A 72,089-nucleotide genomic window follows, 5' to 3' on the forward strand; every position below is an offset into this window, starting at 1 on the left:
AACATTTTTTTAATACACATACCATTTGTGTTGTTGTACTCATGGCAACATTTACTGTATTGCAATGTAGCATGTAACTATGAGTGCAAACACTGCATTTCCATATACACATACTTCAGATAAAAACACTGATTTGATGAAAATAACATCTTTGTTTTCAAATTTTCTAATTATATTTATTTTATGTTTATATACCCTATATATAAAACATGTTTTTGAAATGCAGTCCCTCGCCCCCTTGGACATTTTCGCCGATTTTAGTCGCCGGAGTGATTCACGTCCCAAATTTTGGTTCTCCGGGCGTCTCTAATAAATACCCTATCTAACCGCTGGACTGAATTAGTGAAATTATGAAAAATTCATAGAAGATTGGGCGAAAATCGGTCGTTTTTGGCCTCAACGTTTTTTTGCTCGGAAACGCAAGGGCGATAAGACTCGATTTTCAAGAACGCAGGTCGCTCGGATCGGACGGTTTATATTGTTTCGAGTCCGTTGTGTGTCTAGAAACATAACAACTTTGTTTTTTGGTGAATACAGAACATGCTCTGTTCCAATGAAGGATTTTGATATGCAAATCGAACAATTTTAATAGTTCCTTATTGTAACGTCTCCTACATAAATAGTCCTCTACTCCCCAGAATTTGACAATGGCACTAGCCCGGAATGGACTTTCTGTTCAGCGCGTCTTTGATTGTAGCAATGTTTACGCCACTGTACGAAAAAATACGCACACTCGCGAATTTGACAACATTCACTTGAGCGTTTTAGGATAGTGGGAATATAAGCAAATAGATGGAAATGCCAGTTACGTCACTCATGAAGATTGACGATTCGATTGCTGGCCAGGATAGATGTATTAAGTGTCTATTTCTAACAATATGTCTTTACATGCGATTCTCAATTTCGATATGTAAAATCATATCGCTGCTGTGGACAGCAACAAATTGTTTTGGTTTTGCGGCTCTCTTGGCATGGGCAACTGATTTTTAGGTTTCTGTTTTTATATATTCTGACGTTTACTTGGTCGTATTTTGTATATACCACTCAGACACTGACAACAAGTGAGTAAAGGGACCGGGACATAGTCAACATGGGACTCTGAAGGCCCGGTGAAAGCGTCATCTTACAACATTAATGAAGGAAATTTACAATATCATTCTTCCGAACAATCTGATATTTATGCTGGATAACAAAGTATACAAGTACTGTCTACGATATACTGCAAAATGGAAATAACATACCTATTTAACCGTTGTTGATTTTTTTTTTACAAAATCCCAAGAACACAAAACAAACAACTGACAACAATCGACAAAACAAAAATACTTCACAGTCACTGAGGCCACACCAGTAAGAAAAAGATACTGTGGAAACGCATTGCAAATGTAAATACAAAATAAATGTCAGTGAATACAATATTTATTAATTTGCAGCCTCCATGGACAAGTTCACAGAAGAATTAATACGTGAAAACACTGGAAATCACACATACAGACACACAAAATTGATTTATCCTAAATTTGTAGGAGATATATTTGGCACGAAGCTATCCAGTTTTTTGGCTGTTACTATGGTAACGGTGTGACCTGCTTGCCAAGTTTGAGGGAAATAGGCCAAGCCAAAACAATCACAGAAGAATTTATACGTGAAAACACTGAAAATCACACACACATCAACACAACATTGATTTTAAGGGCAATCCTAGCGGAGCGGATCGTCAATAGTGAACAAAATTGTTCGTAAATGTTACTGACCGCAAAAGACGCTCATCGGAAGTGACTTGTTTGTAAATAATATAATATCACAAAAACAAAAAACAAAGATATTATTTTGATCGGATTTAATAGAGGTGCATAAGATAATTTAAAGTATCGTACCTCTCCATCAATCCATTCCATCTTACCGTCTCCATGCCTCATATCTCTCTCAAATTTTCCATCATATTTCGATCCATCCGCCCAGTCCTGAACTCCCGTTCCGGTTCTAACATTATCAACAAAGTCCCCTTTATACCTATCACCGTTGGGCCAAACAAACACGCCATGTCCAGCTTTTATAATACCTTCCTGGAGGTGTCCAGAAAAACTAGCTCCCGATTTGTACGATTTAAATCCGTCATCCACCTCCCGCTTGGCAGTTTTCAGACGAGGAAAAACATAGTATTCGAGTTTACTTGGCATGATCGTGTACTTTGTACCGATTTCTCAGCGCAGATTGTATGACACTTGTGACTCACTTTAGCAGTAGTATTGAGTAGAGTGTTTCACATTAAATCCAATAACACGGAACCATGGCGCTGACAACGTTAGTGAAATGCTCGATCATCAAATAGGCCGCGGCGTTGCAAACTGCCATTCATCATACAAACAAACCGTAACAAACATGGTACCATACCTCCATGATATAACACACAACACTATAGCGATCTAGCAACAAACCAGTAACTAGCTTGGTCTATGTTTTCATAATATCCATACACCGTTCTAGACGTATGTGCTCTCGTTAACTAAGTTGTTCTGCGACATAACTTACAACAAACCAAAATACATAAAACAGCGACTGTGTTCTGTGGCTATCGTCCATATGTAAATTGTGGGCAAGTGGGTAGGTGTTCCTAACATATTCATGTCAAAGGGATTTTATTGTCACAGGAAATTTCGACATACAGGCAACATACACGAATTACAGTTTAAAGTACCTTTGTTGAATAACTAAAATAGTGATTCAATTATTTATTTTGGTAACACTTCGATAAACATAGCAATGAGCGAGTACGACATGAAATGAAACACACCCTATACAGTTGCATCCCCATATTTACAGTGGACGCTACCGGAACTCATCCGCGAAGCCAACAGGTTATAAGGTCATTCGTCTGTTGCCAGGGAACGGTGAAATTACTAACAACGGCGCGTCAGACTCAATAAATACGTATGCTGTGCATGACATCTCCAGAATTGATATAATTAAAAGGCACCGGTTTTATTTTTACATGTTGTACTTTGTGAAAACACACAGGAAACATACATTTTCGACGTTATTTGTGCGGTTTTAGGTATTTTTAATCCGATAAAATGAGTAAAAAAAATAATAAAAACTGTATTGGTGAAAATACAACAAAATATTGACAAAGTATTAATAAAAAATTCCCTATAAAGTTCGTTGCGGCTATTATGGACAGCATGTTTAGAATAGAAGTGTAGAAATTACCGGGGAAGTTAGCATGCCGAGAACCATAAAACAAATTATCTGCGTAATATTATCTTTCAGGGGCCAGTGCTGTTTCTATGCAAGGACAAAAACGATAATACTGTACTTAAAATTGAATACTTGTTCTATGGTTGTTAATATCTTGAATTGAAAAGTAAGAGAGTTAAAATAAATGATAGATAATAAATAAATGAATATGTCAATTAGTATTTTAGATTGCATTGGAATGACTGGGTGTTTACGATCGCCTATACAACTGTATGTTTGATTTCATGGTTCCGCCTAGGGCATAATTTAATATTTTAACTATTGCGTGACCTAATTTCAGAAAAGGGCCCTAACCCAACTATATCGATGTACTTGCGAATAAACAAGAGGCATGCCATGGCGGAATCATTGCTGTAGAGCGATGGGCCAGAGAACTCCGTGGGTGACCGTAAACACTTTAGAAAATTGAGCTGTGCGCTGTCCAACAAACCACAATCCCTAGAGGGACTGTGAAAAAACATAATGATGTGAAGTGATGTAAAGTGATAATTTTCAAGTTTTTATAACAATACTGGACAAGCTGGGACTTGGGTTGAATCTTGACTACTTGACGGTATATGTAGCACTCGGGGAAATAAACAAGCGGTCAGTGTTCATGCTATGTTGTTTGACCATGGGGGGGGGGGGGTAAATGACTCCATGGTTTGGCAAATATGTGTAACTTGTGTGAAGATGAGGTCAACATACGTCATATTTTCATAATACTGTCAACATGTTTAATCAGTAGATTGCATCTATAAGCTGTAAGGAACGCGGATACAAGTTAAAACGTCACTGAAAAAGTAAAGGAAAAAGAATAAAATAATGAAACAAATCACTATATAAAACAAATTCAACAAAAATAGGTAATAGAAATAAAACACTCGAAATGTGTGTAATTAAAAAATGAAAATACCAGAAAAATACTAAATTGCGAATTAGTAAGTAATTAATATAAAAGATAAACTAATTAAAACCAACGGAAAATATATAGCAGTAACTACGATCGCGATCACTACGGTTATTATTTTCAATTGCTTCCTTGAATCTTGACTTCAAAAGTTTTACTTTTTGACGGCACAGTTCTTAGGGTTTATCTCACCGCAATTCCTTGTCTTTTTTGCGACAAACCTGGCTATCATGAGAGGTTTCGTATATAAATCTTAAAATACTTTCCTCTTGCCAAATATAAATCAGTAGCAGGACTTTATTATTATCAAATTATTAACTACTCGTTCCACTGACCAGAGCGGTACAAGTATCACTCGATGTCATGTTGTTGCTATGGACACGAATTCCTGGTATAGGGTGTTTGTGTCACTGTTTATGCCACTGTGCGTGTTCACACAAACTTTTGTTTAGAATTTAGGTCTGAGCCCGGTGTCAAGTCCGCCATTTTTACAGCGGCGTAAACTGATTACACGGTAAAAATAACACCGTCTTCACGGCGGTGTTACAATGGCGTAAATGTAAATGTGTTCAAAAAATTTAGGAACCCGTTCTTCTCAGGGGGGATTGGCACGAGAGGGCGCCATCCGATCTGAATGGAACGTTTCGACGTCAGTCGTCCGTAGCCCACCGTCAAAGCAACAACGTCCCGTTTACGAACAGATGAAATAATTTAAGCGATTTCTTTACAGAATAATCCTCAACAAAACTTAGAAACATTTCATAGACAAAAACAGGCTCCAAAATTATGTCTATTGCAAAACAATTCAACCGACAACCAGTTTGACGCCACAATTTTATGCTGGAGCCCGAGTTCTACGCGTGATTTTATTGCGTTCAAAACTGTTCCATTTCAAACTGCGCATGCACACACACTGTGGTTTCTCGAAATACATATTAATTAGGTAACTTGTCACTGATAAAAGTCACCGAAAACATTTTGAGCAATTTTGAGCAATAGTACTAGAGTGAAATATAAACGTGCCTCTGCATTCTCCATGAATTTCATAACTTGCTATGATCATGGTAAAGAGAAAACCTGTGTTTACTTTCAATAGTTTGCTGGAGTCTGATCGAAAACGTGTCTCAAAAATTACCTTTACATCATTTTTCCGATTATTTTTTCAGCTCGTAACGATAGAATCAGTCAATTTAGAACTAACATGTATGCTATCGGAAAGCATTTTGGCACAATTTTACTGAAAAGACGAGTTTTTCATTGCTCATTAATATTAATTTATGCAAATGAGACGATTATTTCAACCAATCGTGTCATGCAACTAACCCCCCCACCCCCTAGTTCTTCTATTGTTCTTTTAAAGGACCGTGCACTTAGGGGAATGTGACTGGTCGTCTCTGTTAAACGTAGCTCGTCTACGCCTTCCACATACAATGTCGTCACCGTGGTGGCAAGAAATAGTTTTATTGAACGAGTGTAAAGTATCCCACTATCCCAGCTGACTCCATCAATTGTGGCATACAATAAACCAATGAGTCATGCCCTATAACGCGTGTACTAAAACGTATCTTGTCACCTTGTTGGGTAAAGGACCACTGTCTGCAATATACTGCAAATACTTCAATAATATCTTATATACGAACGTGGATTGTGTGGTATAAGTCGTACTTAATCACAAACTTCAGCCGATCATTACGATGGTTTAGAACACCCAACAAATCTTACTTGCACGACCATAGAAAGCTACACAGTTAGTTATCTTGCTGATCCCTAGAAAATGCAAATTGGTCAACGGTTGAATCTCGGTGCTCGTCTCCAGACTTCAAACCAAACGCCTTACAGGTATAAAAGAACGCAGCTTTAGATAACCCCGCGGCTCAGCAACCCCTTTATCGCAAAGAATTTCTTCTTCCACGTCCAATATTGGTTGTACCTGTTTGTGAATAACATCTATACCCTTTCCAATTAATTCTGCGCGTTTCGCATTTAAACAGGCACGGAACTTTCGAAAAATTGATATTACATGTTTTAGAATCTTCTGTATACCTGCATATGGATTACCAGAATTATTCCCAGCTTCCATGACGAAATGACGTCTACGCCGGGAAGACCCACTACGTGTAGGACAATACCCACACCGTCTCGTAGGTTAGCAACTTTACGTGTTTCAGCCCATTGGTTCCAAACTCTGCTTGACCATTCTATCGCGATTCTTGTTATATTAGGGATTCTTTCACGGACTTTCTTTTCTAAATCATTACGCGAAATAAAATGGAAACGTTGACTCCAGCTCCAGCTCGTTTTAGTGAATCAGCTGTGTTTCTTTGTTCCAGGTTTATAGAACTGTCACAATATTTGAACTAAATTTGATTTTATACTTATACTTATATACTTATACTTTATTAAACACGTAATATTCCCCAGGAGGAATTAAAATGGTTACATTTACATTAAACAAAACTAGACTAATAATACAAAACATTAAGACTAAAGTAATGATTAAAAATAGTAATAATCGAAATAAAAAAAATAAAATAAAAAATAAAAACATGAATAGTAATAAATCCCACTAACAGCAATAATAAAAGTAGAAGAAACCATTGTTAAAAAAGTAATAACAATAATGATGTGTTAATGCATTAAGGGTTAAACATTTTGGAGGTGTTGCTGTCTTAAGCAGTTTTAATGAATTGTCCGAGTGTGATATGAATTGAGGTAAAATTATAACTCATTGTCAGTGCAAATTGTTCATTAATTGTAAAATTATCAAAATTATTAATTTGTTTCTTACATTTCTCAAATATTAATTTTCTTTGGTCATTGTAAAATGGACAAGTCATGATGAAATGCTGTTCGTCTTCTATTTGGTTTTTTGTGCAAAGTTCACATACTCTTTCTTTTACAGGTGTTTTTGGTTTGGAATTTCGTCCTGTTTCTATTTTTAAATTGTGATTGCTTAGTCGAAATTTACATAATGCTTGTCTTAGTTCAACATTTTTCAGTGATATCAAATAGTTTTCTTATTCAAATTTATTTTTAAATTTTCTGTATGTTCTCAATTTATTACCCTCTCGATCATTATTTAATTCTTCTTTCCAGTACTGTTTAAATTGTTTTTCCAATTGTATTTGTAAATTTTTGTTTTCAACAGTTGTTGTTATTTTGTCCAAATTCATTTTGTCACTTTCATTGATGTTGTTTAATTGTGTCGTTATTGCGATATAATTACTGTTCATTTGCTTGTTTAGTATTGCTGCTTCTTTAATTAGTACGTTAGGCGAGTTTATTGCGCGGTTGTAGTATTTGATCATTTGTTTTTGTATAAATAAATGTAGCGGATATTCACCCAATTCTCCGTATATTGCCATTATGGGAGTGTTTCTCTTGATACCGAGAATAAATCTGCAGAAATGTAAATGGATATCTTCAACTTCCGATTTATAAGAACTCTCATGGCCCCATATATCACTGCCATATGTCAGAATAGGTCTTACGAGCCTATGGAATAGGAACATCAATGTTTATATATTTATATTAGGATTTTGTCCTAGTTTCCCTATTTAAAGAGAACATGGCCTTTTGGCCTTTACGTTTTAAGTTTTTTATGGCTTCTTTGAATTTTCCATTAATGGTCTGATAAAGTTTGCAACGTGGGGTTTACCTGTGTGGACACTAGTAGCGGGGTTGTAAAACAGTTTTACCTGTGTGGACACTAGTAGCGGGGTTGGACACTAGTAGCGGGGCTGTAAAACAGTTTGTCTGAGTTTGTTCATACCTGATAAAAAGGATGTTGAAAAAGCTACGTAATTGCTGTTTGACCTTGAGTATCGAACTTGGTAACAGAGGATCGCATGTAGGGCTTATTTCGTACGTGCTTTATGTTTTATGTGTGTTTTTTATTTCCATTTTTTCTTCTTTTTTCTTTTATTTTATATAATATTACATTGCAATGTTTATTATGAATGTTCTTCTAATTTATTTAACTTTGGTTTTATTGACGTATTTTTATTTCTTGTTTTATTTTATACCGGCTTTGCTGCGATTCTTCAATTTATATTGGTTGTCGGTTTTGTGGTCAATTGTTTGACCTAAGACCACTGGTGTGGGATTTGATAAGTCATGCCACAGTCTTCAAAGTTGACAACTGTCCTCAAACTTAAATTAAACAGCTGTCAAACTCAGTGATATGCTTTATATAGCGTTGAAACCGGGACGGAAAGTAAACATATTTGATTCCGCCTCCATGTTTTGTTTTGTGTTCCGCCGGACAACCGGAGCAAGATGTTTTGATACTAGCTCTTTGGGTTGTTTCTCCAATTGACAAAACTATAAGACTGGGTATTTAAAGGCACTTACTTACAGGTGAAAATGCAGTTAAATTTGATAACATTTTGCGAAGCAGCTTGGGTAAAATCTGAGTCCTTGGAAGCTAGACTAAGCCTTGGTTTGTTCATGGAGGTAGTGTCTTTTCTACTCATTACTCAATGGAGACTTTTATCGGAAAATAAATGACAAATATTTTAATCCTGTAAAGGACTCGTCAAATCCATTATTGAAACAAGCTTTCCAAGAAAATGGGACACTAATATATACCTTTTGAATAACATCAACCAGTCTAACCTGGTCAACAGCAATGAAATTCTAACAGCAAAGCAATTAGGACAAATCAACAAAAATATACAAACATCATTCATATCAACTTGGAAAAGTGAATTATATAACGACAATCGATCAAAACAAAATGAAAAGAATACATTAAGAACATACAGAAAAATAAAATCCAATTTTGCCTTTGAAACCTACTTTGTTACCTTGCAAAATATTAAGAACTGCAAAAATTTAACAAAATTCCGCCTTAGTGACCAAAACATTGAAAATTGAAACTGGCAGACACAAAGGAATACCCCCTGCTAATACCAGGTAGATTATACAACCTTTGTGATCAGAAGCAAGTAGAAGATGAGTCACCTAATGATATCATGCAAAAGTTATACCCCCATACCTTATTTGAAATAGCAAAAACCAAAACATTTGAACATTCCCCGTAGCAAGGTACCTAACAGCCGGAACGCAGCCAAGCGTTTTGACCGTTATTGGACGCGATTATTAGATTTGAGTAGCGCCACCAACGGCACGAAATCCTGTTTTTATATAAATGCGGAAGTGATGTGGTAATTTCCCGCGTTTTTTTTTCTTTTTGTGTTTAGAATCTTGGGCAAAAATCATAATTTAAAATGATGAACTAATATGCAGGTCTCAAATGCAACGTTGTCCTATAGGTTTTCGATCAAAAATCAACGAATGTATTAAAATATCATGCAATTTACGATGACCTTCGTATTCACTGTTTAAAATCACAGTCCCTCTACTCTATCCCTCTATTTTAATGTCAAAATCAAAACGTTAAGTTTGACGTTTTTGTAGGTGCCGCATTTTTTTTATAAAAACACTTTTTCATTTTGTGTTTTGACTAGGACAAAAAATATGTCTGAATTCATAATTAAAGCATCCAGGAAACATGTCGTTGCTAGTATTAAAATTGTGTAATCATTTAACACTGAATGTGCGCTCGTTACTATGCAGATTATATGTATATAAATAGGCTTGCATAATAGCTCAGTTACAATGCCTAATTCATAGAATTAATTCCTGTAAATTCAGCTAAACTTTCACTTCAGATTTCTTTAACATTCACATTGTATGATGGTTTGTGATTTCAGTTTTTGATATCATAAATTCTAAAAGTTTGGCTTTATGATCAATTTACTGACCGCATTATTATGTTAACGTATATGTCATGGCAGAAACATATAAACGCAAATACGATTGAGGAATGGGCATGCTCTGTTTACAAATTTACAAGAACAAGAAGTACAAGTACAAGAACACAAAACAAATGACTGAAAACAATCGACAAAACAAGTTCAACTCATCATAGTCAAATCAGTAAAAAAGAGATATATGAACTTCATGATATTTATCAAGTAAAAGTAAAAGTACACTATAGCGTGTAATCATGGATCATTAGTAGAAAAATCGAAATCTAGAGTACAAGTAAACGAAGATACATTCTACCATTTTACTCTCGTCGATTCGGAAGTGTCGCATTTTTTTTATAAGCAGAACGATTTTTAAGAGTTTAAAGTGGACATATTTAGCTTTCTAACGATATCTTATCGTGCTACACCGTCTACATATGAAGATATAGTATTATGAATAATAAAAACTCGCTCCGATGACCCATTTTTCCCTCGCTAACGACGAGGAAAAATGATGTGTGGCGATTCTAAAAATACTGCTGACCCGAATCAAGCGCACTATTTAGCACTTAAGAACTAGATTTCATTATATATGGCAGAAAATTTCAAAACTACGGTGTTCAAAATAACAGTTTTGCTGGCCTGTCGGAAATACAGAATTATATAGCCGACATTTGAAAATTGTCACGTGATCTGTGTCTAATAAGTACCCTCTGTGACAGTGGGTTGCGTTCCGGCTGCTAAAGAAGTGTTTTGAAATATAAGACAGCAACCCAAGTGACAACATTCTTTCACAGTTAAGTTTTGCATTTTGTTTTCTATCTTTTTATAGTATAATAATTTAGTCTTAATATTATTTTTTTCCTGTAATGTATTAGCTTAGTTTTTTAAAATCTTCTTTAAGTGTTCATTTTTACATTAAGACCAAACATAAACAAACTCTATCAATGTTTAACACCTTGCCATAAAAACAGACTGTTGACATGTTTTCCCATTCCTTCAATATGTACAAGCCACACATTTGTCTGTAATGTTGCATTTTTAATACTTCATAATAGTGCCTTACAATTTGACGGATAAGCAGACTTTTTATTTATTTTTTGCCTTTAGATTGTACAAACATAAATAAGCCATATCTGATAGACAAAGCACAAACCATTACAGACAATCTATAAATATCATAGTAGTACATTGATAGAAAAGTAAAGGAAGTACGTATTTTGTTGGGTTAGTCATGCATTTAGGAGTTGTATGGTGGAGATTACGGTTTGGGGAAAAGATATTATTTCCTAGTACACCTGTTGCAGTTTATACATTTTACTCTTTAAATATTTAATTAACTTGGTTTACGCTTGTTATTTACGCTGGGTAAAATTAGCTGAATTAAATCTATGTGAACTGCAAAGTAACAATAGAATTTATTGTTTTTCTGTTACACAGTGAAAATAAATGGTTTCACAGTATCTAAATGTCGCCTTTGTTCACATTTTTTTGTAGCTCAGCGTAACCTCCAAACCTTGCAACTATTTACCCAAAGCATCTATTGAAAACAATTGGTGGTCAGTTGTCGACAGCAAACAGCATAGAAACTCTGACAGAAATATATCGACTTTGCCTACATTACGTACACACCTTTCTGAAATCTACATTTTAACATTTGTATTGTTACATAATTGTTGGAATAGTTAAAAATCGAGTCCCCATGTCCTTCCCCGTGCATTGCTCTAAAATGAAATGTAATTTTTATGTTAAATTTTAGTATCAGGATTTTGTCCATAACCCCAGACGAGGACAGTCCACTCTCACCCAAAAAAAAAAATATTGTAAAAAACTTTGAATGAGCTACACACCATTTTGGCAAATTTAACACAATTCATGTATTAACATAATCTTAATAAGTACCAACGATCTCATTATCAGAATATTATATATAGGAGCAGGCCGAAAAAATGATAACTAAATTTTTATTATTCTTTTTTCACATTAGGCATTATCTGAGATGGAAGTTTGCTGCCCCCAAGCCGGAGCATACATGTATTCACACTACCCTAATAGCAACTTGGTAAGTTTGCAAGCCTTGCACTGATGTAAATTTCACATGGTGGTTCATTGTTCCAAAGTAACTTTCACTCACACAAAACTGCAACATTCTAATTTGGATTCAGCCTAACCAAATGTACACACTGTAACGCAATGTTTCTTTTCCTAAAAGAATACTTGCACAATATATTTTCATATTTCTGACAAGCAGCAGAAAACAGTAAAACACAAACAATTAAAATGTGAGTTATTTAATGAAACAAAATTGGTAGTTTCACAATAATAAAATGATTTACACTTTAGTACTTTGCAACTGCTAATACTTGTACTTTTAACATGTCATTCGTGTAGTCGTCACAAAACATGTCATTCGTGTAGTCGTCACAAAACATGTCATTCGTGTAGTCGTCACAAAACATGTCATTCGTGTAGTCATCACAAAACAGAAAACCCATATAGTAAGTAACCCAGTAAGTTTATATCAAACATTTGATGAGAAATAATATATTAATGCCATCAAATTCTGGAGTCATATTTATCCCAAATATCATCTTTATAGTTATTTCACACCAATATTCTGTAACAATAATATTCAAATAAAAGTTTTTGTTACTCATTGATGAGTTTTGATAACACCAGACACTATATAACAATTTTTATTTGAAACAAAAACAAAAAAATGTTTGAAAGGCCATGATCATAATGTATTACATGAAATCTATATTTGTGTTTTAACAGCCAGATTTAGGAATAAAATAGGAATACCTTAAATAACTTAAATTTTCATTTTCACATATTTTTGGAAAGTCAATGTTTTTGTAAAAATCAAATGATCTGGTTAAAGGCCAAACCAATCATATTCCAAGAACTTAGACATCATATGGATATGGATGGTGAAAATATTCCCATAACATTTATGCCATATCATTGGTAGATAACATTTGGACTGACCAATTCTTGGGGTGGACATCTGGGCATTTACATTGCCTGGCAAACCATCACGGTGAGAAAAAAGGCTGAAAACTCAGAAAACTGTACTTCGGAATAGTTGTTGAGATTCCCCTGAACAGTGTAACAAGATTAGCTCTACATGTCCAACATATATAAATTTGATTGCTCTGGATTATTTCAAATTTGAGTTTGTGCTGTTACCACAGACTCTTCAACCGGCGTTCCACATCAGCTTACACAGAGGCCATTACTAGTAACCATGGTAGAACTTTCTGTGACGTAGTTCCAGCCAGAGAATAAGCAATAACCAGAGTTTGTGAATATGCTAATTCTGAGTGTATTTTATAGTCCTGGGTCAGAAGATAAATAACAATTGTCACTAATATGTAGACAAGATATGCTGATACATTCCATTAAGTAAGTGATATCTAGTATAAATATCAGTAATGCTTCAAAAAAGCAAATAACCTTTCTAATTGTTTTCAGATAATATTTGATTATTATAATCACATCTTCATTGCTATACAAATGTAAGTAAAAACATCACATTATTTAATAACAACTTTGACAGACGATACTTCTTATGTATTTTTAATAACTTGAATGTCTTTGATAATGACAGTAACAAACTTGCCAAAGCTAATGATAGAACCAGTTAGGGGAAAAAAACAATATGCACAGTATCAAAAGTACATAATGATACACATACATAAGAAAACACTTTACATTATGCACCTAATATAAACAAAGGGTAGTAATAGCGATCCCAGGGGTGAACCACATGGCCTTTAGTAACTGCAGCTCTAAATAATGCTCAAATAAAAATAATGTTTCTTTACAAAATGATCATCCACTTCAATATTCATGTACATGAAAATATTTTTGATATAATTTGTCCCAATATGGCTGTGAGTCAGCCTGTCATGTTTGCATTTATATCAGAAGTTTTATCATACTAGGATAACACATTAATTGCTTACATCACACAATCGATCAATGCAAGATAGTCTGTGCAATATCGGACAGTGTGTCATGTCTGATAATGCAAAGCACCAACATTTTCCTATCATGATGTACAATCAGCACACAGTCACTAGAAAACTGGAAAGGCAACTTCCAGTAGAGAGCACGAAAATTAAAAAGAAACGATCTTGGGAATTATTTTTCGATAAGAAACTTTAGGAAAAGTCAAACTGGCAGTACCGGGGTATCTTTAAGAATGGAGGGATACTATTGCATTAACATGATAAATAAAACAAAACCAGTTTGTTGTACTGGTATTTAGTTTTCAGTTGAAGGCAAACATCAGAAAAGATGGAAAAAGCAACAACTGGAATAATGTGAAAAAAAAGAGTAGTTAAAATATTGTTGGTTAAGTAGGGAGCATAATATAAGCTGACACTGTGGCCCCAGAACTAACCTAGGCAGTGACCTAGGCCCTTCACAATTAAACTTTCTGACATGACAAGAGTGCCAACACTGACCTAGGCAGTAACCTAGGCCCTTCACAATTAAACTTTCTGACATGACAAGAGTGCCAACACTGACCTAGGCAGTAACCTAGGCCCTTCACAATTTAAACTTTCTGACATGACAAGAGTGCCAACACTGACCTAGGCAGTAACTAGGCCCTTCACAATTAAACTTTCTGACATGACAAGAGTGCCAACACTGACCTAGGCAGTAACCTAGGCCCTTCACAATTAAACTTTCTGACATGACAAGAGTGCCAACACTGACCTAGGCAGTAACCTAGGCCCTTCACAATTAAACTTTCTGACATGACAAGAGTGCCAACACTAACCTAGGCAGTAACCTAGGCCCTTCACAATTAAACTTTCTGACATGACAAGAGTGCCAACACTGACCTAGGCAGTAACCTAGGCCCTTCACAATTAAACTTTCTGACATGACAAGAGTGCCAACACTGACCTAGGCAGTAACCTAGGCCCTTCACAATTAAACTTTCTGACATGACAAGAGTGCCAACACTGACCTAGGCAGTAACCTAGGCCCTTCACAATTAAACTTTCTGACATGACAAGAGTGCCAACACTGACCTAGGCAGTAACTAGGCCCTTCACAATTAAACTTTCTGACATGACAAGAGTGCCAACACTGACCTAGGCAGTAACCTAGGCCCTTCACAATTAAACTTTCTGACATGACAAGAGTGCCAACACTGACCTAGGCAGTAACCTAGGCCCTCCACAATTAAACTTTCTGACATGACAAGAGTGCCAACACTAACCTAGGCAGTAACCTAGGCCCTTCACAATTAAACTTTCTGACATGACAAGAGTGCCAACACTGACCTAGGCAGTAACCTAGGCCCTTCACAATTAAACTTTCTGACATGACAAGAGTGCCAACACTGACCTAGGCAGTAACCTAGGCCCTTCACAATTAAACTTTCTGACATGACAAGAGTGCCAACACTGACCTAGGCAGTAACCTAGGCCCTTCACAATTAAACTTTCTGACATGACAAGAGTGCCAACACTGACCTAGGCAGTAACCTAGGCCCTTCACAATTAAACTTTCTGACATGACAAGAGTGCCAACACTGACCTAGGCAGTAACCTAGGCCCTTCACAATTAAACTTTCTGACATGACAAGAGTGCCAACACTGACCTAGGCAGTAACCTAGGCCCTTCACAATTAAACTTTCTGATATGACAAGAGTGCCAACACTGACCTAGGCAGTAACCTAGGCCCTTCACAATTAAACTTTCTGACATGACAAGAGTGCCAACACTGACCTAGGCAGTAACCTAGGCCCTCCACAATTAAACTTTCTGACATGACAAGAGTGCCAACACTAACCTAGGCAGTAACCTAGGCCCTTCACAATTAAACTTTCTGACATGACAAGAGTGCCAACACTGACCTAGGCAGTAACCTAGGCCCTTCACAATTAAACTTTCTGACATGACAAGAGTGCCAACACTGACCTAGGCAGTAACCTAGGCCCTTCACAATTAAACTTTCTGACATGACAAGAGTGCCAACACTGACCTAGGCAGTAACCTAGGCCCTTCACAATTAAACTTTCTGACATGACAAGAGTGCCAACACTGACCTAGGCAGTAACCTAGGCCCTTCACAATTAAACTTTCTGACATGACAAGAGTGCCAACACTGACCTAGGCAGTAACCTAGGCCCTTCACAATTAAACTTTCTGACATGACAAGAGTGCCAACACTGACCTAGGCAGTAACCTAGGCCCTTCACAATTAAACTTTCTGATATGACAAGAGTGCCAACACTGACCTAGGCAGTAACCTAGGCCCTTCACAATTAAACTTTCTGATATGACATGTATTGACAAGTGAAAACATACAATAGTGTAAAGCAGTTTAGTGTTTTATCAGTTTTGTGTCAAAACATACACAACATACCAGCAATGAAATATTCCACTATTAACCACACAAATTAAGGATTGGTATTCAGTTTACTCAGATATTTGTGGCCTTTTTTTGCTTCTACAAACACCATACCATCAATATTGTACATGATAGCCTCATTACCAAGATACAACTCATTTTGTAAATAGTTCATGGGAAAAACCTTAGTAGAAATTTGACACAATTGTGGAGTGGGGCTAGAATGATTACGATGCTAAGGTCATAGTGACTTTGGATTGATGCCTCCATGCATATACAGGTTTGACTAAACAGAGAAGTCAAAGAGTTGTACAGGAAGTCTAAATAGCATAAATGTAAAATAAGGAAGAGCATTTGGTCATATGAGACTGTAAATATAAAGTGCAAACAGCAGGTGACAGTAATATTGTGATCACAACAACTCAAACTCTTCATCGGTATCATACTCAATATCCTCCATTGTGTTATAACTCAGCTCTATATCATCTGAAATAAAAACATAACAAATTATCAATACCATATTTGCTTTATCAACCTTTTCATAACCAGCCGTTTTCGTTTGACTTTTTCTGCACATTTTTCTTATACCCTTCAATATTTCTAGAAATGAACCAACAGACAAAATCCGAGTCAATTTTCATTTTACTCAAAAAATTTGGCTATTTTTGTCCCAATCTTCAGACGAAAAGTGTAGACTATAAATGGGACTATGTGAATTTGTGATAAAAAGAGGAAACTGGTGGTGAAAAGGTTATTAAAGTCATAAACTACAGCAGTGTTTTATAAACAAGTCATATTTTAATGATTCAGTATACAATAAATGCAATTTAGGGTTTACATGCACTTCTTTTGGGAATGCACTACCCCGGTACTAATAGAGCAAATACAGTAGATGCCAGAGACCACCTTGCTGACAATATAATTGAAAACTTAAACATATACATTGAAATGTGACATCACACTATGGTGATAAATATTTTAGAAATTTCATATCAGCACTAGAACTTTTAGACAATTTACCTATAATTTGACATCATAGTACACAATTTAACATCATAGTACACAATTTGACATCATAGTACACAATTTGACATCATAGTACACAATTTGACATCATAGTACACAATTTGACATCATAGTACACAATTTGACATCATAGTACACAATTTGACATCATAGTACACAATTTGACATCATAGTACACAATTTGACATCATAGTACACAATTTGACATCATAGTACACAATTTGACATCATAGTACACAATTTGACATCATAGTACACAATTTGACATCATAGTACACAATTTGACATCATAGTACACAATTTGACATCATAGTACACAATTTGACATCATAGTACACAATTTGACATCATAGTACACAATTTGACATCATAGTACACAATTTGACATCATAGTACACAATTTAACATCATAGTACACAATTTGACATCATAGTACACAATTTGACATCATAGTACACAATTTGACATCATAGTACACAATTTGACATCATAGTACACAATTTGACATCATAGTACACAATTTGACATCATAGTACACAATTTGACAATGTTTGGAAGCAAGGAAATGATGTACATTTTCGTTAATCATGGTACAGTCTATCAAATCATGGAGATTCTACCAAAATAAATTAATGAAACTATTAACAGCTTGAACTTTCAAACAAAAAATATGAATTATGATGTTTTTATCATTGGAAATACGGTAATCATTTTATTCATCAAACTGTAAAGAATTACAGAAAAAAAACAAATATACTTTGATGAAAAGATTTCAGTGTGTTCAAATGCATCTGCCTGCCTGCATATCGATGTGTCAATATACCCCACATACAGTATATAATTTTAAATAGTCCTATAGTGGACAAGTGTTCATACTTACACCCACCCAGGTTTTGCCTTACCTCCCCAATTCCATCTCGTCTCAATTTGGTATGGGAAAAATCAAGGGGTGATTTCCCATAAAGTCTGCCTCTATTATGGCATAGGGATCTAGCTATAGGGGTGCTATGCCCCTAGAGGGCTGAAATTGGATTAATTTATTAAAAATTAATTAAAAATATATTATGTCATTTCCTGGATTAGTACTAACTCAGAAAATAAACCCTGTATGTATGTAATGTCACACACTGTGTTTAGACAAATACTCTTGGTATGTGTTAGTAAACACCTGCACTGGCACACTGTCCAAAAATGAACCCTGTATGTATGTAATGTCACACACTGTGTTTAGACAAATACTCTTGGTATGTGTTAGTAAACACCTGCACTGGCACACTGTCCAAAAATAAACCCTGTATGTATGTAATGTCACACACTGTGTTTAGACAAATACTCTTGGTATGTGTTAGTAAACACCTGCACTAGCACACTGTCCAAAAATGAACCCTGTATGTATGTAATGTCACACACTGTGTTTAGACAAATACTCTTGGTATGTGTTAGTAAACACCTGCACTAGCACACTGTCCAAAAATAAACCCTGTATGTATGTAATGTCACACACTGTGTTTAGACAAATACTCTTGGTATGTGTTAGTAAACACCTGCACTGGCACACTGTCCAAAAATAAACCCTGTATGTATGTAATGTCACACACTGTGTTTAGACAAATACTCTTGGTATGTGTTAGTAAACACCTGCACTAGCACACTGTCCAAAAATGAACCCTGTATGTATGTAATGTCACACACTGTGTTTAGACAAATACTCTTGGTATGTGTTAGTAAACACCTGCACTGGCACACTGTCCAAAAATAAACCCTGTATGTATGTAATGTCACACACTGTGTTTAGACAAATACTCTTGGTATGTGTTAGTAAACACCTGCACTAGCACACTGTCCAAAAATGAACCCTGTATGTATGTAATGTCACACACTGTGTTTAGACAAATACTCTTGGTATGTGTTAGTAAACACCTGCACTAGCACACTGTCCAAAAATAAACCCTGTATGTATGTAATGTCACACACTGTGTTTAGACAAATACTCTTGGTATGTGTTAGTAAACACCTGCACTAGCACACTGTCCAAAAATGAACCCTGTATGTATGTAATGTCACACACTGTGTTTAGACAAATACTCTTGGTATGTGTTAGTAAACACCTGCACTGGCACACTGTCCAAAAATAAACCCTGTATGTATGTAATGTCACACACTGTGTTTAGACAAATACTCTTGGTATGTGTTAGTAAACACCTGCACTAGCACACTGTCCAAAAATAAACCCTGTATGTATGTAATGTCACACACTGTGTTTAGACAAATACTCTTGGTATGTGTTAGTAAACACCTGCACTAGCACACTGTCCAAAAATAAACCCTGTATGTATGTAATGTCACACACTGTGTTTAGACAAATACTCTTGGTATGTGTTAGTAAACACCTGCACTGGCACACTGTCCAAAAATAAACCCTGTATGTATGTAATGTCACACACTGTGTTTAGACAAATACTCTTGGTATGTGTTAGTAAACACCTGCACTGGCACACTGTCCAAAAATAAACCCTGTATGTATGTAATGTCACACACTGTGTTTAGACAAATACTCTTGGTATGTGTTAGTAAACACCTGCACTAGCACACTGTCCAAAAATAAACCCTGTATGTATGTAATGTCACACACTGTGTTTAGACAAATACTCTTGGTATGTGTTAGTAAACACCTGCACTAGCACACTGTCCAAAAATGAACCCTGTATGTATGTAATGTCACACACTGTGTTTAGACAAATACTCTTGGTATGTGTTAGTAAACACCTGCACTGGCACACTGTCCAAAAATGAACCCTGTATGTATGTAATGTCACACACTGTGTTTAGACAAATACTCTTGGTATGTGTTAGTAAACACCTGCACTAGCACACTGTCCAAAAATGAACCCTGTATGTATGTAATGTCACACACTGTGTTTAGACAAATACTCTTGGTATGTGTTAGTAAACACCTGCACTAGCACACTGTCCAAAAATGAACCCTGTATGTATGTAATGTCACACACTGTGTTTAGACAAATACTCTTGGTATGTGTTAGTAAACACCTGCACTAGCACACTGTCCAAAAATGAACCCTGTATGTATGTAATGTCACACACTGTGTTTAGACAAATACTCTTGGTATGTGTTAGTAAACACCTGCACTGGCACACTGTCCAAAAATAAACCCTGTATGTATGTAATGTCACACACTGTGTTTAGACAAATACTCTTGGTATGTGTTAGTAAACACCTGCACTAGCACACTGTCCAAAAATGAACCCTGTATGTATGTAATGTCACACACTGTGTTTAGACAAATACTCTTGGTATGTGTTAGTAAACACCTGCACTAGCACACTGTCCAAAAATGAACCCTGTATGTATGTAATGTCACACACTGTGTTTAGACAAATACTCTTGGTATGTGTTAGTAAACACCTGCACTAGCACACTGTCCAAAAATGAACCCTGTATGTATGTAATGTCACACACTGTGTTTAGACAAATACTCTTGGTATGTGTTAGTAAACACCTGCACTGGCACACTGTCCAAAAATGAACCTGTATGTATGTAATGTCACACACTGTGTTTAGACAAATACTCTTGGTATGTGTTAGTAAACACCTGCACTGGCACACTGTCCAAAAATAAACCCTGTATGTATGTAATGTCACACACTGTGTTTAGACAAATACTCTTGGTATGTGTTAGTAAACACCTGCACTGGCACACTGTCCAAAAATAAACCCTGTATGTATGTAATGTCACACACTGTGTTTAGACAAATACTCTTGGTATGTGTTAGTAAACACCTGCACTGGCACACTGTCCAAAAATGAACCTGTTGTATGGGATCAGCTTCTTGGACCTACATCATCATTGGCATGGCTTGTGCTGAGTTTATGAGTTATCTGTCTGGCTTGGCTGGGTTCTTGAGGGACTGTGGTTTGGTTGATGGTAAAAAGAATTCACACAAAAGAATAATAGCATATAAATTTAACAAAATCCTAGCTATATTTACAAAATTTGATCAATTACCATTGTCAAACAATAAGTTTTATGGGTGACTTCTTAGCCTACCTCATTCAGAGGTCATGGACACATGACTGCTGGAATAGTTTCTCATCGTGGTCTTTTGAATACATACTTTAGTTTTTCCCTGCAATATAATACTCCATGTACCTTTTCTCTTTTTTATTTATAACATACTGTATTTTGTGATTTGCTAGTATTTTATCTTGAATTCAGCAAGACACATTTTACCCTACTATCAGCACTGATAAGAACTGATGACAAACACAAAACTACAATTACGTTAGGGTTTATATTATTTTTTCAAATCACCCTGCATGTATTTTTTTTTACAATGCAACAATTTTTTGTACATGTGTCCGTACACTCAATAAAATTGAATGCATGTCTCATGATTGTAATTCATCAGAGAGACTCTTTCGAGAACATAAATAACCTGAACCATCGACTTTGAACTGATCATCACATAAAATATTCAAAATTGATTCTCAAGAGTGTAGATTATTTGTATTTCAAAATACTGCAATATAAGTTTCAATTAAATGAAAAAAAAAGCAGTTTGTGACATGACACAGTGTGATGTTGACTCAAGCAGAGTGAGTCGAGTTACTGTCTCACATCTGTCTAAATGCAACAACAATAATCCTTTTGCCAAGTAAGGGACATCTTAACATCTTTTTTAGCACATGTTGAAAGTCTGCATAATTGTGCATGGCTATTTGTTTACAAATAAGAATATTTTTCTTGTATTCAACACATCTCATACAATGCATGTACACTGAGACAGACTGTATGTACCATAAGTACCAACACAATTACTTCTACATTCTGTGATGCAAGGCTTACCTTTGTCAGGTAATTTGCTGCATGGTTTAAATGGTGGCCAATGTGATGGTCTGTCTTCTGTTAATTCAAACATTGGACGATGAGTGCCTTCCATCACCAACTAACAAGTAAAACAAAATACTCAATGTAAATGTTTTTTAACCATTTTCCCTATGTCACATCTCTAATATAAATCATCAAAAATATAAATTTATGTTTAATTAATAATTGGCATGTCTACTAAATTAACAAAACATAAATTGATTTAAGTTTAATGAATCTACATGAATGTTTTCCGCCAGACTTGTTGGTGAAGTTAAGATTGACATGTGTGTTTTTGAACAAAATTGACAACACAAACATTTTTAGAAATATTTATTATTACTATAAAGTTTTTGTCTCGTCTGTACGAGATGGGGTTCTGCCATCATCCTGCACAAGAGCGGTCGTCACTTTGCTCCCCAAAAAGGGTGACTATAACCAACTTAAAAAATTGGCGACCCGTTAGTCTCTTCTGCAGGGACTATAAAATTTTAACCAAAACTTTGTCACTTCGTCTTCGTTCTGTCATTGGATCCATTATTCACCCTGACCAGAGTTGCAGTATTCCAAATCGTCACATTCATGACAACATCAATGTACTTCGTGACTGTATTGACTATGCCAACACTGCGCACTTGCCTCTGGGTATTGTAGCTCTGGATCAGGAAAAAGCCTTTGATAGGATTCATCGTACATATATGTTTAAAGCATTACAGGCGTTTGGTTTTGGTTGTAATTTTATCAACTACATAAATCTCATTTATTCTAATGCCCAATCCTTTATTCGCGTCAATAGCACCCTCACCTCACCAATAGTGTTTTCGCGTGGTATTCGCCAAGGTTGCTCTCTATCCACCCTTCTTTACGTTATTTCTATCGAGCCTCTTCTTGATAAAGTCAGGCGTGAGAAAGACATTAAAGGTTTTGAAATTCCTCAGAGTGATGGTCGCCACTGTAACCTCGCAGGATATGCTGACGATGTTGAGTTTTTTATCACTCGTAAGCAAGATTTCAACAAACTTGCTGAATGGCTTCACATTTATGAGCGTGCTTCCAATTCGAAAGTAAATTTTCAAAAATCTGAAGGATTGTGGGTTGGAAGCTGGCGCAACAACAAAGATTCCCCTTTGGGTATCAAATGGAACAATACTGGTTTAAAACTTCTGGGGGTACACTTAGGCAATGAGAAAAGTTATACCAATAAAAACTGGGCAGAAGTTAAAGAAAAGATAAAACATAAAATCGAGTTTTGGTCCCATTTTGCCTCAGGCATGTCCTACAGAGGACGCGCTCTCGTCATTTATAACCTGTTATCCTCTCAGTTATTTTATCGCTTCTACAGTTTGTCTCCTCCTCATGAACTTGTCAACTCCATACAAACATCTCTTGTCAATATTCTATGGCAAGGTAGACACTAGGTGCCAGCGGAAACACTGTACTTGCTCCTAGAAAAAGGTGGTCAGAATGTTACGCACCTGCGTTCACGAATTAATAGCATGCGTCTTGAATACATTCAACGATTTCTGTATTCTGGTTATGATCATTCCTGTTTTAAATTCACAGATTATTTTTTTAATCAAGCTGGAGATTTACCTTATGGCAGTCATTTATTGAGCATCAATAGCTCGTTTCTTCGTCTGCCGTCGTTTTACGTTGATTTGTTTCAATGCTGGAAGTCTCTGGAAAAAAGGCGCATTTTTAATGAAAACAATGTCACCGACATCCTTGCCGAACCACTTTTTAACAACCCTTATGTTTGCCACCCTGTACGTAATGAACCATTTCTTTTAAAACACTTTGCCGCCGCACACATTATTAGAATTAGTGATTTGTATGACTTCACCAGTAATTCTTGGTTTTCTAGCTCTTATTTTGTGAATAAAATGAATATTCATTCCAATCGCATCCTTAATCTCAGTCTTCAAATCCTACATGACGCAATTCCTGCTAAATGGAAACAGACTATCAACACGCAGTTAAAATCTACCACAGATAATCGCCCACCTCCTACTCACCTCAGCTTTCAGCTGCATGTTTCAGATGATTTAAATTATCCACTGTATAAAATAGAGAGAGGTGGCATTTACAGATATCTTGTCAAGGTACTCAACATCACTGGTCATCCAGAAAAACTTGACACTGTGTGGCGTGACATTCTTAGTTTAACACCAGACGTTGCGCCTAATTTCAAAGGTTGCTACACCTCTCCTATCACAAAACACGAGGGAGATTTACAGTGGCGCATTATTCATGGTGCCTACACTACAGCGGGCTTTCTTGTTGGTGCCAATCTCGCCACTTCAGAAAATTGTCCACTTTGTGGCGAGTTGGATTCTTTGCTGCATATTTTCCTGGAATGTCCGGTGATTGATGCCCTCTGTAGTAGTATCAAGCATTTGTCTACAAATCTTCTCAAGCCTGGTATCTCAGTTCCACATTGGTGGTTTGTTATTCTTCCTCCTCATCATTCAAGTAAATTTCTCTCTCGCCAGTGTGAGAGCATCTTCTTGTATATTATATCAACTGCCAAAATAGCAATTCATATCTCTCGTCGGAATAAGCGAGAGAAAAACCTGCTTGTGAATCCATTTGAAATATTCAAGAATCGAATTGTTGCCCGGATAAAGTCGGAGTACCAGTATTTCAAAATGATAAAACAACTGGACAGGTTTGAACAAGTCTGGGCTACTAATGATACACTTTGTTCAGTAGAAAATGGAGTATTACAAATCCATGTCTGATTGCGTTTTCATGTTTTATTTTTTCGGGTTTCCTTCACATGGTCATTTTGTTTCGTGTTTTCTTATCCTGGGTATGATTTTAAGCTACATCCGGTTGTGGAGTCTATGGACTTGGGAGAATGGGGTTACCCTTTGCCACAACTACCTCCAGGTCACCCTTGGGCAAGGTGTAGTACCTGTCAGCCTTGGGTGCCAACTTCCCACATAAAATGTTTGGTTGACGTCAGTAAGGGCATACAGTCATAAAAACCTTGCACCAACAGATTCGCATGGGTGGACAATATTCTATGTAAATATGTATATATACGTTTCAGTTTTCCTTAGCATTTGGCAGGGGGGATCGTAACCTCTTGTAGTGAGAACCAGTGTGACTGGCCTGCCAACGGGATGCTAAGGTTTTTATAGTAAAACTTATCAGTCACATTCGTTAATGTAATTTCGTTTATTTATCCGTAAATGAAAAATCACTATATAGAGTAGAGATGTGTTAACTCCATATTTGATTTTGCAAAGGATTGTGGGATACAAAAATGAACTATAGAGGGCGTTTGACATTGACGCATTTCTGTCCTACATACTTAATAATTGTAAACGTTTTGGCTGTCAGAATAGCAGGTTTTCTGGTTGCTTAGTTATTATGTGCATGAAGGAAGGGGCTAAATCATTTATGCTCAGCAGGGACATGTTGTTTAAGGCAGATATTTTTCAATACCAGCTTCATTTCTTTATTTTGTATTGAACATGTTGATTCAGTATTATAGGTACCATTACATTTTACAACATCTTGGTATTCATGAATACTTTTGTAAGATACAGTAGAGTCAGGTATAATATGTGTATACTGTTTTGTTAATTTAGTAGTCTTACCTGATGTACAAGTATGTATATTCAACTCGTAATAAAAAAGTACAAGACAAATGGACTCACGAACAACCCACCTTCACTCCTGATCTTCTAACATAAGATTACACAGTAATGTAGTAATCAAAGAATTTGTCAGAAAAGAAAACTTGTCAATTGCTCAATAATTGCATGAACTAAATATCACGCATGTCAGTGACATTTTTACTGCCACAGCATTTACACAGATACAGTATAATTAGAACATTGTCCTGAGTGAACTCAGCTGACATTACAAACCTCTTTTAAATGGTTATATTTGATGTTCAGAAGAAAGATAGGGTTTGCATCATTAGGTATTATGTACATGGTAGTAGATAAACAAATGATGGCATACTTTCTTATTGGCAGCAAGGTATCAGCAACAGCATTATACATGTCTTGTATTGGTTCTACTTACTTGTTTGATACTGGTACACAAATCATCAAAGTCTGACTCACAGTGACAGAAGAATCCCTACAAGCATGAAGTAAACAATTACATTAGGAGAAGTGACTTTGAAATTCAGTGTAAATATACAATTATTATGCATATCATTATTGAATATTTACAAATTTAAGTCTGGAGATTACCATGTGACATGGCGACCCAAGAGTTAGAGACAATGACCATTCATTTATGGCTGTGAATTTGCATAAATAGTTTTTGACAGACAGACTGTATTTACTCTATATAATACAACTTATACTATTACTATACATACAACACAATGTACTTGTAAGGGCACTGCTAGTGTTGATATACTTACCAATGCTATTGATGGATCTAAATGCATTATATTCATTCTACTAGGATGTTTACAGTGGTAAGTATCATCTGGTATACTAGCCCATTTGTTGATGTCTACTACTGGCTGGGTTGTATGGGGATCTAAATATACTAGTGTCTTGCCTGCAATTATGAAAATAACAGTGCATTTATAAGAGCCATGTCAATTCTATGAACGGCAAAATATCAATGCATAAAATTACATTGAACTTTTGAATTTAAATAATAACTAAGATTTCTTCATTTGCAGAGTTCAATGAACGATTACTTGTATATGATTCTTGAATATATACTCACCGTAAAACCCAATAAAATAATGAGCATGATTTGGCTTGCCACCGATCATCCCAAGTGACTGTTTAAGTGTAAAACATTTTTTTAATACATCTAAATAAAGGGGATTTATTTCTGTAAGTCCTAGTCGCAATGGAATAAATAATACTAAAGGTTTCCAATATGTAGTGCCACCGTTTTCTAGAGATGCAGATGCTGCTTTGGGTGAAGCACACTCGGTGAATAATGGAGTTCTACATAGTTTTCCTGTAAATGCAATCAAATTAATTAATCTTAATTAAGAATATAGTGTCCACAGTATACAAACATACAGTCACATGACTAAACATCAACATATAACATCAGCCATGATGTTATCAATTGGAATTATTATTCCCATACTGTACTCAAAACATTTACATTTCTTATATAAATGAATGATAATCACTGCTAATAAGATTTTTACTGCACCCATTATATCTTGACTTACAATATGCATGTAAAAACCTAGGAATAGAGAGCCATTTTATTTAACTATTTAGGATACTACAGTAGTCTATGAATGGCCTACAGGACTGACTAAAGTCTAACATGGGGAATTTTATTTTACATCAAAATTATTGAATCATATATTGCATCCATCTGCAATTGAACTAAATGAAATATGACAATGAAGTATACTGTGGAATGGTTTCCACAATAGAAAAATTTCTCACATGAGTGCACAGGGGTTTTTCTAGAAAAAAAACTGCAAGAGGGAGTACTGCAATTCAGTGGTGCCACCAAGTGGGGAGGGGGGATAGGGTTCTCCCTACCAGGGTGTGGAGTTTTTGATAATTATAACTCAAAATTAGGCTTCCTTGGGGCCAAAATTACTATCAGACAGGTCACTGTGTCCCCATGTGAACCCTGATCAATCAGATTTTTATGGTTGCCAGAGGATCTGCTCCCTCAAGTAAGGGGGCGCATGGTCATGGCATGATGGCGCTGCTCCACTGTTTCCTTCTCTTGAGTGCATCATGGTAAAAGTACTCACTAATATCTTCCACAACAATAGTGTTATCCATTGAAATATGTACAGCAATAGAACTCCAATCATCAAATAAAGTTAGTTTCCTCAATACTTGTGCAACTGTATTTGGACCAAACCACTGTCCTATTGACTTCCCCTCACCTACTCCCATTTGAGCTATAATAGATAAGTACAATCAAATTACTGTATGCTTTCTCTTGTGACATTACACATATTTGTTATATTGTAACCCTTTGAACAATGTTAAGTTAAAAGATAAAACACATGACGAAAACATCACTCAGTACAAGGACAACTAATTGTAAAACTCAATGGTGTATTCCCTGACATGATTGGGTTCATGAAACACAATAAGCCAAACTGGTGATTATATATAAAATCAGAAATACAATGAACAAGTCATATCAGGTGAGGTGATAACCATATAACAAATTGTATCTTACCTATCTGGTGAATTGAATAACAGCTATCCTTCCTATCCAAGAATAATTTGAGTATTTTACAATATGTCTCATTTTGATGTTCCCTTGACTCCCATCTCCATTCTATTTAATGTACAAATACATTATAGTGACATAAAACATGTTATCTCACCTATTTCATTTGTCAATATGATTTTCACTCATTGACTCAACATTAGTCAAAATTACTTTCACTTAACATCATGATCAACATCACTTTAAATCAATATTAGTCAACATCACTTCACTCATTGACTCAACATTACAGTCAACATCTCTCTCAATCCATGTAATTGACATAAATACCACAATAATCATAACTCTCACTATCAACGCAATCACCATCTCATTAGCATAAAGACATTATAGAATGTGATCCATCTAGCACATTCAGGTGTATCTAACATACACATGGACTCAATTTAGCAGCAAGCTGTGTATCTAGACACATGTTCTAGTTTCATTGAAAATATGACAATCTGATTAAATCCTGCCTAACAAAATTGTGTGTGTGTGTGTTACTGCATTCAAACATGGATATATTGACATGCATATGGACAGCACTGTATACATTACATGTAGTAAAAATAAATAAACTTACCTCTACCTAAATGTTTACAAAGTAAAGCCTGAGCTAATATCATCTGACCACATCGTAACATACATCCCCATCCATTGTCACTTGTAGGCCCTGTTCCTCCTGTAAATACAAATGTACGTATTACACAGGACAAACTGTTATCACAAAATTATATCAGAAAGATTTCAAAATAGATGCAACATGCAATATTGATGTTTATTATGGATTTTGCAGCAAATAGGTTACATACACTACTGTAACAAATATGTGAAATAACTGGGTAGAGAAACCTGATGCACCAACTAAACATCATTCTTTACTCTGTGATGTTCCATTCTTTAGTGCACTTGACTTGGTACATCAGATCTGACACACTACACTGAATCAATGCATTCTTTCACTAGCTCACCTGTAGCAGCTGGCAACTGCCCAATGCCCAAACACCTACATATACACCCATTCACCAACTCGCTTGCTCACCTACCCACTACAGAATTGTCCATTACTCAATTACTGTAAAAATCCTAATTGAGGCTGCGGCTTTAATAAAAATAAAATTATTTAATGTGTGATTTCAGAAGCATGAAGTCGGTAACAGTGGGAAAAGGCCTGAAGGGATAATGATATGGTAATGAGATGCATGACATTCAATTGTAACATAAAAGAATTTTTTTTGCAATTCCTAGCCCTTTTTTGGATTTTCCCACATAGACAAACTTGTACACACAATAAACACAAACTGTACAACATACTGCGCAATAAATAATATCTACAAATAGATTCATACATATTTGCAGGTTACGGTACCGGGTATATCTCTTTCTGAAATATATTTGGTATGTGTGGCACACGCATATGTTAAAGTTTGGGGTGCGGCTTATATTGCAGGGTTTCCCTGGGATCAAAACTTGTCATTTTCAACAAGAAACAATGGCTCAAGTTAGGGGTGCGGCCTCAATTATACTCACCTAGCCAAAGCCCAATCAACCATTCAATAACTCCGCCTACCCACAACCCCTTAACCATTGACATACTTACCTACCCATAACCCAACTCACACACCAACCATACCTATAACACTAATCAGTCACATACTACCTTACCTATTGCACTGAAGTTTTTTCTATATGTTATCCAAATGCGAGATTTGATGTCAGCAAGTAACTCACTCCGATCTCTGATTAAATGATATGCTTTTCCAAGAATCCACACTGTTTCATCAATTCTGGGAAAATCCTCAAATTCCAGACTTCCACTTTCATAAGTAAAGCATGCTACTGAAAAGAGCATAAAAAAAAATCTGCATAATGCATGTGTATAGTAGTGTATTACATGCCTTCAATTTCACACATGGTATACAATAGGAACATGAGGAATATTTTGCTGTCAAGTAAGACTTGACCATTGTCACTTGTATGGACAACTGCTATGCATACAACAGTTATTCAACAGTTGTTTACAAGATAGCAATTTGGCAGGAATAGTACACTTTTTTTTTAATTTATACTACAGAATGAAAACAAAACTTATCTAATTGACAGATCTTGGAAAGCATATTACTAACATCTAGTTCTCATTATCAGCAGTATCAAACCAAAATTGAACTTATTAGTTAAAATTCCATAGAGAATGATAAGATTCCCAAATTAAAGGTGATCAGATAAAAACTGTTTGATTGTAACTAAGTTTTAGGATGGAGTCCATGGCAACAACAATAAGAACAGACATTTTCCCCTCCTATACCTTGACCTTCATCTGTGATGATAAGGACAGGTGAAAAAAGGTATGTTTTCAGTACAACACTGACTACACTTATTATAATAATAATAATAATAATCTTTATTGAAACCGTATCCCGGAGTGGGATCTTAGTTGAAAATACAATAAAGTAATACAAAAAGATAGCAAAAAAACAAACAAACACAAGGCATTCATAGACAATTGAAATTGATTATACCTGTGTCTGTATGTAATGTATCCCTAAAGTATGGAGATGCAAAATGGTCCAGTGACGCACCCACCCAAACTTGCCATCATAAAATGTGCAATTCATGTTTTTTTATTTTCATAGATATTTTCCTGACAGAATGAGTGCAGTGGTCATTCAAAAAATCATTTATTGTGCTTCAAGTTAAATAATTATTTTTGCAAGATGGTTCAGAAAGGTAAAGTTGGTCTGATAATTTTCTAAACATATTTTTCATGATAGGATTGTGGACTTTGTGTGTTGTCAAGTCATGTTTAGAATTCATACTTTAGATGTATATAGTGAATTGCCACCAAAATATTCAGTTGAAAAATTATTTTTACCTTGTACATATATTTTCTAATAAATTATTTTGTTATTTATGTGTTTTGCAATCTCATTACTACACAATATATATAACAATATAATAGTAAACTTACTGGATCTTTCAAAAAAGTTTCCCTTGATTGACAGCAATAAAATGTTTGTGATAAAATACAATACATATAATACTCAAGTAAAATGTCAGTCAATGCTATGACTTACTTTATTTTGGATAAATATTCACCAGGTTGGGTTATTATTTTGTCTTTTCTTAAACTGATAATATAGTTTTAACATATGGACATTTTCAATTCTTCTTGAATATTGATTGATGTCTTTACTAAATAACTTTTGTTTTTCTGTTTGATGTCATCAACGTGATGTCTTCCACAAAAAAAGTGTTCAGAAAATATTCATACCCGGGAACACTTATTGCCCCGATGCCCTATGGGTTTGATATTATCCGTGTTTAAATTGTCAATACTAAAATTTATTCCACACTTTTATTTTTCTCCAGCAACAGAATGGAAATTTGTTTTGTTAATTAATTCAAATACATTAGTAAATCTAGGCAAGTTTATTTTCTTTCATTACAGAAACGCCGAAAACTTATGGAATGACTGGGGGAGGGTTTATTAATTTATTTTCAAGAATATTTAATATTGTACATGTAAGGCCCATGGCCTATAGTACTGAATAAAGATAAATATATATATATAATGTTAGTCCTATGTGCTAAGGACAATTTCTAAATTTTGACCTCGAAAATGGGCGCCGGCCTCGTCAACTCCAAGTTTAAGCCCTGTGTGATCATCGATCGATTCACCACACACAATGACACAACGAAATAAGTAGACGTTTTAAAGTTGCCGGTACTATAGGGTCGGGCGGGGTACGCATATTCTTTCAAGCACAGTTCAACTATCATCATCTTGACTGAAATTACTTTATAACATAACTAATCAGGAATAAGACAAGTTGAAGAGTATTCGAGGCGAGAGTACAGCCAAGTAACCGAGTTGATCAGATATTTTCCGTAAAGTGTTAATAACACTGATGCGTCATCAGCTGACTTCAGTTGTTCAATAACAAAATGAAATCACGAGATTTTGAATTCGAATATAACCCAAGAAGAGCGACAAATAAATGAAATCATTTGATGAGTGCTCAATTGTTCTCTGTTTACGTTAATAAATGAATGTACAATATGTTGGTAATTGCTAAAAGAACGAAAACATCAATGGACTTACTGACCTGAGTGACTGAAACTGTCCTCCATATTTACAGGAAAACAACAGTGCTATTGCGCATGCGTTAGTCGGGGGTCATGGCAGCGCTTTGGCAGCGCCATCGAGGTTCATTTTAGGTCTTGCGTCATTGCATGCTAAGGGAAGTAAACATTGCCACTGAATTGGTCGATGTATTAACCGTGATGTAAGCACAATATATGCTTAATATAAATATTACTATTATTATATGAATATTTGTGGTGAAATTATGGAACTGTAAGCAACTATTATTTGTGGGACATATTTACTGTGAATTTAAAAGCTAACCAATATTAATATCAGCTTACCATAGAAAACTGTTACATTTGAACTATCTATATTGCTATTTTGTTTGTAAACCAGTGACCCATATTTCTATACTGCTGGTTGGGTTGCTTTTTCATTCACAGTAATACGATCTTCGTTAAATTTGTAATTCGACAAAATCCACCATTTTAATACTGTCACTCAGGGTCTACCATACCTAACGTTAAATTATGTATATTGTTTGTTTGTTTATTTATTGTTTAACACTTTTACATGCAAATACATTGAATCTACATTATATTCTGAATGTTGCGTGTTTTCGTTATTTAAACACTTGTTACTTTTCACGAGACTACAATCAAACGATTTAATATATAATTGGTGTTATTGTTTTGTGTCTTACGCTGAATAAAGTCTAATGTATTGTACGAATGTAATGTTATTTATATGATGTGGGCTTACAATTTCCATGTACATGTATTAATTTTTAATGAAGATGTGTTCAATTTTGGCTGCAAATGGTTTGAGATATGGATATATAATTCCGAGAAGTTATCAAGGTGTATAATGCTTACTTCCATCTCTAGGAAAGTAACTTGGTATCTAGTGAAACCCCTGTTAAGAATTAATTCCTAGAATACTAGCTTTCTATTTATGTGTCATTTTGACACATCGCTGCCAGTTTATCTTTGCTGTTACTTGTCTGCAAATGTCATCTAATTCGCCTTTTACCAATTATTTTATAAAATTGATGATGTGTCTATCCGATCTTGACAGAATGTAAAATCGGAATGAATCGCTTGAAGAGTATATCAATGACTCCCAATTAAAAAAACAACAGTATGAACCCAATCATATTAGGCCTTCTTTCATCAGTTACAGATAAAAACTAAAGTTTTCCATAAAAGTTTAGATGGAAACGTGGTAAATATGCAATAGTCAACACGATATTTCTAGGAATGTCACCTATATCTGGAACAAAATAATTGCTAAAATAACATACGAATGATAGATGTCGTGGCATTATGGCCTATCAAAGGAATCCAGCCAAATATACCAAGAGTGACATCGGTCAGGGTTTCGCTGCATCTGCTCAAGTTTGTTATGCAGATCGTTCATATACAAAACGAATAAATATGTCCATGTTATATATTACATAGCCTGGAGATAGCAGCTCCATTAGCAACTGAACATTCTTGATTTGACAGCCTATTCCAAATGACCACCTCTTAAAATAAACACAAATTTGATATAACTTGTATATAACAATAAACCATCCCACCACAATAAGTCAAATGCCTTATGTAAGTGTAGCAAGCATAGGTATACCTCACTATGCCTCTCAATTTAATAATACGTCGTTTCTTGCAAACAAACGAAATTGTAACGTTACTTTGAGAGTACATGTATTTATATTCCGCTTGTCATGAGTGAGGTATACCACACAAAGTTGAAATGTACACAAATCCAGTCAGCAAAGATATACTTAAATACTTTCTCAATAACAGGAATTAATGTTATTCCCTCGTAACTATTTTACATCTGCTGTAGCAGTTTCTGATTTATCTATATGCATGCTCAAAATCCTATCTACGTGTAACAGTGTTAACTGTTATGAAATGTAGTCGTCGCTGACTGTTATATTTAAACATGTCATCGACCGAGTAGTGATCAGTAGGAACTTACAGTGCTCCACTACTTCCATGTTTTTACATAATAATATTATTTTCTTACTCCGAAGACTAGAATTTATGTTGGTCGAGTTCAGGAGAATTGTCAATGTACTCATTTTGCTCAGTATCTTGCATACTCTTCTATTTTCTGTTTCCTCGTCACGCATCTACATAGCTACTTAACGTTCATATATTCTCTTAAGGAATGATTAACTCTACGTCTATTCAAAGTTTCTCATTGTACATGCGTTTATGTAAATGAGTAATATGTTTCCAATATGGCTTAACGAATGTCTTAAAATTCGACCTTGGTATTGTATAGTCTGACGTCACTAGGGGAGAATCAACAATACAATCTAAATAATTTTCTACCTCTTCGCGGTCTTCGCTCAGTCATAAATATATTTAGTACACTAATTAGTGTATGAGTTAAAACTTTGGCTAATAGGACCTGAAGTATTTCATATACCTTTAAAATCCTAGGTGACAAAAACAAATTACACATGTCAAAGTTCAAATATGTGTTACGGAACTGGACTGTGTAGAATGTAGAATGCTACCTATCACTGCGCCACCTGTGGTCGGGCCATTCAGGACTGGTGGAGGTGTTAAACTTAACATTTTTTTAGATAAAATTTATCGTTCACAAGCCATTCATACGGGTAGTATTTCTAAATATAGTCGATCAGGTCAAGTGAGTCACGTGGCACGTAGAATCGCTAGACACGCTCAACTACCTTACTTGGGCTGAAAATTCAGTTGTCCTATATGACTGTGGCCCATGGACGTCACTGTGTAGCCGAATGCAAAGAAGACACTTCTACCATTGACAGCAATCTTCCGCAAAACAAGACGGAGATTCTAGGAAAAATCATATTTTCGAATTTATGCAATGTTGAGTTATATTTGTTTACGCAATCCTCCCGAATCTGCATTTTGGACTAATAATTGATATTTTGAAAGATTTATGTTGGTAAATTTAAACATTTTTCTGTAGAAGAAGTATTTACAGAACAAGGTTTTCAAGTGTTTAAATGTATATTAAGAAGTTTTATAAGTACGGGATGTGATGGGAAGGATATTGTCCCACATTCCGAGAATGATTGTCCGAGTAATCAAATCAATGTGTTCTTTTTAGATTTTAGAGGCACTTTTATAACGTTTTAATGTCATTCTGAAAAAGAAGAGGCGCGTTCATGTACGTTTTATTCCACGTCGCAATCATTTGATCATGTCCAACAAAGTCTATTTCATAATACAAATATTAATCATATAGGATGATCGATTTAAAGGATGCTTGTACGTGTCATGGCGGATTCTAAAATATTGTATATACCGCTGCATTGTGAGATAAAAGCCAGTTGTAGTTATTACGTGTTTGACTATGCTTGCATCTATGAATGTGATAAAATATCGGTTTATTTATTTTTATTATTAATCGGAATCTGTTACAGGTCATTACAGAGACAGAGTATCACGCCTACATATTGATATACAGTTTCGTCATAACATTTTGCCTTTTTGTATTTTGAAAGATGTTTTTTTTAACTAGAGTAATTGTCTTTCAATTTCGGGAAAATTACTTTGTTTTGCTTTTTAAATAATGACGTCATTAACTTGGGGGACTGTGCCATGTTGCGAGCTGAACCCGCATGATGACGCAATGTCGACAGATGTCACATATTAAAACGTGACATCGCGGCGCGTCACATGTGGCCGGGTCATTAAGGGCCGCTGAACAGCCATCACATTTAAGTAAAATTTATCGGTCACGACCCATACAACTAGTATTCTGAATATTGTTCAATCAGATCCAGCGTTTTGAGTCACATGACACGTATATTCGGGTCACGTCATTAGCCTTATTAAATGAACTTGTACTTTGACAATATACACACAACTCCCATACCATGTTTGAAAAGACACTTCGTCGTGTCTTTCAGACTTTGGTCGTTTTGTATTCAGTGCCCTGTATCAGATGTCATCTTTTTAATAAAGTTCTATAATTAGTATCTACCTCCGTGACTCCCGATGTAAATTGTGACACATGTATGAAGGGACGTGTGGTAAGCAGAACAAAGTTCACGAAGGGATGTGTGATATCTCACACGAAGTTGATTATTAACGGTTATCAAACAAAAACAAGGCAGGTACATCATCGTTTAGCATATGGATAGAAGATAGCGAGCACACTACTTAATGCTTGGTCGGTAGAAGTCAGAAATGATGCGGGAATTTCTTTTTATTGTGACAGTCATACTCTTGTTAGGGGAGGTGAACTCATCTGCATTGAACTATAGAGATTACGGTAAATTAAAACGGTCTGTTATCGCAAAGGAGATCTTCAATGTCGACTCGGATGGAGGACGGAATAACAATCGCAATGATGCGAAAGATGACGATGCACTACTCATGTATGGGGATATGAATACGCTCCCCGCCGGTAATGACACTACAACCGTGGGACACGCCACCACTAGTACGATTATCAACACAGCGGAGATTGGTTCTACGACTACTATTAAAGTGCGCACAACAACCAACCCCACAGAACCACCGACCACAACAGCAAAAACAACCCATCATCCCCCTCCACCCCCCGACGACAAACCTGGATCAGCCGCCGTAGCTATCGTCATAGTTGTTGTTATAGTTATTTTGGGCGCCACTGTGGTAGCTGTCGTCTATACATATCGTCATCGTAGACCCGGTATAGGACGTTACATCGAACTGAAACTATGATCAACATTTACAATATGTATCATGTACTTGACATTGAGTATTGACATTGTTACAATTAAACAATTAATTTGGCGCTATTTGACGAATAAATACCATTATGGCGTTTCCATATTTTCGTCTACGATAAAATCTGACCGCAGTATTATAATGCATATCAGTGTTATTTATTACTTAGCGTCAAGTTTAATCATTAATATACTCCATTTATAAGTTGAGGTCAACGAGGAATGAAGACAACACATGTGGGACATATTAAAAATGTTGTCATACGTAATACATTAAATAAAATGGTAAAAAGTAAGTTATTATTGACTGCTGTTTCGTGTTCTTGCACGTCGCTATATGAAGTATTACTGACATTTTTAATTCTAACTTTATTGTTTACTCCTACTTTTGAAGCATGAATAGTAATAACCGTATGTAGTGAATTCAATTCAACACATTTGAAGCAATATTTTCCGAACGCCCGTTTCTTCAGAACTATGGAACTGAAATATGCCACGAAATATGTCTAATGCGGCGTACTTTATACATCAATATGAAATGTGAAAATTAGTTCATAGTCTACATTATGACACACATTAATACAGCGACCCGGGTACAGTATAAATAGACAATTTTGGTGCAATCGGTGAGACATCTTGAACCTTTATCCACAAATATTGTACCGTGTCATATTTTCCTGATTTCTATCTAGACCATGACATCAAATAAACACTGGGAATCATTGTTGTATTGTTATGTAAACTTAATCAGGGGTAATATAAATGCCATATCAATTTCACTTCACTTTTTAGAAACTTTCCGTGACGTATATATATACTACACAAATATAGTGTACGTCAGCATTTAGTAATACATATATATACTGCACAAATATAGTGTACGTCAGCATTTAGTAATACATATATATACTACACAAATATAGTGTACGTCAGCATTTAGTAATACATATATATGCTACACAAATATAGTGTACGTCAGCATTTAGTAATACATATATGTACTACATAAATATAGTGTGCGTCAGCATTTAGTAATACAAATATATACTACACAAATATAGTGTACGTCGGCATTAAAACTAATTCATCTCGCCCCTCTCCAAGATTTCAAATGGGTAACAACACGTAAACTTATTACTGTCATTTTTGAAACAGTCAAAATTAGTACACTAAAACATTGAGATGTTCGAAATTTTATAAGTATTACTATTGTTGAAATTGGTAAAATTACAAAAAAGAAATTAAAATTCATTAAAAATTACATGACTGATATAAACAAATCAGCGATAGGGGGCGCTTCGTGCACCATTTGAGACAGAGTGACAACAGCGTTTTAGGGATAAGGTCTACGGACTCTACGGTGCTACAAACACCGGTGCCACACTGGTGTTTTTTTCACACACGTTTTAAACGTTTATCACGTGGTTTATGTTTACTATCGAATAAGTGATTTTTCAATCGCAGTCGGACAAAAACAACAACGCAACTTAATTAACAAACAATAACGTGAACGTTAAACAAAGGAATCCTGCAGGTAGGCCAGACTCTCTGGTTCTCACCACAAGGGGTTACGATCCCCCTACCAATCCCTAAGCAGAAATAAAACACACTACAATGTATAAAAACTACGTGGACCACACTACGGGTAAACGTGTTGTTATAAGGTCTTTAATTAAAAGTAAGTAGGATCATAAAATCAACGTGGCAGCATGTAAATGCGTGTACCACCCTACGTAGCGTACTTGATGCTCGGTGCCAGACTCACCGTGAAGTTCGTAACCAGATGTTCCGCAAAAAACCGATTATATACAGATATTGAGTAGTACAATAATATGCTATTAATAATAATATAGGACTTATTTTTACTATAAAATAAATAATATACGCATGATCGCCAGGGTATATTGTTCGTAAATATATTCATAAAGAGAACCAGGAGACAGTTTGTCCATAATAGATGGACTTTGTTGTTACCAATGTGGCCAAACCCTTTCAACCGACTCTAAACATGTATGACTGTAACACTTCATAGACTACTATACATCCGTACATTTGTTGGCACGTGACACGTGCTGGTTCGTTTAGACGATCGATTATGTTTGTGACCAAGTATACATTCATTCGTTTTTCATTTTTCTGTATTTTAATATGATTTTGTAGGCGCCATGGGACGCTTCTAATCATTTTTTTAATGTTTCATCCAACTGTTTTTCTGATTCATCTCATCTCAATAACATTCATTAAATTTTCATGATTTTTTAAAGATAAAAATAAAAGATTCGCTGTTTTTTTAAATTACCACGATACCGTGATGCAGCGTATATCACTTCATCAGATGTGGAATATGTTTTCCAGTTCACTGCATTTTCAGTTTATTTATTTTATTTTTTTTGGTGTTTGCCACGCACACCATACATTCTATAGAATAATGTGTAATCTATCGAAATAACATCGCAGTCACAGGCGGTCCTTTCACTAAGATAAATTAATTTCCATTGCATTATTGGTATATATTTTAAAATGCAAGGTAAAGTAGGGCAGTGTATTTGTGATTCATTGTCACTAGAGGTTACAGTAGTTGTATAACTTGCCTGGAAATAAACATTCCCATCTGCCTATAATAATCGCTTAAATGACGTGCTTGTCATCCATGTGTAAATATGAATAAATTAAATGCGAGGGAAACACGTGGTGTTTCTCGTATATACTCAACGCGCGCGCACACACACACACACACACACACTGACACGGCGTGGTATAAACACGGTTCAACTTATTTTGGAACGACATCTTTTTATTACAGCTCCGCCCATTTCGACACTCACTCTCATTAATGAAATATGATATAGGTATAAATTCAACAAGTGGAATTACAGCGTAACTGAATACGAGGCAGTAACGGTTAAAGGTGAGTAGGATTACGTATACACATCACCACACATGTTATCAACGTCCCCATATCGAGATGAGTGTAAACATTACACACAAACATCAGCACACATATACTGTGACATATTGCCTGTTTCGTTCCAACTGACATTGTTATAACGTTCCTCGTGTTGATGTTTGTTTCTCCGGGTCAGGCTAATATGTTGCATTCTGTGCCGACCACCTCGCTCACATGGGTATGTAGAAGAAGAGAGCGATAATTGTTAAACTTCTTCACATACATCCTTGGTATCTAACACTGCGACGGTGAATTAAAACAACTGTGTACATTATTTTGTCAGAATTGAGTTTTTCTATATTGTAATTTTTCTACTGATACCTACCTGGAGGCGTTTGAGCTACCCGCGTATCTATCCATTGAGACTAATTCTGGAAAAGTAGTAAAATGTATCTATATATAAACATACCTATTTACTGCAGTAATATGTCAAGCTATAAACAGCACTTTGATGTGAGACTATTTACAAAATTGTGTTCACAAAGTTAACCAAATATTATTCCAAAATAGCTATTTTGTAGGTAAAACTTCAAATAATTATTTTAACGTTTCTTTCAGCTGACGTCACTATTAAATATTCTGAAATATGGCGAAATATATGAAACTTAGAAAACAATGGCAAGATATAACATTTGGATTGTCTTATTTGAGCAAATTTATGCTTTTTTCTGTTTTTTCTCGTATATCTGCCAAATGTTCTACGTTTTTCGACAAATTCAATTGGTATCTACGCCTGCTGGATGTAATATATTTTGAAATAACAGCCCTTCGACAAGACATATGTGCAAATTCTAAGAGACAAACGATATATAGGGAAGGTTGAAAGGGCAGTGGTCGTGTTCGTGTTTGATATTAGTCCCATGCGACATTTATAGCGCAAATAATATACATTTGTTTACAGGATTTGCGAACGCGACATGCACAGTAGCCGCCACCTTTAGTGTGGTATCGTGTATATCCCCCGTCATTTACACTCATTGAAAAGAGATACAAATATGTCACAGAATTTATATAATATCATTTAAAATTATTAGTGATAAAAATGGAAATTAGCATATGAGCAACCGTGGTATTGTTGGTGTTCTGTTGTTTTAGCTGTGACAAAAATAACGGTATTCGATTCAGACCACTCAATATTTGTTGACCTCGTGTTATTTTTAGACTGCGGTGTTTTTACCCTCGTCAAAAAAATAACAATGGCACATAGAGCGAAACAGAAACAACATTCGTTTTTTTCTGCAAGCTCCGCAGTGCTGGTTACCTTGTAGTACAAACACACGCTATGCATATTGACAATGAAACTATTTCGACTCTCATTTTCGGCAAAGAATCAACGCTAACGATTTCTTTTCTAAATATGGATATTCTAGTTATGTGCACATTGATATTACAGTGCTTTCATTATTAACCACGAGTGGGCCTGTGAAAATTGGGGAGAGGAGAAAAATTATACACAATTGCAATTAGGGTGGGGGTGTGGCATAATATAGGGGGTGCCGGGTGACGGTAAATAGATGATAATTGTAAACTTTATTCAGGCTATGACGTCAGATACAGGGCATGGAATATACGTTTTCATTTTGGGAGACGGCGAGAGGCCGTAATCCCGGAGGACGGAAAGAAACGCATTTTCAGCCCAAGTTTATCTAGTGACCTGACTGAACAATGAGTAGAAATACATGTACGGGTCGTAACTAATTGAATATAAACATAACAGTGGGTATTAACACCTTGACCTGTCTTGAATGGCCAGGTCATGAGTGACGCGGTGTTTGGTGTCAACGGGTGTTAAGCCACAATTTTGGTAAATTCATCTATTTTGGTAAATTCATCTATTTTGGTACCCGCGAAAAGAAACATATTTACACACATTATGCGGGTTTCAGCCAACCAGTTATGTAACTGGTGCAAGTCTTTGAAGTTAAACGTCCTCGTTTAAAAACGAAACAAATCAACTCAATTTGAAAGAAAAACTGTTCCAGTTAAATAACATCTTTTGAAATACAAAATGTATAGGTATGTCTCTCTGTCTCTGAAGGGCCTGTTACAGTCTCCAATTTATAATAAAAAACAATAAATATAATAAATTGGCATTTAATCCTTTGTATTCTTACTCATAGATATAAGCATAGTCAAACACGTACAAATGCAGCTGCCATATATCTCACTAGCGGAGCAGTAAATACTATTATATTATCGAAACACACAACACATGTGTCATGGTACTTCTAAGGTACGAGTACACTTTAAATCCACCATTCTATATGACCGATATTTGTTTTTAATTAGATAATTCTATCGAAAATGATTGCGTTATGGAATAATACGTATGTGGTCGCGCCACTTCTATTTCGTTATAAAAGTGCTATTCAAATCAAAATATTTAAATTCACAGAATAAAGAAACTATTCTAAAAACAACACATTAATTGTTATTCTGTGAAATCTCTTAGCAAATGTGGGGCGTAATCCTTCTTATCATATTTCTTGATTTATTTAAACCTTGATGAAATACTTGGTCTTGAGAGAAATGTTTAAGTTTATCGGCATAAAGAAATTCCCAAAGAAATGTCAGTCAATATGAGGAGAACACACAAATATATATCTCAACATCACAAAAATAGTTTATAAATTCGACAATATGATTCCTACGTTTTTTATATCGAGATTATACGTGTTACATATGCGATGTACCGTGTTCGCCTTCTTAATAATATAACCAAGTTCCTGTTTTCACTCTCACGGTTCTGCTTGGTGTAGCTGTTTACCTGTCTTACTCAATATATTGTCAAATGATGTTCAAAACTTAGCAATGCGGACTATTGGACTTTGCAAGGTATTAGGAGGGGAGGGCCCAGGAGTATCTATATATTCAGTTTTTGCACAGGTCCCAATAGGCCTGGACATAACTGCTGTGTGTCTCGAGTGGTGATTAATGCGTAACACCTCAACGGACACGTTGTTGCCAAACTGGATAAGTAAGATTTTTTAAAATGCGTCTACATTATAGTGTAGGAAATTGCTGGAGGGACATTTTTTAGTTAATTCTGATACAGCTCCCCATAAAGTTTGATTTATAACCCAAATCAAGCCCACCCAAACAAACACGTTCAAAGAGGCGCAAACAAGAAGCTGTATAGACTAAAAACAGTCCAGTTCTTCATGTTGTTTCTCACTAGAAGAGAGAGGAAAGTAGTTATAAACAGTGAACAAGTGACAAAGTAGCACAAACTACCCCCATGACATAACAGCACAAGCCATATACCCTGGGTCCTCCAGTATAGTGTGAGATAGCAACCTCGGCTGAGAAGTTAGTGAACCCTTCCTTATTGGGTTGTTATGTAGCTACGAGTTAACACACAATCAGATTTACGAGAATGATACAAGAATCCGTTAATAATCACTCTGAACAAGGTCGTGTGTTCAGCCCATGGCTCTCACTTTAACAAGTGGCGCAATCATTATTTGCCAGCGACTAGTAAATTATAATTCACTATGCCGAACATTCATTTTCAATTGTTGTTAATGGTCAACAAATGTAATCTTCCCAACCTTGAGTGTCAAATTTAAACGTGTCACTCATGTACTGTTATTTTGAAGGTAATTATTGAATTTGTGTTCTAATTGTGTATTGACTGTTTATACCGCAGACACCTATCGTCAATACAGTTATGTTTGCAAACGTGTGTCGGTGAAGCAAAGCAGATGAATATGAGAAAACACTAAATCGGCAAATAAAATTCATAATTGGACCGATTTTTCAGGAACCTGGTGAAAATCGACAATAACTCGCAACCCACAAAAATAACGTTCAATTATACTAGTTAAATTAGGATATTATCAAATAATCTAAGGACCCTCAGACACGTGCTATTGGAACATAGGTGGACTCCCTAGCCTGGTCTATTGCATTAAAATTGCAATCACTAGATCCTAACACTTCTGGTGGAATAACTATTATTTCGGTATTAAATAAATGAAATACCCCATGTACAACAATGCGCCCAGGCTGAATGGTTTGGTAGATATAGGACAACGCTCATAGGAGATGTGTTTGAGCTCTTCCTGCTGACAAATAAATAAATAAATAAATAATAAAAATAAATAAATAAATAAATAAATAAATAAATAAATAAATAAATAAATAAATAAATAAATAAATAAATAAATAAATAAATAAATAAATAAATAAATAAATAAATAAATAAATAAAAACGGCCTTCTTACAGTTGCACCCGAACTCAATATGATAATTTTTTAGTTCAAGGGTAAAATGAAAACTATGCATAACAGTATTGTACACACAGTGAGATAAACATCTTATTGAATTCTATTACACACTGTTACATACGACGTGTTGTGGTGTTACAGTAGAACCCAATTAATTCACACAATAACAGTTATTTTAAGAAACTGTTGATGCGATATCAGAGGTTTCAATTCACATAAATATTGTACCGTATTGTAACATTGTGTTCTTTATTGAATACTATTGATTGGTATAAAATGGAGCGTACTTAACATTTCCAAACAATATGCCATTTTCATCAGCCAACTATGCGTAAAAAGTCGTCATATAACCCCCCTTGGAAATCATGTTCCAATACTGCCGTGCTTTGTTTCAACATTATTTTTCGACCTTTTCTATGGTTCGAATTACTAAAAATTTGTTCAATTTGTCAAGATTTTAATTTAGCAACATATGTTTAACTCCACACCCAGAAGTGTAAATTTATGCACATTCTTTTAAAATGGTGATCAGAGTTGATGCCAATGAAATAAAATAATAATAATAATAAAACGAACACGCATTAGCAAATTTTCAAACCCGTTATAAAGTGCTGAATACAATAATGTTTATGTTTAATAAATAAACATGACCTGAACTCGTTTCAACGGAAGCAGCTGTACATATACAATGCATTTACTAGTGAGATGTATCCTGGAGATCATTTATTTATTTATTTATTTATTTATTTATTTATTTATTTATTTATTTATTTATTTATTTATTTATTTATTTATTTATTTATTTATTCAATTACAAGTACGCTTGAAAGAAACTATAGATAACTTCAAGCACAAACATAAATAGCCGGGTAAAAAGACAATGATATCAAAAGAATGATATTAACAGCAAAGGAATAAAAATTGACCCTTAAAATTATAAACAAATAAAGAAAATTGCCTCCAATATGTTCGTCTATTTTAAAGCGGTGGTGGACAAAATCACTTGAGAACGCTCCAGTTTCTGAACGCCGGGAACAGCCACTGGTGGCGCACCAAAGTTTCTAGACGCCGGGAACAGCCACTGGTGGCGCACCAAAGTTTCTGGACGCCGGGAACAGCCACTGGTGGCGCACCAAAGTTTCTGGACAGCACTTGCAGTGACGGATCTAGAGGGGGAGGGGTTCTTGGGGTCCGGACCCCCCCCCCCCCCGTTGACAAATTTATTCAATTTGTTTTTGTATAATTTAAAAAATCATTAACTTAGTCTGGCGATTTTAAAGTTTGGACCCTCATCAAAAAATCCTGTATCCGCCCCTGACTTGTTAAATCTGGTGTGGGGTAGTAGAAAGAGAGTACAGCCTCCTAATAACAACACAAGACAGGGTGGAAAAAATCATGTACTTGTGGCGTGGTATATAGTTGGTACAAAGTGTTCGTAGATCTGGAAAGGTAATAGCACATACCTGCTGTAAGCCAGTGTCGTTGACATTGACAAAGTGTGACAAAGTCTATGGATCTACATATACACACACTTCCACGTCTGACATCACCAATCATTCTTTCAACAGGTTCTATGTCTACTTCAGTTAACTTCATCGATTCCAGTTCTTTTTCTCTTAACTCTGAACCAGATATTGCATTATATAACATTTAATGGTTTTGATACTACTGACATTTTTAAAATTTCGTTTGAAAAAACGTTGCCATAGCAACTACATGTATAATGTATGCGTGTGTATATATTCCCCGTGCTTGTTAAAACAATGCAAAATTGGTCACAGAATATGCATAGTGAGTAGATGTGTATTTATCACAGAATATGCATAGTGAGTAGATGTGTATCTATCACAGAATATGCATAGTGATTAGGTGTGTATTTGTTACAGAATATGCATAGTGAGTAGATGTGTATTTACCACAGAATATGCATAGTGAGAAGGTGTGTATTTATCACAGAATATGCATAGTGAGTAGATGTGTATTTATCACAGAATATGCATAGTGATTAGATGTGTATTTATCACAGAATATGCATAGTGAGTAGATGTGTATTTATCACAGAATATGCATAGTGAGAAGGTGTGTATTTATCACAGAATATGCATAGTGAGTAGATGTGTATTTATCACAGAATATGCATAGTGAGAAGGTGTGTATTTATCACAGAATATGCATAGCGAGTAGATGTGTATTTACCACAGAATATGCATAGTGAGTAGATGTGTATTTACCACAGAATATGCATAGTGAGAAGGTGTGTATTTATCACAGAATATGCATAGTGAGTAGATGTGTATTTATCACAGAATATGCATAGTGAGTAGATGTGTATTTACCACAGAATATGCATAGTGAGAAGGTGTGTATTTATCACAGAATATGCATAGTGAGTAGATGTGTATTTACCACAGAATATGCATAGTGAGAAGGTGTGTATTTATCACAGAATATGCATAGTGAGTAGATGTGTATTTATCACAGAATATGCATAGTGATTAGATGTGTATTTATCACAGAATATGCATAGCGAGTAGATGTGTATTTATCACAGAATATGCATAGTGAGTAGATGTGTATTTATCACAGAATATGCATAGCGAGTAGATGTGTATTTATCACAGAATATGCATAGTGAGTAGATGTGTATTTATCACAGAATATGCATAGCGAGTAGATGTGTATTTATCACAGAATATGCATAGTGAGTAGATGTGTATTTATCACAGAATATGCATAGCGAGTAGATGTGTATTTATCACAGAATATGCATAGTGAGTAGGTGTGTATTTATCACAGAATATGCATAGTGAGTAGATGTGTATTTATCACAGAATATGCATAGTGAGTAGGTGTGTATTTATCACAGAATATGCATAGTGAGTAGATGTGTATGTATCACAGAATATGCATAGTGAGTAGATGTGTATTTATCACAGAATATGAATAGTGAGTAGATGTGTATTTATCACAGAATATGCATAGTGAGTAGATGTGTATTTATCACAGAATATGCATAGTGAGTAGATGTGTATCTATCACAGAATATGCATAGTGAGTAGATGTGTATTTATCACTGAATATGCATAGTGAGTAGGTGTGTATTTATCACAGAATATGCATAGTGAGTAGATGTGTATTTATCACAGAATATGCATAGTGAGTAGATGTGTATTTATCACAAAATATGCATAGTGAGTAGATATGTATTTATCACAGAATTTGCATAGTGAGTAGATGTGTATTTGTCACAGAATATGCATAGTGAGTAGATGTGTATTTGTCACAGAATATGCATAGTGAGTAGATGTGTATTTGTCACAGAATATGCATAGTGAGTAGATGTGTATTTGTTACAGAATATGCATAGTGAGTAGATGTGTATTTATCACAGAATATGCATAGTGAGTAGATGTGTATTTATCACAGAATATGCATAGTGAGTAGATGTGTATTTGTCACAGAATATGCATAGTGAATAGGTGTGTATTTGTCACAGAATATGCATAGTGAGTAGATGTGTATTTATCACAGAATATGCATAGTGAGTAGATGTGTATTTGTCACAGAATATGCATAGTGATTAGGTGTGTATTTGTCACAGAATATGCATAGTGATTAGGTGTGTATTTGTTACAGAATATGCATAGTGATTAGGTGTGTATTTATCACAGAATATGCATAGTGAGTAGATGTGTATTTTTCACAGAATATGCATAGTGAGTAGATGTGCATTTGTCACAGAATATGCATAGTGAGAAGGTGTGTATTTGTCACAGAATATGCATAGTGATTAGATGTGTATTTATCACAGAATATGCATAGTGAGTAGATGTGTATTTATCACTGAATATGCATAGTGAGTAGATGTGTATTTATCACAGAATATGCATAGTGATTAGGTGTGTATTTGTCACAGAATATGCATAGTGATTAGATGTGTATTTATCACAGAATATGCATAGTGAGTAGATGTGTATTTATCACTGAATATGCATAGTGAGTAGATGTGTATTTATCACAGAATATGCATAGTGATTAGGTGTGTATTTGTCACAGAATATGCATAGTGAGTAGATGTATATTTATCACAGAATATGCATAGTGAGTAGATGTGTATTTGTTACAGAATATGCATAGTGAGTAGATGTGTATTTATCACAGAATATGCATAGTGAGTAGATGTGTATTTATCACAGAATATGCATAGTGAGTAGATGTGTATTTGTCACAGAATATGCATAGTGAATAGATGTGTATTTGTCACAGAATATGCATAGTGAGTAGATGTGTATTTATCACGGAATATGCATAGTGAGTAGATGTGTATTTGTCACAGAATATGCATAGTGATTAGGTGTGTATTTGTCACAGAATATGCATAGTGATTAGGTGTGTATTTGTCACAGAATATGCATAGTGATTAGGTGTGTATTTGTCACAGAATATGCATAGTGAGTAGATGTGTATTTGTCACAGAATATGCATAGTGAGTAGGTGTGTATTTGTCACAGAATATGCATAGTGAGTAGATGTGTATTTGTCACAGAATATGCATAGTGATTAGGTGTGTATTTATCACAGAATATTCATAGTGAGTAGGTGTGTATTTGTCACAGAATATGCATAGTGAGTAGATGTGTATTTGTCACAGAATATGCATAGTGAGTAGATGTGTATTTATCACAGAATATGCATAGTGAGTAGATGTGTATTTGTCACAGAATATGCATAGTGAGTAGATGTGTATTTGTCACAGAATATGCATAGTGAGTAGATGTGTATTTGTCACAGAATATGCATAGTGAGTAGATGTGTATTTGTCACAGAATATGCATAGTGAGTAGATGTGTATTTATCACAGAATATGCATAGTGAGTAGATGTGTATTTATCACAGAATATGCATAGTGAGTAGATGTGTATTTATCACAGAATATGCATAGTGGGTAGATGTGTATTTATAACAGAATATGCATAGTGAGTAGATGTGTATTTGTCACAGAATATGCATAGTGAATAGATGTGTATTTGTCACAGAATATGCATAGTGAGTAGATGTGTATTTATCACAGAATATGCATAGTGAGTAGATGTGTATTTGTCACAGAATTTGCATAGTGATTAGGTGTGTATTTGTCACAGAATATGCATAGTGATTAGGTGTGTATTTGTCACAGAATATGCATAGTGATTAGGTGTGTATTTATCACAGAATATGCATAGTGATTAGGTGTGTATTTGTCACAGAATATGCATAGTGATTAGGTGTGTATTTATCACAGAATATGCATAGTGAGTAGATGTGTATTTTTCACAGAATATGCATAGTGAGTTGATGTGTATTTGTCACAGAATATGCATAGTGAGTAGGTGTGTATTTGTCACAGAATATGCATAGTGATTAGGTGTGTATTTGTCACAGAATATGCATAGTGATTAGGTGTGTATTTGTCACAGAATATTCATAGTGAGTAGGTGTGTATTTGTCACAGAATATGCATAGTGAGTAGATGTGTATTTGTCACAGAATATGCATAGTGAGTAGATGTGTATTTATCACAGAATATGCATAGTGAGTAGATGTGTATTTGTCACAGAATATGCATAGTGAGTAGATGTGTATTTGTCACAGAATATGCATAGTGAGTAGATGTGTATTTGTCACAGAATATGCATAGTGAGTAGATGTGTATTTGTCACAGAATATGCATAGTGAGTAGATGTGTATTTATCACAGAATATGCATAGTGAGTAGATGTGTATTTATCACAGAATATGCATAGTGGGTAGATGTGTATTTATCACAGAATATGCATAGTGAGTAGGTGTGTATTTATCACCAAATATGCATAGTGAGTAGATGTGTATTTATCACAGAATATGCATAGTGAGTAGATGTGTATTTATCACAGAATATGCATAGTGAGTAGATGTGTATTTATCACAGAATATGCATAGTGAGTAGATGTGTATTTATCACAGACTATGCATAGTGAGTAGATGTGTATTTATCACAGAATATGCATAGTGAGTAGATGTGTATTTATCACTGAATATGCATAGTGAGTAGATGTGTATTTATCACAGAATATGCATAGTGAGTAGATGTGTATTTATCACAGAATATGCATAGTGAGTAGATGTGTATTTATCACAGAATATGCATAGTGAGTAGATGTGTACTTATCACTGAATATGCATAGTGAGTAGATGTGTATTTGTCACAGAATATGCATAGTGAGTAGATGTGTATTTGTCACAGAATATGCATAGTGAGTAGATTTGTATTTATCACAGAATATGCATAGTGAGTAGATGTGTATTTATCACAGAATATGCATAGTGAGTAGATGTGTATTTATCACAGAATATGCATAGTGAGTAGATGTGTATTTATCACAGAATATGCATAGTGAATATGTGTGTATTTGTCACAGAATATGCATATTGAGTAGATGTGTATTTATCACAGAATATGCATAGTGAGTAGATGTGTATTTGTCACAGAATATGCATAGTGATTAGGTGTGTATTTATCACAGAATATGCATAGTGATTAGGTGTGTATTTGTCACAGAATATGCATAGTGATTAGGTGTGTATTTATCACAGAATATGCATAGTGAGTAGATGTGTATTTTTCACAGAATATGCATAGTGAGTAGATGTGTATTTGTCACAGAATATGCATAGTGAGTAGGTGTGTATTTGTCACAGAATATGCATAGTGATTCGGTGTGTATTTGTCACAGAATATGCATAGTGATTAGGTGTGTATTTGTCACAGAATATGCATAGTGATTAGGTGTGTATTTATCACAGAATATGCATAGTGAGTAGATGTGTATTTGTCACAGAATATGCATAGTGAGTAGATGTGTATTTGTCACAGAATATGCATAGTGTGTAGGTGTGTATTTGTCACAGAATATGCATAGTGATTAGGTGTGTATTTGTCACAGAATATGCATAGTGATTAGGTGTGTATTTATCACAGAATATGCATAGTGAGTAGATGTGTATTTTTCACAGAATATGCATAGTGAGTAGATGTGTATTTGTCACGGAATATGCATAGTGAGTAGGTGTGTATTTGTCACAGAATATGCATAGTGATTAGGTGTGTATTTGTCACAGAATATGCATAGTGATTAGGTGTGTATTTGTCACAGAATATGCATAGTGATTAGGTGTGTATTTATCACAGAATATGCATAGTGAGTAGATGTGTATTTGTCACAGAATATGCATAGTGAGTAGATGTGTATTTGTCACAGAATATGCATAGTGTGTAGGTGTGTATTTGTCACAGAATATGCATAGTGATTAGGTATGTATTTGTCACAGAATATGCATAGTGATTAGGTGTGTATTTGTCACAGAATATGCATAGTGATTAGGTGTGTATTTGTCACAGAATATGCATAGTGAGTAGATGTGTATTTGTTACAGAATATGCATAGTGAGTAGGTGTGTATTTGTCACAGAATATGCATAGTGAGTAGATGTGTATTTGTCACAGAATATGCATAGTGATTAGGTGTGTATTTGTCACAGAATATTCATAGTGAGTAGGTGTGTATTTGTCACAGAATATGCATAGTGAGTAGATGTGTATTTGTCACAGAATATGCATAGTCAGTAGATGTGTATTTGTCACAGAATATGCATAGTGAGTAGGTGTGTATTTGTCACAGAATATGCATAGTGAGTAGATGTGTATTTGTCACAGAATATGCATAGTGAGTAGATGTGTATTTGTCACAGAATATGCATAGTGAGTAGATGTGTATTTATCACAGAATATGCATAGTGATTAGGTGTGTATTTGTCACAGAATATGCATCGTGATTAGGTGTGTATTTGTCACAGAATATGCATAGTGAGTAGGTGTGTATTTATCAAAGCTATACATTAATAAACTACATTAAAATAAAAGCGGCCACAGAATTGACCAACCACCCAATGTACTCTACTGCTATGTAAATAACCAGATTACTAAATAACCGACAATGTCATACGGCTTAATTTTGTTAATGATTTGTGACCATTTAGATTCAGCGCGCATGCTCGAGAATGCAACATGGTCTGCTTGTGTGAGGAAGACAGATATTTATGGCGCGCGTGTTCCCTTTCTTTAAGCAGTGTATATCACTGTGGTGATCGTCTCTTTCTGAATTGTACCACAGAACATTGATTACAATGAATTGTTCGGTGCTTTCATGAATGTTGCTCACTTGAATGAGAGTTTGGAACTTAGTTGAATAATGTCTGATTTTGTTTTAAAGTATAAGCAAACCGTTCATGTATTTTCATATGTGTCATGTGACACTGTTATCGGACAATACGGATGCACACTAAGACCATGTGAGTTTCACGTGCCGAAATGACATGTTCATGTTCCGACCAAACATCAAAACGGTCAGACTCGCCTGTGTTCCAGCTAACTGGTTTCAATGCATGATCTGCTGTGCGATTCTATGTTATGTCAGATAAACTAAACGTTACAGCAAACATTATGACACCATCGAAGTTAGCTGTGTCTGAAACGAGTCAAAAAAACTTCGAGCACAAATCACTTTTCCGTATTATACAGTACTACGGCAGGCGCGCACACACAATGTGTAACCATTGTTGTCACATGCAATAATTGAATATGTAACAAACCCATTCTACCATATGTGTCACACTATGCCAATTAGCTTCCAGATTACTATAGTATAATTTTCTTCCAGACATTATGGAGACAGAATTACATTTGAAAGGAATATGTTTGTTTTTGGCAGTCACGTGGGCATTCAGTACTAACCAATCACACGCTGAAAGCAACATTCGGGTAAGCAATGATATTATAGTCTCTAATCATATTTGGTTACACTATGTTAAGTCAATGTCCCACAATTCAAAGCATGTTGTTATTGTTTTTTAATAATTTTAATAGTTATGGATTTTAATTACAATGAGATAACATTTTAATATTCACTAGAACGACATTTTACGGCACGTTTGTAATATCAATTCATATTATCAGTAACCAAACAAGCTCCACCTTGTTCACAGTGCGGGGGTGTTTTGCAATAATATTTAGTATATTAGTTCGTGTTTCGACACAGATCAAAAAAGTTCTGTGGCATATTTTCTATGATAAGTCAAAAATAAAGTATATAATTCAGATACTCAAGGCTTCACTCAAGTTTACTCAGTTACGAAGAGTCACAGCAAAAAAATAATAATTTCAATAACTAATCTTAAATAGTTAAAACGTGTACTCCAGTCCAATATGCCACCACATTACTTCATTAACGTATGCAAATTAACAATATGCTAAGTTTTACATATTTATAATTTGTAATAGGAAAGACAATATGACGTTATATATTGCTGAACATAGTGCCGTTTCCATGGCAATGGTTCTATAAATACAAAATCTATAGGTATTTAAGATTAACATCTATTAACGAAATAGATGGTTCCGCTAACAACCCAATATTTAACGTTATCACATTAATATGCAAATGATGATTTGTATAACAAGTTATACATAAAGACTGGGACCAAGAATTTGCTAAACGATTCAAAATTAGATCCTTTGTAGTTTATAATTAGTAGTTTTAGACATGTAGTTCGAATGTATGAATGAATGAATGAATGATTGGTGCTGTTCACATAATAAAATGTATGAAATTGTATCCATTTTAATATCTTTGTAGCAATGCACTTGGACTGACCTCGAAAGATGTAATACGATATCAGCAGGTGTCTTATTGAATCCCATGAATTGGGATTTACCAGATACCATGCTATGGTGTCAATATGTGCAGGTAATACATTGTATAGATAATATAGTCACGTGTACAGAAATAGACAGTTGTACAAGAAATATGTATGTATTAAAGTTTATTATGCATTATTACAGAAAATATAAACATATGTAAAGGTAATATGAGCATTAGTACGTGTATACGTAATATAGGTATTTGTTCGAATAATACAACACACCGTACAGATAATATAGACGTGTATACAGGTCATTTGTATATGTGATATGACCATTTGTACCGGGAATATAGTCACTTGTAAACGTAGTTATCCGTACAGGTAATATCTCATTTGTGCAGATAATATTGTCCTACGTACAGGTAATATTAAATTTGTGCAGGTAATATAGTAATTTGTACCTTGTGTAGTCTTTTATAAAAGTCACATGGTCATATATACAGGGGTAAATAGTCATTTGTACAAGTAATTAGTCATTTGTACAAGTAATTAGTCATTTGTACAAGTAATTAGTCATTTGTACAAGTAATTAGTCATTTGTAGAGATAATATAAATACTTGTGTTTTCTTATAGAAACGCCGAGACTGTTTCTTTGCATTAAACTGTGACAAAAGTTCAGTAAATGAAACACCGTTTAATTTTACAACAATTTTAAAAAACCAAGTCCGTACTCATCTCATCTATATTGACCATGGATTCTGTGATTTATATACAAGCCAACATTACGGTGAGTGCAACATGCAAACCAGTTAGATGCATTATGAGTTGTTAATATAATAAATACGTTATGGTAGGTGTAATATGGTATAATTAGTTATAGTCATTATGGTGAGTGTTATTGTGGTAGTTGGACACTTTATAGTAAATGCAACATGCTAGTTAGACACCTTATGGTACGTTTAATACACTTGTTAGACACCTTATGATACATGTAATATACTGGTTAGACACCTTATGATACGTGTAATATACTGGTTTGACACCTTATGGTACGTTTAATATAATACTAGTTAGACATCTTATGGCATGTGTAATATACTAGTGGACACATTATGGTACGTGTGATATACTAGTTAGACACCTTATGGTACGTGTGATATACTAGTAAAACACCTTATGATACGTGTAATAAACTAGTTAGACACCTTATGGTACGTGTAATACACTGGTTAGACACCTGATGATACATGTAATACACTTGTTAGACACCTTATGATACGTGTAATATACTAGTTAGAAACCTTATGATACGTGTAATATACAGGTTTGACACCTTATGGTACGTTTAATATAATACTAGTTAGACATCTTATGGTACGTGTGATATACTAGTTAGACACCTTATGGTACGTGTGATATACTAGTAAAACACCTTATGATACGTGTAATATACTGGTTTGACGTATTATGGCATGTGTAATATACTAGTTGGACACATTATGGTACGTGTAATATACTGGTTAGACACATTATGGTACGTGTAATATACTGGTTTGACACATTATGGTACGAGTTATATATTAGTTAGACGTGTTATTGTCACATCATGCTCGGGGCTCAACGACACCTTGACGGATCCACTTCATCATAAGACTAATGTTATTTTAAGAATCTCTTTCCTTTTTCATGCTATTCGACTCTATTCAAACGCATTTAGTAACGTCACAGGCGTTGGTCAATGTAAACTACAGGTATTGATATAATGATGGGAACTGGATATTCTGTATTATACTGGATACTCCAATCATAACACATTACTAGTAGTGACAGGCCACGAAACTCTTTTCACTAGATTTCAAATACTCCATTCGGAGCGATTCACTGCATTTTTTAATTTTAACTCGCCAATGAACACATTTAAAAATAAGACGAATTTTAATTAAATATAGAATAACACAATATCTGCTCGTCTTTCAGATAATATGCCTGACTGCCACTCAGTATCTATCAAAAGAAATTGTCTACACCAGGCAGCGTTGTATGTTAAATCACCGGCTGCCCAGGCATGTACTGCTGTATTGAAAATACTTTTCTGCATCAACAGAAAACAAATTGAGTGCGGTGAACTGTATCCATCGCAACCAACGGAAACAAACATTTACAGAATGTACGATACAGGACACTGCCAGTATATTCCGTTTAATGAGTACCGACAGTCTGCCGAAATCTGGAGGAGTAAACACCCTAACGGTTTTTGCAGCAATTGTATGTGATACTTCTATCGTAATTTTATTGTAATATATACAGAGAGATTGAATGACGTCATTGCATTTTAATAACATAATAACAACTAAAATGTAAATTTAATTCTTGATTACATCATGGAAGGTACTAATGATTACACATTATGTTATCTACTTGATCGTGTAGAGAGCTGAATAATCGATAAGATGAACACGATCGCTGATAATATTCTGGTTATATGTGAACTCGAGGCTATATGTGATGATGGAGAAAATAGGAGGATAAACGTAATTGTTGTTTTAATTTATCTATTTCCCCCCCCCCCAAAAAAAAATCAACTCGCCGCGGTATACCATGGGTGTCTTGGGTGTTATGACGTATTACATTTAATTGCATTATTTGAGATTACTTTATGTAACTTTGGGGTGTAATCATCCGATTATTTAGACTGTGTTCCAGTCTGTTGCTGATGTGTTATTGCTACAGCATCGGGTGTCCATTTTGTGAACGGCGAGCCGCTTGCGTCGCTGGAAATCGAAAAGACCGATTATTAAACAACACAATAGTGATATTGATATGCCAGAGGCATCTGCAATTACTTCGGAAAAAACAAAGATGTCATATTTGGAAACGTTGTGTGGATGCTTCGGTGGCCACGCGAGTTTCATATGACTTTGATAAGTATCTGTCAAACTATCTGTCGTGATTGGCCAACTGTGGGTTCATATTTAGAAGCGTCATCAATATATATATATATATATATATATAAACACTCTCTACCAATATTATCTAGTGCAAGTAGTTGTTGCACTAACGATTTCTGAACGAATGTCGTGACACTTAGATGGAGAATTCTGAGCATTGCGTTTGACGCAGACAGTCACTTGACCAAAATGGCTACTATGACAATGCAGAAACACATTGTAGCCACCAATGAGTAAATTGATATAAAGACGACGAAAATAACCTCAACTAAAACCAGTAATTCTGCAAATAAAGTGCATTCAGGGAACTGACGTCACGCAAACAACGGAAAGAATCCGCTGGAAGTGGCATTGGACAGGGACTTACATCTATCCAGAATATACCACTAACTCGTCAAACTACATCAAAGATAAAAAAACATTATGGTTGATGTGTGAAGGAATAATATTTAAAGCAAGTACTATGTACAAAATAAACTCCTATGAAAAAACAAACAAACTCGTAATTGTGACTCTTATTCCGATGAATTTCATCAACTACATCTACATATTTGAGATATGGAAGGGGATGTAAACTGAATTATACATTGTTAATCCATTGCATTGTGGGATTAATCAATGTAAAAGTGAGTTCTGTCATGTTTTATGTCATGTTTAGAGTTGTTGCAATCAAATTGTTTAGATGAATTCGGCTGGCTTGCATTGAAGATAAATCTGTCGTCAGAATTTGCAAAACAATGAATATCACACACGTGTGGGTTAATTAATATGCTGTGAAAGTATTGAATATGACAGGACATGTTTGGACAATGATTGCAGCAGTTGTGTTAACGTTAGTCGGGAATCACGCCCCCAGTCGTGATCTGTTGACCAAAACATGGTAGACAATACGCATATGATGAAAATAATATTTTTTTTTATTGAAATTATATCCATTCGTTATGGTAATTACATTGAGTCACCGTGCACACGAAGGGCAAAAATAAAACCGGTTGCAGCAGCACATATATATGCGTCGCCGACCGAGGGCGTGATTTCAGTTCGTACCGAGCGTTCAAGCAGCAAATCTCGGCACATGACGAGTTTCGATTCCGACTCTCTATTGGGACCGACATTGATTCATACTGGTATGTATGTATGTATGTATAACTGCTATTCGCATCTTTCTTCTACGTTCATGTGCACTGTGACTCTGCTGATAATACACTAAATGGATATGATTACAATTTAGTCATTATTATTATTATTATTATTATTATTATTATTATTATTATTATTATTATTATTATTATTATTATTATTATTATTATTATTATTATATGCGTTTCGTCTACCATGTTTGTGTCAAATAATAGATCGCCAAATGAGGGCGTGATTTCGGCGCGGCCGAGTGGTTCCCGGGTGGGTCCCGACTGACGTGAACGTGACGTTATCCCTCTACAAACATGAATGACTCAAAATGTTGGCACGTGCCGTGATTCCGTAACGTGCAGCCCACATATAATTAATTTGAAGTGATGAAGTGGATGAAGTGATAAGATGACGTAACAAGTTATGTAAATATATGATAATGAGGAAAAACATTACAATAAATAAGGCAAACAATAAAAATACATAAATAGAGACGTCTGTAGTTATAGAAAGTGAAAGTGCGTACATCACGCGTTTTGTGAGATCTTACGTAAGACGAAATTCATTTCCAAAGTTAGAATCTATCTATAATTTTAGTTCCCACGAGTAACCTGACTGTTTCATGCCACGTATTTAATCTTAATCCTAACTCTACTGTTAATCTGCATATATATCTTACCTGTATTTTGTTCATGTGTCATCTGCATAAAGTTCATCTACCCTATTAAGCCATGCAAATTACACTTGCCCCCATCCTTTTGCGAGTTTATCTACAGAAAATGTTTATCTGAAAATGGTTTGTCGTCGTCTGCATTGTCGCCTACTATAATTTGCATAGAACATGATGGGAAACACAAATTTCGCTAGTTTTTCAAAAATGAGTTAACGTATTTGAAAATAAAAATTGCAAAACTTATATCAAAATGTACCCCTGCAAGAAATTACTGAGATGGCTAAATCGCTCTATTTTTAGAAAGTTTGCTCTTTTCACGGGATACTTAGGTAAGTTGCTGAAAACGTGAAGATTGGCGCCAGTTCAGTAGCTGGATATGATTAGTCAACTTCTGTTGAGGCTGTTATGGAGTGTGTATGTCCTCCCCATACAAAAATGTAGGAACTTTATCGATGTTAATAACCCAACTAAATACGATAAAATAATACAATTTACTATAAGATGCAACTGCGCAATATTCAAATATTACGGGTCACGGGAAATCTCGCGAGATATTGCAACTAAGTGATTTAACTTCAGGGAGTAAACAAAACAGCGGGAACGGCCATAATATAATAGAACATTTTTTTAAGAACTCATTACAATTCACAATTTTGACTAGTTTTTAGTATGTACCTGTGTATTTTGGAGAGTGACGAAGCATTAACAAATTATGCGTTATAGTTATATCGAGTCACTAGTACTTAAAGCGGGGGAGTCGTCACCTGCGCATGCGTCAGTTGGCCATAGCGTGTCATTGTTTACAAACAAACGTCTACCCATGAGCCTTTGCTTTTTTAGCGTGTGTTGTTATCGTCGCTTGGGACTCAATTACCGCGCGTGCGCAGGTGACGACCCTCCCGCTTTAATCCCCTGCTCACACGTTGGCTGATTTGCCGTTATAACCATTCCAGAGTAAACCCACTGTGTTTATATTAGATGATATTGACGTGCCTGATCTCCTATAAATCAAGTAACAAGAACCTATTCTAAGTCCACTTTTGACAATTTCTACTTAGTAGGGGCTCATTGTTATAAGCTGACAAATAGTGTTGATGTGAATCAGTGTGGTACGTCACCAGTTGACCAGAATAAACTTGGCCCCAATGGAATATGGAATAATTGACAGGAGTAATTTATTGGTAGGAGTGCTGCACGTGCACGTATTGGGAGAAAAATAGAGTTGAAGCAGGGATTGATAAAACCTATTCATAAAAAATGACGCCAAAGACCTAAATAAACATAGAGGCATATCAAAATTATAAACCAAAATCATTGAATTGAAACTTAAGAAATTCATTGAGGACAACGATATAATTAGAGAAATCACAGGTGGGTTTAGACAAGACAGAAAATATGAAGATATTAATATGCTAAAGGGAAACGATGCTCTACGAAAAGCAATATATCAACATATGCTGCCTTTCTTAATTTCTCAGAAGTTTTCGATTGTGTGTGGGTGATGGTAAGGTGATTTGTGGAACGTAATTGATGGTATGTACGAAATTGTACGTACTAAGGTTAATTTTAATGAAATTGAAACAGAATATATTGAAATGACTGAATGGGTTAAGCAGAGATGTGTCCTGATTTCATTACTTATAGATTCTCAGTTGATGAGTTTGCAAAAATGTAATGTATTCAAAATTAGATGTTATGTAAACAAAATAATTCCAATACTGTTACGAGGAGATGATGTAGCATTGATTGACAAACTTATTGACTTGCAAAGCATACATGCTTGGCATCGGGTAAATTAAAATATAAAGATTGAAACTAACTCATACAATTACTTAGGTGTAACTACTACACGATTCTTAAAAGACAGTGAATACTTTAAGAAATGAAAATCGTGGCATATACCAGATTGAGAATTAACCAACATAACAGTTTTAACCGCTTTGAATTAAAAACACAACACAAGTGGAGAGTTTGTTAATAACCCCTTGACCATTTTGGCTCCTTTCTCCTTTCTCAAATTGTGGGTTAACTACGCTGGGAATGGGGAGTGTATCAGTTGTATAGAAACAACTGAAGAAGTTATATCATTTTCTCTTCACTTGTAAAGTTTTTATCAGCATCAGAAGAACATTTTACTTAAATTTACAAAACATTTTTACCAAATTTACTAATGAGAAATCTGGTGCAATGATTTTTAGATTTCTCATTATATTTAATCATACATTATGTATATTGAACACTATTGGGAGAGAAACATCTATGGTTATCAGGAAATTTATTAAGACAATTTGCGCCTAAAGGAAGGAATTCAAGGGGAGCTTAATGTTCAAGTAATGTTTTTGTTATTGTTTATGTTTATGTTTGTCACAAAGACCTTTATGACATACATGTTGTGTTAAATTTAGTGTCTGGGGGAGGGTGTACTATATTATAATACAGCACGAGGTGAGACTATTTCACAGCCTAGCTAGCAGATTTCGACACACGTCGTGATTCTACTACATTCACTAGAGACGCGTGCCACACACGTGCCGGGTAGAATTATACAAAATGTATACGAACAAACAGACGTGCCACACAGGTTTAAGCCTTGCATTAACCTCTGCCACCTGTTACAGCAAGTCTCAGAAGTATCGGAAGAGCAAATTTGCAAACTCGTTAGCGTATTCACTAACTGCTTGGGCTTTCGAATCCCGCTGGCGCCGACTTGTCGTCTCGCCCACACTATATTACAGTAGGGGACATATAACGATTGTATGTATTAGAATATAAATAAACGATTTTGTATACAAAGGATTGAAGATTTAACATGGTTACATCGAAGAATAACTAAATTATAACGATTTGCTGGAATTAAAGTTACATGGCGATGTCGGTCTCAAATACCCTGGGGGAAGTGTTCAATGTTGTTTGCATCTTGAGAAGTTCGTGTGATTTTACACGCAATAATGACGAATGTGTTCGAATTTTATTAGCGTTTGTCATAATGTTACCCTGACGGTTCGTTTAGCTCTGAAAGTTTGTTATTTTCCCATGTTTTGTAGGAAGTGAAAAACCCGCTCAGAGGCGGCGGCACAACATTTTGCATGAGGGGCGATATCTGAAATGCTTTTTCCTGCATTTTGAGGGGCAAATTTTGCTGACGCAAAGGGTTTCAGCTTGACGCCCCAACATTTTTTCGGGTGGGGGCCGCATCTTTGCCCCCCCCCCTCCCGGTGCCACCGCCACTGCCGTTTCTCAACTCGTCTCGTTGTTTAGTTTCAAGCCGTCCATATAGTTAACATCGGTGAATTAATAGCATTACCTTATTATTACTTGTACGCCAATTGAATGTGGTTCTGACCAGGGAAACTTGAAGGCGTGGGAAAGGATTATATGTATATATTAACTCTTCCGGAGTGGACAGCGAGATTCGAATGCCAACTGTTTAGTCAAAACCCATGCAGGGTTCAATTCGCTAGCGAGTTTGCAAATAGGCTGCCTCAATACTTCTAAGAATCGCATCCAAAAGATAACATTGTCAATTTCATACCACAGGATTGAGGGCGTTGTTTTACATTTCAATATATTCCTTTTTTTATTTGAGATTTCAAAAACATATCGACAGTTAACATCTGTGTTACATTTATATATTAAATTTGCATATTTCAAATTATATTTCTTTAATGGAATCTAATGTTATTTTGTAAAAATTGTATATAAACTATAATATAGGACGATTATTTACGCAGAGTTTGTCTTTGTTTTTTGGACAAAATTGAAAAAAAATACTAATCTTTTTCGCCTAATCAACCAACTACAGCGACTTTCACAACACAGAAAATAAACATACCAAATGTAATTGAAGTTTGCTCAGTATATTGCATGACTAGCACGATAATTGAAGTTTCCATTTCCATTATCAAACCTCATATCAAAAAAGAGACCATTGATAATTTCAAACACCCCTGAAATGAGGGCGCTCTACATTAAATGTTACTACTTTCTTGACTCAAATTGTTCGACTTTGCCAACCTATGTTTAAACGTGCCAGCAAACCTCTGCTACTTTGCAACTAATTTTTTAACTTTCCATCGAAACTTTTTTGACTTCCCAGCTAACTTTAGCAACTTTGCAAACATTATATTGTGTTAACATCGCGGCTAATCTAAAGCAATTTAGATGTTTTAGGACTAGGAATAGTCTTCAGTCAAGGTTGACAAATGTCTCAAATGAAGGTCACGTGATAGTAAAATTTCATGCACAATTGAATTGTTACCATTGACTTCTCAGCTAAATTCAACTACTTTGTAAACTACTTTTGCCTCAACTTTTTCGAATTCTCGGCTAATTACTATACTTTTGTAACACATTTCCGACTTTTCAGCAGATTTGGCAACGTTAAAACACATTTATCGACTTTCCCCAGCTTTTTGACATCCCAGCTAACATTTTTGTGACTCTACGACATTGCCAATCAACACTTACGTCTTTTCAACCAACATCTAAAGCAATTTTTAGAGCATCTAATTTTCATAAAATAAATATCAAATTTATTTGAAATTCGTTCGTTTTATTGCTTGACTAATATAATAATCGAAATTATTAACTCCAATATCAAACTAAGTGCTAACCCAGGCTCGTACAAACAATCTAGAGACGAGAGCGCGCCACATTTGCCCGAAATACTTGAACAGCGATTTTCAAATCACTCGGTTCTTTCACAATTCCACCCATAGTAAGCTTTGGTAATGTTTTTTGTCAGATTTCAAGAGCACAAGAAGTATTGCATGAGAAACAACGAACTGTCTATGTTGTCTTAACACAATTTGTGTATTGTCAACTGCATTCTTTTCAATGAAAATATTGTTATTATTGTAAAATAAAATTTAAAAAATAAAAATATATTATTATCTATAATACACGACGATTATTTATGCCGGATTTGCCATTATTTCAATAGTTTTCGGAGATGTGCATGAGTTATACGGTTTGTCAGCAATTTTGTCTACGATACATGTATGTTGAACACACGTGCCTCTAGATTCATCATCCCGGTAGATTGATTCTTATGTGTGGCCCATTTCAAAGTTAACTTACACATGTCCACAGCGAGTTGCTGACGGTGTCTGACTTGTCTAAGGCACAACGCCGCACAGGACACACAGGACACACAAGACCACATATATAGGCCACCAGATTTGAACTACCCAGCACTGCGCCAACATTTTGTAAACATGGGTAAAACTGACATATTTCTAAAGTAACTATTAGTCTTTGGTCTTTGTTCACTAACTTACAATCATCGGGATTTGTTCTATGTAGATAAATATTCATTTAATAAATAAAGATTCATGTAACACATTAATCTAACATTAAATGTTAAGATATAAGGAATGTACGATAAATTGAACGCCAGTACGAGATGTTTTGATGAAAACACCACGTTAGTTACCGAGTCGTTACTGTGAGTAATGAGAACAATTTAGGAGATTAATTTGATTAACTATTTCTTCAGTCAACAAGGAAACGTGTGTCAAAAATGGGCCTCACCATATGCAAATGTCATGCACAAATAGAATATTAGCGTTGGGAATAGATTGAACTGTCGTATACGATAAACTAAACTATTGCATTGTATTGCATGGAAACATGTAACCTGCTGTTTTATTGCTAACGATGAACAAACGAATAAAACTATTAGTGGGTTATAATTGGTAATATTTAGTTATTTACTCAACTATCTAATCCACGTCAACTTTTTAAAATCTAATTTTCGATCTTGTGTAGCTCTAGACATCTTTATTTAATCGTCCTTCAAAAATATTAACAATGCTTTACCTAGTAATATAAACAAATCAAAAGAAACATTTTACAAATACATTCAAAAGCAATATGTCACTGATATGTGACATTGACACAGTTGAAATGAAGATTCTGAAATGTAGAATTTCATTTCAATGGATGACCGAATAAACAACAAGAGCAGTCAAGAATGACTGACTTACAGCAAATCCATGCGTATTAGTGTTACCCCCTTCCTAATTTAATATGTAATTCTCTTATATCATTCCTCGCATGATTTGGATAAAATGTATTGTTGCGTGTCGCAATGACATGGACACATCAGCGCTTTGTATTTAAATTCAGCTTCCAGGGCTCTTGACGGATAATATTATAATTCAGCGTAATGAACAGTATCAATATATGAGATTTTGAAGAAACAAATTTAATTTGTCACAGAGAAATGTTTATATAGCATAAAATACTAAGAACAAACGAACGAACAAACAAACAGTATCTGTTCAGTTCGGTCAATGTGCACTAATCGTTATCATGGCGGTCTAATTAAATGCAGACTTGAATTATCATTTTATCCGAGATATTTTACACTCCATGAATATATTAACCATAGTATTACTTTGCCACTGTACGTACTATATGCTTGTGTAAATATCCCTAATTTGGGAGTTGCTATGGCAACGAACTCTGGTGTGCCCGGCGGTATGTATTGACAGAAATGTATGCTAGGTTCGTGTTGCAGTCTGAAACGCTGCTATAAAATAGGGGTATGCAAGTTATTCATCAACGGCCAAATTAACGACATGTCTTGCGGGCATATTTAGTTCATCGTCATACTACGTGTAGTCATGCGAGGTAAGAATCAGCCTGGTTTCTTTTAAATACTAATTTATCTGGCGAATATAACTGAACGAAGTGTAGTAATTATTCAACTAAGAAAATTCATGACAGAACAACACAAAATAATGAATTTGCTAAACTGGCATTGTCTCATCGGTGCGTTGTATGTTATTGTTGTGCTGAGAGGGCTCACACTGCTCAATATAAATCTAACACGGATACGTGCAATAATTAATATGTCGTAGTCATCCCGATATTGTGAAAATTCCATGGGCATTCATGCATTTTAGGATAATTGGAAATTATTAAATTTCAACCAATCGATACTAAATAATGGATTTTTTCCAATTCATATTTTACAAATTACATTTCACTTTCCAGCACCTTGTTTCTATGGCAACTAACCACCACGATGAAGTTGAATAATTGAGATAACTGAGGGAAAAGAGGTGTGACTGTCCACCATTAGCCAACCGTCACGGCAATTGCAACTGCTGATCGTAGAGATGTGAGCTTTATCTGTATGCAGAGCAGTGTGCCGGTTACCATGAGGACGTCGTGTGATGCCTGAGCGACAAACGCCTCTTGGGATTTCCCATTATTCAGAGGTTTATACGGCCTGCACCACAACAGCCTAGTCTATGTTCATTGTGCCATGGACCTTTCGATGGAATAACAATATGACACGGTATCAAAACCGTACGTCGAATCGTTTATTACGTGTAATGGAATTAATCAACTATGCAATATACACTCTAACGTGGTGCAGTCTGTATCGTACAGCGGAGAGCAATCCAATGGCATGGACAAAGATATCATTCCCTAATCCACAGGTCGATTTAAAAGCTTGTGGGCGTCACCATGGTAACTCATCTTGGTTGTGTGATCCCGGTAACGTCTTGACAGAATCTCAAGGTAATATGGGTGATCTGAATGACTTTATTAACACAATATGAACGCTTCATATTCCAATAATACTCAGGGTTGAAAATGAGATCGTGTCACGTGATGACATCTAATCAGCTGGCAATATAAAATATGTAAATTCTAAAAGAGCTTGAAGTCATACAATTTTTGATGTTTTTTTTATTATCGTGGTGCCCAAAAGATATTTAGGTTTATAGCCATCGACTACAGTGCCGTATATTACTAGTACGGCATCATAACATCTGTCTTTGATAGTCGATAGACTAGCAAAATACAATATGATCCACTCAAATGTCGTCTAATGTTGTGCACAACAAATTGGATAACGTTACTAAATCCGGACTATATTACTATTTTTCGTGTTGTGATGTCGTCGTTTTTACCAATCACTTCCCGTAGTTTAAGGGTCAGAGGTCATTATTAGTAGGTACTTATTGTCTCACACACCAGGTTATAATTTCGCCCTATATAACCTCGACTATAATTAAAAAAATCGTATATTATGTTATCCAATTCAAACGCACCAAATAACTGCCATATGTTTAACATTTCCACGAAAAATAATATGCATCTACGTTTAGTTAATGAATTATTTAACGGTCATATTTGTTGCTAGCAGGCATGACATTTACAAAAGTAATTTGCATATCAACCTTAATTTGACGGAATGAATAGACATGGAACCTCGTTCTGGGAATTGACTTTATTATCGCGTTTGCCTGTCAGCCTGATTATATTTAAATCATTCAAGGATTAATATTGAAATAAGACGTAGCTGACATGCACACCTATTGATCGTGTCATGACAACCCAGATGATGAACTCTTCCAATGGTTAAATCGATGAATATAAGATCATCATTATGACCGTGTCAGTCGGCGTGTCAGCAACGTTCACAACGTTTAATACTACACAAAATAAAGCGGTGTATAGAAGTAAACCCGTGAATTACGGGCATTTCTAGTTAGTGTACAGTTTCTTGGAACGTTACCTGTTTATTGAAAATGATGCTAGTATTGCTATTAATCAGATTAGAATAGTATGGAAAACGTTGACAATTGTAATCCAAAAAGACGAATAATTAAATGAGTAATTTATAAAATAAAACACACCGTATACGTGCGACTATGTTTGGTAAGCCGTTATATCAATTTCAACTTCAGGTAGGAAGATTCATCCATTCATATTCAATTATGCAAGTGAATAGTAAACTGTAGGCGTATGCAAAATGCAATCAACGAAATGCAGTATGCTAAATTGAATTTTCTATGGCCTCCTGAATTTCTAACTGAAATAAGTATCAGAGTAAAGGGTGTAGCAACTAGCAACCTATTGTATGTTAGTCAATGAGATAAAATCAATGAAATGTCAAACAAGTGACAGGAGACAATTAATTATTACTAAACTGTCTCAAATATACAATGTAAATATTGAGCGTTGATTATTCTATACTTAATAAAATTAATTACTGTGTCAAGTACCTTTAGTATTTCTCTTTTTTTATTTGTCGATAATATTTGAATTATGTACTATACTTCACAATGCGCACTAGTAGTGTATCTATGAGCGCGCATCAATATTGCAAGAAAGCCAAAGTGATAAATGAATCTAATAATATCTCTGAAGAAAATACATAAACATGCACCCTCTTCACTCATTTTGTATTATTCCGCCAATCACAAGCTTTTCGTTTCCTCTTCAAACCATTTTAGCTAGTGTGAAAGGTTTATTTTCTCACACTTGACGTAACGATAAGCGCTAGGTTTATTTAAATAAATTGTATCAAATATGAATGGAACGCCTTAGCCGCCTCCAGCTACGGCAGCCAAAATATGATACACGAAAAACCGAACAATTACAAGTAAAATCCAAAAAATACACATGGATACACAAAAATAAAAATAAATAAAACATAAGTTAAAACAAACTGAAGCCAATTTGCTTTTAATACTAGTAAAATTGAACTAAAGGCTTATTTATAAATTTTGACATAATATCACTGTGGATCTGTCCTAAAATAAAATACATGACAGGAGTACATGTTTCAAGGTCACAGGCTGACTAACTGATCACACTGTATTGATTACAGCTGCTGCAATTGACAACCTATTGGAAGAAACACATAATGTCTCAAGTTGTGAATGTAAAACATGCTATAACCAAACCAAACATTACATTGTAGCAGTTGCATTGGTACCAGAGATATACCTATATAGAGGGTAAGTTATACCATGTAATATATATGTGTCTCTATAGATATATATTCTGTAAATGCATTAATTATCCACTCGGTTTTTATTTCGCTATTTTCTTCGAGAAGTAAAACCATCAACATGTAAACTAAAGATATAACTCATTGTGTCCCTGGCAAATTCGTGAATTTAAAACCCAGTCAATATAACTAGTTTTATATAGGCTATATTATAGTAGTAGCATTGGTTACATGTGATAAATAATGTATATCTCAATAGATAATACCTAATGTTTTCGTTGAAATCTAATATGTACAAGAGATCTAGATATCAATAACGGTATTAATACTTGATTGACGAAGTTAAAGCGAACCTCAATGCGGCCTTAATTTATAGTTATGTATATTCTAAACTATATTTGAAATAAAATTGCAGTGGTTCAATTTTTTAATTATAACTGTAGCATGGAGAAGTATTTGAAATCCTTAAAATAGAACCACATGAGGGGTGAATAACGAACGAATGTATTTAACATCCGGGTACTTTTTAAAGCTATGACGTTTTAGTATCTGATCACATTCGTATTCGTTATTGTACATGGCCATTCATGCAGCCTGGCATTTAGTACTACTAGTATAAACTCAACTTTATATGTATATACATGTAGATACATTTGGTATGTGAGTTCTCCCTGTTGTTATTAGCAATGGTTGACAAATGACATTGAATTGTAAATAAATAAATCTTCATTGAAGCAAAAACTTGTATTACTTTAAATCGTTTCACTGACCTTACTTTAGGATGAGTTCAACAAAAGTTACATCACGTGATCTCGAAATCGCGTCGCATGAGTTTGCTGAATTTATGTTGGAAAAGTGGAATTTTGGACAGTGTGGTAATGACGTCGTCATATTTGTGTCACGAGACGATAACCAGGTACGTATCAATCGAAGGATGTAATGGGGCTTGATATTAAAACATCGCATTGTGTTTTTATTGGCCCCATACAACGTATACGACCAACGTAAAATACATTGTTTGTTTTTAAATGCATTCTACACGTGCGTTGCACGACGGCTGAGTCTACACGTGCGTTGCACGACGGCTGAGTCTACACGTGCGTTGTACGACGGCTGAGTCTACACGTGCGTTGCACGACGGCTGAGTTTACACGTGTGTTGCACGACGGCTGAGTCTACACGTGCGTTGTACGACGACTGAGTCTACACGTGCGTTGTACGACGGCTGAGTCTACACGTGTGTTGCACGACGGCTGAGTCTACACGTGCGTTGCACGACGGCTGAGTCTACACGTGCGTTGCACGACGGCTGAGTCTACACGTGCGTTGCACGACGGCTGAGTCTACACGTGCGTTGCACGACGGCTGAGTCTACACGTGCGTTGCACGACGGCTGAGTCTACACGTGCGTTGTACGACGGCTGTGTCTACACGTGTGTTGCACGACGGCTGAGTCTACACGTGCGTTGCACGACGGCTGAGTCTACACGTGCGTTGCACGACGGCTGGGGCACTTTGAATAATAGTTTACAATGATGTTATATATGACGCAATAAATATATTTGTTTCTTTGTTTTCAGTTCAGCTTGGCGATAGGTAAAGAAGCCCGGTCCATTCTGACAGCCAGAGCCGTATTAAAAATTCGCACAGAAGTCAATGGATACTTCCATTCGGGAGATATATACACAGGATTACATCAAACTGTTTCTATATTTCAAGCTGTGTTTTTACATCAATATGAATATCATGGAACCGTGTCCAGAAAATTATTTTTAATATTTATTGGCATTGGAGTCTGCCTGTTTTTGTTTTTACTCTCTCAGACGTACCATGCATACAGAGAACGGGTGATGTTGAAGCCCAAGCATGAAAGACTTGTATGGCTATGGGGCTTTACTTAAAGCGGTGAATGTCAGACAGTCACTACTGTGACAACGATTATGTGTCAGCCAATCATAGCCATGACAACGATTATGGGTGAGTCAATCATAACCATGGCAACAAAAATTGGTCTACCAATCAGCTCAGAGGGTGTTCTTGTAAATATCTTTTGAATATAATATAGAAGTGTGTTCATCTAAATTATCCTTTAATTTTTTTCTATGCATCCAAATGCAAGGTATTTTACATATTATAATATTCGACTCTTGTTAAAAAGGCAAATATTTTTATATATGCTTTTGCTCTCACAACATTTTGAGGACTTTTACATACACCTCATGACATAAAAACAAGTTAAACATAAACCACCAGGCCGGGCTCAAACCGTATAACGGGAGGTACGATAAACAGACTGTCATTTTAACTATCTAGAACAGATGTTAGATCATGAATATTCATAACGTCGGTTCTTATGAGAATGATAACCACTGATTCCGATAGGTCTAAAATCACGCATCACGTCTAGTACTTCTATAGCATTTTTCATGTGCAAATAGGGACATTGTTCCATTTTTTTGTTGACAGGACCCGGACAGGACTTGCTAAATGTCTTTAAAAGCATGATAATTTTCTCTAAAATGTATATCCTAGATCGCTTGGGTAGTGGACTTTAAGTCAGATAACACACTCCTCATGTGATAAAATGTCTCGGACATTATATAGGATTCATTCTATATATTGTATGCTTTACCAACATCCACATTTGCTATTTTACCTAGTTTAACACATGTGAAATATTGCATTATTTGTAACCTTAATACCAGAAGTCTGACACATTATTAAACCTCAAACCAACTGGTTGAGATTAAATTCCTTTGTTTTATTGTGTTATTGATTCTGAATCCACCTAAAATAAACCTTTCTATGGAAGGTCTGTCTTCTTAAGGTAGATCATATCAACATTGCATCTTAAAAGATTAGTCTCACATGTCAAGTTCGTTAATTGCAAGAACATTATACTGCCTTTATTTTTGGAAATCGGAATCCTGTGATCTGACCATTCTTCAACATTCATTGATCTCAAATTATACACTTGATAATTATAAATCAGCACATGATTTTATCATTGACAACTTGAATGTCCATTTTGGTCGTTTCCATAGTTCTACCAAATACACTAGAAAAGAATCGTTTCTAGTGTCTTTTGGTTCTACGTTTACCACATGTTATATCAAAACGTTTAATTTCAGTCAGATGTCAAATGAAAATTCTGTTCAATTATGTAAATTATTATAAATTTACACATGTTTAATGATATATTATTTACAGTACTGATTTTATTCATGTTTTTGCCATTCTCTCTCCATTATTTTTGTTTTAATCATAAAACTATGTACTGGCAATTAGTAAATCAGCATATTGCCGATTTGAAATTATAACTACAAACGTTAATTAAACGATATTGAATCAAAGCTGATACAAATCTTATTATGACAATTATTTGTTTGGCATATTTTTAATTCACAACATTAAATCAAATTAGACTTCACTATATATAAATGGGTTGTTCTTAAGTTATTGGCTGTTTCCATAGTGACTTAGTTAGC

The 72,089-nt window shown here is 35.2% G+C and overlaps 4 protein-coding genes across 6 annotated transcripts in view; 2 read left to right on the forward strand and 2 right to left on the reverse strand.

Moving 5' to 3' along the window:
* LOC100375760 (ankyrin repeat and MYND domain-containing protein 1-like) overlaps positions 1 to 2,597 on the reverse strand; it is a 33,785-nt gene extending 31,188 nt beyond the window's left edge. For both annotated transcript variants that reach the window (XM_085498475.1, XM_078008097.2), the window contains exon 1: positions 1,878 to 2,597. In XM_085498475.1, coding sequence (XP_085354601.1) covers positions 1,878 to 2,180 — 303 coding nt within the window. In that variant the 5' untranslated portion in view covers positions 2,181 to 2,597. The remainder of the gene's footprint in view (positions 1 to 1,877) is intronic.
* Positions 2,598 to 16,241: 13,644 nt separating this feature from the next.
* On the reverse strand, positions 16,242 to 32,581 carry LOC100375909 (cysteine protease ATG4B-like). 2 transcript variants are annotated; one of them, XM_085498486.1, is made up of 10 exons: positions 32,496 to 32,581; positions 30,055 to 30,225; positions 28,973 to 29,071; positions 28,354 to 28,455; positions 27,914 to 28,066; positions 26,902 to 27,144; positions 26,585 to 26,727; positions 26,236 to 26,292; positions 22,174 to 22,273; positions 16,242 to 16,768 (listed from the first exon to the last, which is right to left on the reverse strand). In XM_085498486.1, the coding sequence occupies exons 1-10, from the start codon at positions 32,518 to 32,520 to the stop codon at positions 16,695 to 16,697; spliced, it is 1,167 nt and encodes a 388-aa protein (XP_085354612.1). In that variant the 5' UTR covers positions 32,521 to 32,581; the 3' UTR covers positions 16,242 to 16,694. The 2 variants fall into 2 exon arrangements, with proteins under 2 accessions (XP_085354612.1, XP_085354605.1); XM_085498479.1 differs by having other exon boundaries at positions 30,055 to 30,228; positions 32,496 to 32,537.
* A 7,335-nt stretch (positions 32,582 to 39,916) lies between these two features.
* On the forward strand, positions 39,917 to 56,650 carry LOC144349558 (uncharacterized). The gene is made up of 5 exons (XM_078008100.2): positions 39,917 to 40,104; positions 53,107 to 53,207; positions 54,082 to 54,192; positions 54,723 to 54,876; positions 56,067 to 56,650. The coding sequence occupies exons 2-5, from the start codon at positions 53,112 to 53,114 to the stop codon at positions 56,360 to 56,362; spliced, it is 657 nt and encodes a 218-aa protein (XP_077864226.2). The 5' UTR covers positions 39,917 to 40,104; positions 53,107 to 53,111; the 3' UTR covers positions 56,363 to 56,650.
* Positions 56,651 to 66,012: 9,362 nt separating this feature from the next.
* On the forward strand, positions 66,013 to 71,352 carry LOC100376055 (uncharacterized). Its single transcript, XM_006814795.3, has 4 exons — positions 66,013 to 66,377; positions 68,479 to 68,608; positions 69,382 to 69,517; positions 70,182 to 71,352. The coding sequence occupies exons 1-4, from the start codon at positions 66,104 to 66,106 to the stop codon at positions 70,500 to 70,502; spliced, it is 861 nt and encodes a 286-aa protein (XP_006814858.2). The 5' UTR covers positions 66,013 to 66,103; the 3' UTR covers positions 70,503 to 71,352.
* Positions 71,353 to 72,089: the final 737 nt, after the last annotated feature.

Source organism: Saccoglossus kowalevskii, chromosome 1 (genome assembly GCF_978046115.1).
Source record: "Saccoglossus kowalevskii chromosome 1, keSacKowa6.1, whole genome shotgun sequence".
In the NCBI taxonomy this organism is placed as follows: Eukaryota; Metazoa; Hemichordata; class Enteropneusta; family Harrimaniidae; genus Saccoglossus; species Saccoglossus kowalevskii.

Coding starts and splice junctions, on each gene's coding strand:
- LOC100376055 (XM_006814795.3), top strand. CDS start 66,104: ATGTTCATTGTGCCATGGACCTTTCGATGGAATAACAATATGACACGG. Junction 66,378..68,478: donor CGTCTTGACAGAATCTCAAG/GTAATATGGGTG, acceptor TATTGATTACAG/CTGCTGCAATTGACAACCTA. Junction 69,518..70,181: donor TGTCACGAGACGATAACCAG/GTACGTATCAAT, acceptor CTTTGTTTTCAG/TTCAGCTTGGCGATAGGTAA.
- LOC100375909 (XM_085498479.1), bottom strand. CDS start 32,520: ATGGAGGACAGTTTCAGTCACTCAG. Junction 29,072..30,054: donor AAAAAACTTCAGTGCAATAG/GTAAGGTAGTAT, acceptor TTGTATTTACAG/GAGGAACAGGGCCTACAAGT. Junction 28,067..28,353: donor TTATTCAATTCACCAGATAG/GTAAGATACAAT, acceptor TATCTATTATAG/CTCAAATGGGAGTAGGTGAG.
- LOC144349558 (XM_078008100.2), top strand. CDS start 53,112: ATGGAGACAGAATTACATTTGAAAGGAATATGTTTGTTTTTGGCAGTC. Junction 53,208..54,081: donor ACGCTGAAAGCAACATTCGG/GTAAGCAATGAT, acceptor ATATCTTTGTAG/CAATGCACTTGGACTGACCT. Junction 54,193..54,722: donor TATGGTGTCAATATGTGCAG/GTAATACATTGT, acceptor GTTTTCTTATAG/AAACGCCGAGACTGTTTCTT.